General features: G+C 46.7%; 3 protein-coding genes and 1 pseudogene across 3 annotated transcripts; all 4 read left to right on the forward strand.

The window, feature by feature from the left end:
* The first annotated feature begins 10747 nt into the window (after positions 1-10747).
* LOC142202258 (olfactory receptor 1468-like) lies at positions 10748-19181 on the forward strand. The gene is made up of 2 exons (XM_075272319.1): positions 10748-11413; positions 18873-19181. The coding sequence occupies exons 1-2, from the start codon at positions 10748-10750 to the stop codon at positions 19179-19181; spliced, it is 975 nt and encodes a 324-aa protein (XP_075128420.1).
* A 4493-nt stretch (positions 19182-23674) lies between these two features.
* On the forward strand, positions 23675-24619 carry LOC142204654 (olfactory receptor 6F1-like). The gene has a single exon (XM_075275961.1). It carries the CDS (start codon positions 23675-23677, stop codon positions 24617-24619), a length of 945 nt encoding a protein of 314 aa, XP_075132062.1.
* Positions 24620-28355: 3736 nt separating this feature from the next.
* LOC142202259 (olfactory receptor 6F1-like) lies at positions 28356-34513 on the forward strand (annotated as a pseudogene).
* A 24554-nt stretch (positions 34514-59067) lies between these two features.
* Positions 59068-60042, forward strand: LOC142202260 (olfactory receptor 1468-like). The gene has a single exon (XM_075272320.1). It carries the CDS (start codon positions 59068-59070, stop codon positions 60040-60042), a length of 975 nt encoding a protein of 324 aa, XP_075128421.1.
* The last annotated feature ends 12047 nt before the right edge of the window (positions 60043-72089 follow it).

The following is a 72089-nucleotide window of genomic DNA, read 5'->3' on the forward strand; positions in this document are numbered from 1 at the left end:
GAACCTATCTATAATACATAGTGTAGAACACTCTTAGGACTCCTAGGAACCTATCTATAATACATAGTGTAGAATACTCTTAGGGCTCCTAGGAACCTATCTATAATACATAGTGTAGAATACTCTTATGGCTCCTAGGAACCTATTGTTAGGATTATGCAGAGACTGCGGCCATGATATGGGCGTCGCTGTCTGTTCCTCTGCAAAATCCAGGGTTGCAAGGGTTAACCTGCCTTGCAACAGCCGGGTGTGGTCGACTGGTTGATCGACATGTGTGTCAACCAATGGACGCTCGGATTGGGCAGCTGGGCTATTTGCTGGTGACCGCCCCTTGCCTATATAAGGGGGCTGGTCTGGACACCCGGCGCTCTATGATCGCATTCCAAACCCGTAATGATGTGTGTGTATGTATGTTTGGGTTCCAGCCTGTAAACATTGCCCTAGTTAGCAAAAGACCCCTGAGATAGCAATGCCACTGTTTGTCAGGCAGCATGCTGCCCTGTATGCGTGTGTTTGTGGTAAAACTCTGTAGGGTCAGCTAGCAGTAATTCCCAGACAGGGTGACTGGGAGTGGGCTTGGCAATAGTTGCCTGGGTGGTTGGGTGGAACTACCACACACAGGGTTACTTGGTCTCTGGCTAGTCCTGGGGTTCAGGCTAGCCAGTTTGTTTATTTGTGCGGCTGCTCTGACTGCACAGGGCTCTGTGAATATTAACAGAGCACACCTGGTCATTTAATTTAGCTGGCAGTGACAGGAACTGTTAGTCAGTATTCACACCAGGTTGGTTGCAGTAATGGCCCAGAGGGCTCCGTAGGGTTTTATTTGTTTATTTTTTTAATAAACCCTGCTGACCATAACAGTATCATAGAGCCAGAGCCCCGCCGCAATAATGACTTCGTCTTCACAATTGGCGAGTCTTGTCAATAGTCTGAACACACTCCTGGGCGCGGTGGAGCAACACTTGCAGCAATCTCCACCAGCTGCCCCAATTAATTTTTCTGACCTGTCTCAAGGTTTAGTTCAGGCTATGGCTCAGTTGGTTGGTAGTCTGCCGACCCCTGCAGCGTCACCGTGTCCACTCCTGCCTCCGGAGCGGTATGCGGGTGAGCCGCAGGGATGTCGGGGATTCATACACCAGTGTAAAACTTACATTGAAGCTTGTCCCAGTCTCTTCCCAGATGAGAAAGTAGCCTTTGTGGTTTCCTTGCTCACTGGGAGAGCCTTGGCCTGGGTCACCCCGTTAAAAGAACGGGACGCAGCAGACTTGGCTACACTAGCCGCACTGTGTGAAGCACTACGCCTGGTGTTTCATGGCCCAGTGCCCCAGTCCACCTTTGCCTCGCAGCTCTTACGTTTAAAGCAAGGCCAGAGCTCAGTAGCGGACTTTGCTATCGAGTTTCGTACCTTGGCATCTGAGCTGGATTGGCCAGATAAGGTACTGGTGGCAATTGTTTGGGAAGGTTTGTCCTCAAATATTAAGGATGAACTAGCAGGCCGAAAGCCTTCTACCTCCTTCTCTGCCCTAATCAATTCAGCTACTCATGTGGATACACAGTTGTCTGATAGGAGAGTGGAGCGGGGGCTCGAGCATAACCTCATGTCTCTGAGGGGGGTCATAAAATCTACCACTGCCTCGCCTGTTGTGGAGTCCACTGAACCTATGGACACCTCCCGTGTTTCCACTCCTGGTGGCAGCAGGAGTAGGAAAATTAAGGGGGTAATTTGTTACCGTTGCAACAGGCCAGGGCATATTGCTCCTCAATGCTCGACTCCATTAGAGTGCCCTGTATGCGTGTGTTTGTGGTAAAACTCTGTAGGGGCAGCTAGCAGTAATTCCCAGACAGGGTGACTGGGAGTGGGCTTGGCAATAGTTGCCTGGGTGGTTGTGTGGAACTAGCACACACAGGGTTACTTGGTCTCTGGCTAGTCCTGGAGTTCAGGCTAGCCAGCTTGTTTATTTGTGCGGCTGCTTTGACTGCACAGGGCTCTGTGAATATTAACCCCTTCCCGCCGATGGCATTTTTTGATTTTCGTTTTTCGTTTTTGACTCCCCTCCTTCTAAACCCCATAACTTTTTTATTTCTCCGCTCCCAGAGTCATATGAGGTGTTAATTTTTGCGGGACAATTTTTTCTTCATGATCCCACCATTAATTATTCTATATAATGTACTGGGAAGCAGGAAAATTCAGAATGGGGTGGATTTGAAGAAAAAATGCATTTCTGCGACTTTCTTACGGGCTTTGGTTTTACGGCGTTCACTGTGCAGCCAAAATGACATGTCCCCTGTATTCTGTGTTTTGGTACGGTTCCAGGGATACCAAATTTATATGGTTTTATTTACATTTTGACCCCTAAAAAAAATTCCAAAACGGTGTTAATTTTTTTTTCTAAAAGTCGCCATATTCCGACGGCCGTAACTTTTTTATACATAGGTGTACGGGGATGCATAGGGCGTCTTTTTTTGCGGGGCCGGGTGTACTTTTTAGTTCTACCATTTTCGGGAAATGTTATTGCTTTGATCACTTTTTATTCAAATTTTTATCAGAATTAAAACAGTGAAAAAACGGCGGTTTGGCACTTTTGACTATTTTTCCTGCTACGGCGTTTACCGAACAGGAAAAATATTTTTATAGATTTGTAGAGCGGGCGATTTCGGACGCGGGGATACCTAACATGTATGTGTTTCACAGTTTTTAACTACTTTTATATGTGTTCTAGGGAAAGGGGGGGATTTGAACTTTTAATACTTTTTATATTTTTTTATATTTTTTTTAACTTTTTATTTTATTTTATTTTTTTGTATTTATTAGACCCCCTAGGGGTGTTGAACCCCAGGGGGTCTGATCACTAATGCAATGCATTACAATGCTAATTGTCACGGGATGGTTAGAGTCCGGCAATAGGCAATGTGTAATATATATTTCATGTGGAATGTATTCTCTAACCTGTTGTAAACATCAGTGTGTAGTTGGCTGATTCGGGTCTAGTGTGTTAGCACATTGTATGCAAATACCTCTAACTAGTGAGGACCAGTGAGGACAATGGGTGGAGATAATCTGATCAGTGTCTCCAAGAAGATGTTGGATGGTGCATTGTCCATAGTAGACAGGGAGTCTGCTCTCCTTGGTATAGGTGAGGGGGGAAGGATCTGTGACTCAGCCCTCCCCACCCACAGATATAGGTGTAACAGTTTTAGTATATAGTTGTAGCTGGAGTTAGTATGAGTTAGCCGGCCTGTGCACAGCTCTGTAGAGAGCCAAGATTTAGTTACAGGACCAAGGAACCAAAGTTATCATTGGATTGTGACTTCTGTGGACTTATTGTTATTACGGTTGATGTGACCGCCACCGGCTACTAACTTTGTGGATTACAATAAATTGCTGTTGTCTCCCGACCTCTTGCGTCCCTGTTGATTCAAGATATCCTCCGGAGGAAGACGTATACCTTTGCTCCGTGACAACTGGTTGGCAGCGGTGGGATCAACAGCGGACAGCGAGATGGACTACAGCAGCCCAGCGATTAATGGAGCCACAACCTCAGAATACAGGAACTGGACTATGGCAAGTCTAAAATTAAGGGCCCGGGAACTAAACCTGAGTTACCAGGGAAGAACGAAAGAGCAACTGATCGAGGCACTGGAGGAGATGACCCTGCAAAGCGACCATGAGGAGGGCTGCCCCCAGGAGACTGGAGAGATACAGGAGTGGCAGGTACAGACCCAAAAGAGCAGATGGGTTGTTTTGTATGAGGAGGAATTGGCAGTGCTGGGGCTAGAAGCAACTGCAGAGCAAAGGAGTAGAGCATTACAGAGGGCTCAGGAAACGGAGAAGGAGGAACAGAGAATGGCGCATGAAAAGGAAAGAATGGCGCATGAAATGCGAATGGCTGAGATAACTATGAGGAATTATAATCAAACGTCGACCCCCAGCCCAACAGTGAGAGAACCACCATATGTCTCCCATAAAGACTTCAAGACCTTTGAGGAAGCGGCTGGGGATGTTGATGGATATTTTCAGGACTTCGAACACCAGTGCCGCCTGATGGAAGTCCCAGAGAAGGATTGGGTCCGGTATCTGGTGGGGCACCTACGAGATGGGGCTGCGGAAGCTCTCAGAGCCATGGACCCTAGTGATCAGCGGGACTATGAGGCCATTAAAAGAGCGGTGCAGAAGTATTATGCAGTCACTCCAGAATCCTACCGAGTTCAGTTCCGCTCTTTGTCTTACAATGGGGGAAGCTCCTTCCACATGTTCGCCCACAAGTTGAAGCAAGCATGCAAGCGCTGGCTAGAAGGAGAGGAGGCTGTCACAGTCGATAAGATCCTCCAAGTCATACTTAAGGAACAGTTCTTTTCCCAGTGCCCCGCTGAGATCCGTGAGTGGGTGCTGGAACGGAACCCAGCCACAGTTGAGCAAGCTGCTTCTCTTGCAGATGAGGGCCTGACCATCAAGCCGCAGTGGAAGAGGTTGTTTGCAGAGGAGCGGAAAACTACCACAGTCCGCCAGACACCCTTCAGCCAGCCAACCACCTTTCGTGCCCGGCCTCAGGATTACAATTCCCCCTCTACCCCTGTCCCAGCCCATCGGCCTCCAGCTATGAACAACCCTGTCCCTAGACAACGACCTACTGGAAGAATGCTAGAGCGCAGATGTTTTGGGTGCGGGCGGCCTGGACATTTGCAAGCTAGTTGCCCTGTTAACATGGGGGCACGGGCCACCGTGGCATCCCGGCCTATTCACTACCTGGGAACCACTCCTAGGACAGAAAGTTTGGCCCCATTTCCAGATGACTCCATGAATGACACATCTGTTCCACCTCCAGGGGTCTATGGGATTCAGCCTTCCGCCACACATCCCGCAAACCTTCAGCGGAAGCACGTGCAGGAGGTCCTACTGGATGGCCGAACAGTTGTTGGATTCCGGGACTCGGGAGCTTTCCTAACGGTAGCGGACCCCCGAGTTGTGCGACCCGAGGCCCTAGAGGAGGGCCCTGGCATTTCTATCAAGTTGGCAGGGGGTACTCAAAGACGTATTCCTAAAGCTACCGTGGAACTCGACTATGGTTATGGACCAAAACGATGCACAATTGGTGTGATGAGCGGGCTGCCGGCCGATGTTCTGTTAGGCAACGATGTTGGAAATCTACAGTGCCACTTTGTGGGAGCAGTGACCCGAAGCCAAGCTCAGAGAGACGCCAACATGGATCGACCGGATTTTCTGCCAGATGCCAGCCCTTCAAACCTACAACTTTACCATTCAGTACCGCCGAGGGAACCAACACCAGAACGCAGATGGGTTATCCCGGCAGGAGGACATATGAGCTATAGAGACTGATGTGCATTCCCCAATTTACCTGTGTAGGCCAATTGTGTCATGCACATGTTTTGAGAGGGGGAGGGGTTGTCACGGGATGGTTAGAGTCCGGCAATAGGCCATGTGTAATATATATTTCATGTGGAATGTATTCTCTAACCTGTTGTAAACATCAGTGTGTAGTTGGCTGATTTGGGTCTAGTGTGTTAGCACATTGTATGCAAATACCTCTAACTAGTGAGGACCAGTGAGGACAATGGGTGGAGATAATCTGATCAGTGTCTCCAAGAAGATGTTGGATGGTGCATTGTCCATAGTAGACAGGGAGTCTGCTCTCCTTGGTATAGGTGAGGGGGGAAGGATCTGTGACTCAGCCCTTCCCACCCACAGATAGAGGAAGTAACAGTCTTAGTATATAGTTGTAGCTGGAGTTAGTATGTGTTAGCCGGCCTGTGCACAGCTCTGTAGAGAGCCAAGATTTAGTTACAGGACCAAGGAACCAAAGTTATCATTGGATTGTGACTTCTGTGGACTTATTGTTATTACGGTTGATGTGACCGCCACCAGCTACTAACTTTGTGGATTACAATAAATTGCTGTTGTCTCCCGACCTCTTGCGTCCCTGTTGATTCAAGATATCCTCCGGAGGAAGACGTATACCTTTGCTCCGTGACACTAATGCATTGCAATGCATTGCAAAAAATCATCATCTCTTTTGCAGGCTGCATACACCAGCCTGCAAAAGAGAGAATTTGCAGACTGGCTGGGAGCCCTTAACAAGGCTCCCGGCTGTCATGGCAACGGGGTGTCGGCGATCCCTGCCAAAATGGCGGCGCCCATGCGCCGCCGGGAAGATGGCGCCTCCGGCGCCTTTGACAGCAGCGCCGGAGGGGTTAATGCCTCCGATCGGTCCGGGGACCGATCGGAGGCATTAGAGCCGGTTGTCTACTGCTTAAAGCAGTAGACACCCGGCGGCTATGACGGTCGCCATAGTTACAGACCCGACGCGCCGTACTATTACGGCGCATGTCGGGAAGGGGTTAACAGAGCACACCTGGTCATTTAATTTAGCTGGCAGTGACAGGAACTGTTAGTCAGTATTCACACCAGGTTGGTTGCAGTAATGGCCCAGAGGGCTCCGTAGGGTTTTATTTGTTTATTTTTTTAATAAACCCTGCTGACCATAACACCTATCTATAATACATAGTGTAGAATACTCTTAGGACTCCTAGGAACCTATCTATAATACATAGTGTAGAATACTCTTAGGACTCCTAGGAACCTATCTATAATACATAGTGTAGAATACTCTTAGGGCTCCTAGGAACCTATCTATAATACATAGTGTAGAATAATCTTAGGGCTCCTAGGAACCTATCTATAATACATAGTGTAGAATACTCTTAGGGCTCCTAGGAACCTATCTATAATACATAGTGTAGAATACTCTTAGGGCTCCTAGGAACCTATCTATAATACATAGTGTAGAATAGTCTTAGGACTCCTAGGAACCTATCTATAATACATAGTGTAGAATACTCTTAGGACTCCTAGGAACCTATCTATAATACATAGTGTAGAATAGTCTTAGGACTCCTAGGAACCTATCTATAAAATATAGTGTAGAATACTCTTAGGACTCCTAGGAACCTATCTATAATACATAGTGTAGAATAGTCTTAGGACTCCTAGGAACCTATCTATAAAATATAGTGTAGAATACTCTTAGGGCTCCTAGGAACCTATCTATAAAATATAGTGTAGAATACTCTTAGGACTCCTAGGAACCTATCTATAATACATAGTGTAGAATAGTCTTAGGACTCCTAGGAACCTATCTATAATACATAGTGTAGAATAGTCTTAGGACTCCTAGGAACCTATCTATATAACATAGTGTAGAATACTCTTAGGACTCCTAGGAACCTATCTATAATACATAGTGTAGAATAGTCTTAGGACTCCTAGGAACCTATCTATATAACATAGTGTAGAATACTCTTAGGGCTCCTAGGAACCTATCTATAATACATAGTGTAGAATAGTCTTAGGACTCCTAGGAACCTATCTATAAAATATAGTGTAGAATACTCTTAGGGCTCCTAGGAACCTATCTATAAAATATAGTGAAGAATACTCTTAGGACTCCTAGGAACCTATCTATAATACATAGTGTAGAATAGTCTTAGGACTCCTAGGAACCTATCTATAAAATATAGTGTAGAATACTCTTAGGGCTCCTAGGAACCTATCTATAAAATATAGTGTAGAATAGTCTTAGGGCTCCTAGGAACCTATCTATAAAACATAGTGTAGAATAGTCTTAGGACTCCTAGGAACCTATCTATAAAATATAGTGTAGAATACTCTTAGGGCTCCTAGGAACCTATCTATAAAATATAGTGTAGAATACTCTTAGGGCTCCTAGGAACCTATCTATAAAACATAGTGTAGAATAGTCTTAGGACTCCTAGGAACCTATCTATAAAATATAGTGTAGAATACTCTTAGGGCTCCTAGGAACCTATCTATAAAATATAGTGTAGAATACTCTTAGGACTCCTAGGAACCTATCTATAATACATAGTGTAGAATAGTCTTAGGACTCCTAGGAACCTATCTATAATACATAGTGTAGAATAGTCTTAGGACTCCTAGGAACCTATCTATAATACATAGTGTAGAATAGTCTTAGGACTCCTAGGAACCTATCTATATAACATAGTGTAGAATACTCTCAGGACTCCTAGGAACCTATCTATAATACATAGTGTAGAATAGTCTTAGGACTCCTAGGAACCTATCTATAAAATATAGTGTAGAATACTCTTAGGGCTCCTAGGAACCTATCTATAAAATATAGTGTAGAATACTCTTAGGACTCCTAGGAACCTATCTATAAAATATAGTGTAGAATACTCTTAGGGCTCCTAGGAACCTATCTATAATACATAGTGTAGAATACTCTTAGGACTCCTAGGAACCTATCTATAATACATAGTGTAGAATACTCTTAGGGCTCCTAGGAACCTATCTATAATACATAGTGTAGAATACTCTTAGGACTCCTAGGAACCTATCTATAATACATAGTGTAGAATACTCTTAGGGCTCCTAGGAACCTATCTATAAAACATAGTGTAGAATACTCTTAGGGCTCCTAGGAAGGCAAGGAAGTTGCCCCCTCGTGTAAGATCTTTGAAGACAAAATATTGTAAAGTGATGAAGTGATGATCCAGCCCCCACAGATATGGCCCTGATCTCATCATCATCAAATCTGTCTGCGATTACCTGAAGAGACATATGGATTGGAACAATCCTATATCCAGAGAAGATTTGTGCTTAGATCTCCAAGAAGGCAGGACCAACATCCCTGCTGACTTCCTTAAAAAAACATCTGTCTGCAAATGCTGAGAAGAACTGATGTGAGGCAAAGTGCAAAAGTCACCCCAAATATATTGATGGGATTTACATTTCTTTTTTCTTCTATCACTTTAATTTTATAAGTTAACTAATTGCAAACTATTATCACTTCTATTTTTTAAATAATTTTAACATTGCAACAACTGTACCCCCAAGTTACTTGACTAAAAATGTTGTCACCAAACAATAAATACAATTTAAAAAAACTTTTGATATTGACACATTGAAATTTATTTAAAAACATTATTCATGTATTTATTTGGAACATGTAATGAAAAAGGGGAAATTACTGATCTCAGCCTTGGGACTCATTATTTTTATTTTTCTCATTTAATACGTTTAGATTCAAGAATGAGCCAATAATGTGTTGTAATGTTATCTCTAGAGATCCCTTCCTTGGGAATTTAGGGTTTAGATATAAATCATGAACAGGGTATGTACCGTATTTTTCGGACTATAAGACACACTTTTTTTCCCCAAAATTTTTGGGGAAAAAAAGGGTGCGTCTTATAGTCTGAATGTGCCTGGCCTGGCACCCGCCGTAATAGAGAGGCGAATGCCGGCAAGTGATAGACGCCGGGGCCTGAGACATCGCTGCGCTCCTCTGCCCTGAATGAAGCCAGCAGCGGGAGGAGTGATGCTATTCCGCTCCTCCGTCCCCCCGCCGCTGGCTTCAGGCAGGTCAGAGGATCGTAGCGATGTCTCAGGCCCCGGCGTCTATCCCTCCCCGGCATCCGCCTCTCTAGTACAGCGGATGCCGGGTCTGCAGTCTGTCAGCGGCCTCTTCTCCCCCGGGGCCGGTCCCCACCGGCCCCGTACCTGTAGAGTTGCAGGCCGGCTACTGCGCGGCGATATCGCAGGAGCCGACCTGTTCGGGTGACAGCCGGGAGCCTAATGAGGCTCCCAGGCCTGTCACTGCTGTATTAGTATTACGGCTGGTCTCTATGACCAGCCGTAATACTAATAGACAGAATGTCCCATAGACGGCAATACACTTGTATTGCCGTCTATGGGACTTGTGATCAAGTGACCGCAGGTTCAAGCCCCCGGGGGGGAATAAAATAGTAGAAAAAAAAAAAACCTTTAAAAATATATAATAAAAATATGAAAAATAAAAGTTCTAAATCACCTCCTGTCCCTAGAATATATATATAAAAGTAGAAAATCATATGTCATAAACCACCGGGTTTTTTTTTTTTTCAATACAAGGTGATCTAAGCAATAGATATTCCCCAAAATGGTATAACTAAAAAGTACTTCTGGCCCCGCAAAAAAACCCACTCTATGCATCCCCGTACAGCTGCAGGGTCACCTGTCAATGTGGCCTTGCAGCTGTTGCAAAACTACAACTCCCATATATTAAATATTTTACCATTTTTTGCTTCAAATTTTTTTTTCCCCTATTTTCCTCCTCTAAAACCTAAGGTGCGTCTTATAGTCCGAAAAATACGGTAAGTTATTTTTGCTTTTCTACAAGAAACCAGTGGGCACCTTCTAGACTCTGAATCTTTCAATCCAGTGGACACCATCTTCTAGACTCTGAATCTTACAATCCAGAGGACACCTTCTTCTAGACTCCTATTACACTACAGAGGACATCTTCTAGACTCCTAATCTCACAATCCAGAGGATGCATTCTTCTTCTAGACTACTAATCTTACAAACCCAAGGACACTTGGATATTACACTCCAGAGGACTCCTTCTTCTAGACTCCTAGTCTTACAATCCAGAGGACTTCTTCTTCTAGACTTTTATTACACTCCAGAGTACACCTTCTTCTAGACTTCTATTACACTCCAGAGGACACCTTCTTCTAGACTCCTAACCTTACAATCTAGAGGACACCTTCTTCTACACTTCTATTACACTCCAGAGGATGTCGTCTTCTAGACTCCTACTATTACACTCCAGAGGACACCTTCTTCAAGAATCCTAATGTTACAATCCAGAGGACACCTTCTTCTGAACTGCTACACTTGTCTATCAGACACCTTATTTTTACACTAGAGATGAAGGTTCATTATTTGAACTCCACTATTGTCAAAGAATTTTTTATGTTGGGATTCCCCGAGCTGAATGATTATAAGTTGACTTTCTTCTCCATTATTCTGCTCATGTATTCCATGACTATATGTGAAAACCTCTTGATCATTTCACTGGTGTCCACGAGCCCACGTCTCCAGTCTCCAATGTATTTCTTCCTTGGACATTTGGCTCTATCAGACATAATCCTTGTAACAACTATTGTTCCTAAGATGTTGGACATTGTCATAAGGGAAGGGAGCACTATACCTTACATTGGCTGCTTAACCCAATCCTACTTGTATGGGGGAATGATCAGTACTGAGTGTTATTTGCTGTCGGCCATGTCCTATGACCGGTACTTGGCCATCTGTAAACCTCTACATTATATCTCAATGATGACTGTCAAGCTTAGATACAGCCTGGTCATCTCCTCCTGGGTCCTCAGTTTTGCTTTACTGTTTATATCACTTATGCTTTTATGTGACTTAGACTTCTGTGGTCCGAACGTTAGTAACCATTTCTTCTGTGACTACGCCCCACTTTTAGAGCTCTCTTGCTCAGATACCACGGTTCCTGACATAGAAATGATTATCATTGGTTTCCCAGTAATTATTTTGCCCTTTCTATTTGTTATTACGACTTATGTTTATATCTTTATTAGAGATGAGCGAACACTAAAATGTTCGAGGTTCGAAATTCGATTCGAACAGCCGCTCAATGTTTGTGTGTTCGAACGGGTTTCGAACCCCATTATAGTCTATGGGGAACAGATACTCGTTAAGGGGGAAACCCAAATCCGTGTCTGGAGGGTCACCAAGTCCACTATGACACCCCAGGAAATGATGCCAACACCTCTGGAATGACACTGGGACAGCAGGGGAAGCATGTCTGGGGGCATCTAACACACCAAAGACCCTCTATTACCCCAACATCACAGCCTAACAACTACACACTTTACACACTCAATACCACCTCTCTGACAGTAGGAAAACACCTTGAAACATGTGTATTTGGCACTTGCAGTGAGGAGAGCTTGTCACCAGCAGTGAATTTGGCCCTTGTAGTAAGTTGAGGTTGGCACCAACATTTGTTTTGAAAATCAGGGTGGATTGAGCCTCTAACCAGCAGAGTTTGGGCAAATTCATGGTGGAGGGAGCCTCTAAAAACCCCAGTTTGGACCAATTCATGGTGGAGGGAGCCTCTAAAAAACCCAGTTTGGACCAATTCATGGTGGAGGGAGCCTCTAACCAGCCCAGTTTGGACCAATTCATGGTGGAGGGAGCCTCTAAAAACCCCAGTTTGGACCAATTCATGGTGGAGGGAGCCTCTAAACAGCCCAGTTTGGGCAAATTCATGGTGGAGGGAGCCTCTAAAAAACCCAGTTTGGACCAATTCATGGTGGAGGGAGCCTCTAACCAGCCCAGTTTGGGCAAATTCATGGTGGAGGGAGCCTCTAAAAAACCCAGTTTGGACCAATTCATGGTGGAGGGAGCCTCTAACCAGCCCAGTTTGGGCAAATTCATGGTGGAGGGAGCCTCTAAACAGCCCAGTTTGGGCAAATTCATGGTGGAGGGAGCCTCTAAACAGCCCAGTTTGGGCAAATTCATGGTGGAGGGAGCCTCTAACCAGCCCAGTTTGGACCAATTAATGGTGGAGGGAGCCTCTAACCAGCCCAGTTTGGGCAAATTCATGGTGGAGGGAGCCTCTAAACAGCCCAGTTTGGACCAATTCATGGTGGAGGGAGCCTCTAAAAAACCCAGTTTGGACCAATTCATGGTGGAGGGAGCCTCTAAACAGCCCAGTTTGGGCAAATTCATGGTGGAGGGAGCCTCTAACCAGCCCAGTTTGGACCAATTCATGGTGGAGGGAGCCTCTAACCAGCCCAGTTTGGGCAAATTCATGGTGGAGGGAGCCTCTAAACAGCCCAGTTTGGACCAATTCATGGTGGAGGGAGCCTCTAAAAAACCCAGTTTGGACCAATTCATGGTGGAGGGAGCCTCTAAACAGCCCAGTTTGGGCAAATTCATGGTGGAGGGAGCCTCTAACCAGCCCAGTTTGGACCAATTCATGGTGGAGGGAGCCTCTAAACAGCCAAGTTTTGGGAAATTCATGGTGGAGGGAGCCTCTAACCAGCCCAGTTTGGACCAATTCATGGTGGAGGGAGCCTCTAAACAGCCCAGTTTGGGCATATTCATGGTGGATGGAGCCTCTAACCAGCCCAGTTTGGACCAATTAATGGTGGAGGGAGCCTCTAAACAGCCAAGTTTGGACCAATTCATGGTGGAGGGAGCCTCTAAAAACCCCAGTTTGGACCAATTCATGGTGGAGGGAGCCTCTAACCAGCCCAGTTTGGGCAAATTCATGGTGGAGAGAGCCTCTAACCAGCCCAGTTTGGACCAATTAATGGTGGAGGGAGCCTCTAAACAGCCAAGTTTGGACCAATTCATGGTGGAGGGAGCCTCTAAAAAACCCAGTTTGGACCAATTCATGGTGGAGGGAGCCTCTAACCAGCCCAGTTTGGGCAAATTCATGGTGGAGGGAGCCTCTAAACAGCCCAGTTTGGGCACATTCATGGTGGAGGGAGCCTCTAACCAGCCCAGTTTGGACCAATTAATGGTGGAGGGAGCCGCTAAACAGCCCAGTTTGGACCAATTCATGGTGGAGGGAGCCTCTAAAAACCCCAGTTTGGACCAATTCATGGTGGAGGGAGCCTCTAAAAAACCCAGTTTGGACCGATTCATGGTGGAGGGAGCCTCTAACCAGCCCAGTTTGGACCAATTAATGGTGGAGGGAGCCTCTAAACAGCCAAGTTTGGACCAATTCATGGTGGAGGGAGCCTCTAAAAACCCCAGTTTGGACCAATTCATGGTGGAGGGAGCCTCTAACCAGCCCAGTTTGGGCAAATTCATGGTGGAGGGAGCCTCTAAACAGCCCAGTTTGGGCACATTCATGGTGGAGGGAGCCTCTAACCAGCCCAGTTTGGACCAATTAATGGTGGAGGGAGCCGCTAAACAGCCCAGTTTGGACCAATTCATGGTGGAGGGAGCCTCTAAAAACCCCAGTTTGGACCAATTCATGGTGGAGGGAGCCTCTAAAAAACCCAGTTTGGACCAATTCATGGTGGAGGGAGCCTCTAACCAGCCCAGTTTGGACCAATTAATGGTGGAGGGAGCCTCTAAAAACCCCAGTTTGGACCAATTCATGGTGGAGGGAGCCTCTAACCAGCCCAGTTTGGGCAAATTCATGGTGGAGGGAGCCTCTAAACAGCCCAGTTTGGGCAAATTCATGGTGGAGGGAGCCTCTAACCAGCCCAGTTTGGACCAATTAATGGTGGAGGGAGCCGCTAACCAGCCCAGTTTGGACCAATTAATGGTGGAGGGAGCCTCTAAACAGCCAAGTTTGGACCAATTAATGGTGGAGGGAGCCGCTAAACAGCCCAGTTTGGACCAATTCATGGTGGAGGGAGCCTCTAAAAACCCCAGTTTGGACCAATTCATGGTGGAGGGAGCCTCTAAAAAACCCAGTTTGGACCAATTCATGGTGGAGGGAGCCTCTAACCAGCCCAGTTTGGACCAATTAATGGTGGAGGGAGCCTCTAAACAGCCAAGTTTGGACCAATTAATGGTGGAGGGAGCCGCTAAACAGCCCAGTTTGGACCAATTCATGGTGGAGGGAGCCTCTAAAAACCCCAGTTTGGACAAATTCATGGTGGAGGGAGCCTCTAAACAGCCCAGTTTGGGCAAATTCATGGTGGAGGGAGCCTCTAACCAGCAGAGTTGGGGGAAATCAGGGTGGAGGGAGCCTAGTTTTAGCAGAATTGTGCAACGCTTATGGTGGATGAGTATGAGGATGCGGAGGAATTGGAGAGGTTGAGTACAGACATGGAGTTTCATGTTGGGGTGCTTTACACAGGTGGGCACAAAAATGAAGGCTCTACCCAGTGGTGGTTCATTTTTATCAAAGTGAGCCGGTCGGCACTCTCAGCTGACAGACGGGTGCGCTTGTCAGTGATGATGCCACCGGCTGCACTGAACACCCTCTCAGATAGGACGCTGGCGGCAGGACAGGACAGCACCTCCAAGGCATATAGGGCAAGTTCAAGCCACAGGTCCAACTTCGACACCCAATACGTGTAGGGCGCAGAGGGGTCGGAGAGGACAGGGCTGTGGTCGGAAAGGTATTCCCGCAACATGCGCCTATACTTCTCACGCCTGGTGACACTAGGACCCTCCGTGGCGGCACTTTGGCGAGGGGGTGCCATCAAGGTGTCCCAGACCTTAGACAGTGTGCCCCTCGTTTGTGTGGACCGGTGAGAACTTGGTTGCCTACTGGAGGAACTGCCCTCCCTGCCGCCAACGTCACATGCTGGAAACATCTCCATCATATTCTGCACCAATTGCCTGTGGCAAGCATTGATGCGATTGGCCCTCCCCTCTACCGGAATAAAAGACGAGATGTTGTTTTTATACCGGGGGTCAAGGATAGCAAAGATCCAGTACTGGTTGTCCTCCATGATTTTGACAATACGCTTGTCGGTTGTAAAGCACCCCAACATGAACTCAGCCATGTCTGCCACAGTGTTAGTTGGCATGACTCCTCTGGCCCCACCGGAAAGTTCAATCTCCATTTCCTCCTCATCCTCCATGTCTACCCATCCGCGCTGCAACAATGGGACGATTCGAAGTTGCCCGGAAGCCTCCTGTATCACCATCACATCATCGGACAACTCTTCTTCCTCCTCCTCCTCCTCCATTAAACGCAGTGAAGCGGACAGATGTGTGGACCTACTCTCCAGCTGTGACGGATCGGATGCTATCCCTAACTCCTCTGTGTGATCTGAGTTATCCCTGATGTCAATCAGGGATTCTCTCAGAACACACAAGAGCGGGATTGTAAGGCTCACCATCGCATCCTCAGAGCTCACCCTCCTTGTGGACTCCTCAAAGACCCGTAGGATGTCACAAAGGTCTCTCATCCATGGCCACTCATGGATGTGAAACTGAGGCAGCTGACTTTGTGGCACCCTAGGGTTTTGTAGCTGGTATTCCATCAAAGGTCTCTGCTGCTCAACCACTCTATTCAACATCTGAAACGTTGAGTTCCAGCGTGTGGGGACGTCGCACAAAAGCCGGTGTTGTGGCACATGCAGGCGTTGCTGGAGAGATTTTAAGCTAGCAGCGGCTACTGTCGACTTGCGAAAGTGGGCGCACATGCGCCGCACTTTCACCAGTAGCTCTGGAACATTGGGGTAGCTCTTTAGGAAACGTTGCACCACTAGGTTGAAGACGTGGGCCAGGCATGGAACATGTTGGAGTCCGGCAAGCTCCAGAGCTGCTACCAGGTTCCGGCCGTTATCACAAACGACCATGCCTGGGCCCAGGTGCAGCGGCTCAAACCATATTGCCGTCTCATCGAGGAGGGCATCCCTCACCTCGGAGGCAGTGTGCTGTCTGTCCCCCAAGCTGATCAGCTTCAGCACAGCCTGCTGACGTCTACCAACGCCAGTGCTGCAACGTTTCCAACTCGTAGCTGGGGTCAATCTAACAGCGGAGGAGGAGGCGGTGGCGGAGGAGGAGGCGGTGGCGGAGGAGGAGGCGGTAGAGGAGGAGGAGGAGGGGGGTGTTCTTCTCGTGTCCCTGCCAGGAATGTTAGGCGGGGAGACGAGGTACACCGGGCCAGTTTGGGAAGCAGTCCCAGCCTCAACTACATTCACCCAGTGTGCCGTCAGTGAAATGTAGCGTCCCTGTCCGCATGCACTTGTCCACGCGTCGGTGGTCAAGTGGACCTTTGTGCAAAGCGCGGAACTAAGGGCCCGCCTGATGTTGAGTGACACGTGCTGGTGCAAGGCGGGGACGGCACACCGGGAGAGGTAGTGACGGCTAGGGACGGCATAGCGAGGTGCCGCAGTTGCCATCAGGTCCAGGAAGGCGGGAGTTTCAACAAGCCGGAACGCCAACATCTCCTGGGCCAGCAGTTTAGCGATGTTGGCGTTCAAGGCTTGCGCGTGTGGGTGGTTAGCAGTGTATTTCTGCCGCCGCTCCAATGTCTGAGAGATGGTGGGTTGTTGTAAAGAAGCGCCTGATGGTGCCTTTGATGGTGCAGGAGAAGGAGATAAGACAGGAACAGGGGAGGATGAGGGAGAAGTCAACAAAGTGGCGGAGGCAGATGAAGTGGTGTCCTGGCTCGTCCTCTGGAGTGCATCGCCAGCACAGTCAGCAGTGGCAGTGGCAGAGGCAGAGGCAGTGGCAGAGGCAGTGGCAGTGGCGTGAACGGCAGGCGGCCTTTGTCCTGCCGTTGCTGCCTGCCACTGATTCCAGTGCTTGGATTCCAAATGACGGCGCATTGAAGTGGTGGACAGGTTGCTCTTCTCAGAGCCCCTAATCAATTTCGAGAGGCAAATTGTGCAGACAACACTATATCTGTCCTCGGCGCATTCCTTGAAAAAACTCCACACCTTCGAGAAACGTGCCCTCGAGGTGGGAGTTTTTCGGGGCTGGGTACGAACTGGAACATCTTGGGAGATTCCGGGTGTGGCCTGGCTTCGCCTAAGCTGCTGACCTCTGCCTCTGCCTCTAGCTACCCTTTTTGGTGCTGCACCTGCCTCAACATCCACACTACTTTCCCCGCTTGACATCCCCCCTGTCCAGGTCGGGTCAGTGTCCTCATCATCCACCACTTCCTCTTCCAACTCCTGTCTCATCTCCTCCTCCCGCACAATGCGCCGGTCAACTGGATGCCCTGACGGCAACTGCGTCACATCATCGTCGATGAGGGTGGGTTGCTGGTCATCCACCACCAAATCGAACGGAGATGGAGGAGACTCTAGTGTTTGAGCATCTGGACACAGATGCTCCTCTGTTAGGTTCGTGGAATCGTGACGTGGAGAGGCAGGTTGAGGGACAATGAAAGGAGCGGAGAACAGCTCTGGGGAGCAGGGACAGTTTGGGTTATTGTTCTGTAAAGCTTCGGAATTTTGGGAGGAAGGAAGACAAGACTGTTGGGTAATAGGAGGAGAGGAGGCAGAGTCTGACTGGCTGCTGGACAATGTGCTGTAAGCGTTCTCTGACAGCCATTGCAAGACCTGTTCCTGGTTCTCGGGCCTACTAAGGTTTGTACCCTGCAGTTTAGTTAATGTGGCAAGCAACCCTGGCACTGTGGAGTGGCGCAATGCTTGCTGCCCCACAGGAGTAGGCACGGGATGCCCTGTGGCTTCACTGCTACCTTGCTCCCCAGAACCATTCCCCCGACCTCGCCCACGGCCTCGTCCACGTCCCTTTCCGGGAGCCTTGCGCATTTTGAATTCCTAGTTAGAAATTGGCACTGTATACCAGTAGTAAAAATTGTGGGTGCACGTAACCCCAATATATTCTTTGAATTCCCAGTCAGACACTGGCACTATATGGCAGTAGCAAGAAATGAGGGTATTTGTATTCCCAATATATTCTTTGAATTCCCAGTCAGACAATGGCACTGTATACCAGTAGTAAAAATTGTGGGTGTATATAGCCCCAATTCTATTGCTAGGGGACTTGCAGGGTATTTCTGGGGTGAAGGTGGGGGGGCACACCGTTGGAACGGGTATCGGGGTATATATCGGGTATACGGGAATACACTGACAGTGTATTCCATTCAGGATCCTGGGAAAGCTGGGTTGCGGCGATTGAGCCCGTCAGTGCCACGTTACACTGACAAGCTTCTCCCTGGAATTTAGCTCTTATAAGAGCTGTTGGTTGTCTTCTCCTTCCTATCCTAGCCTGTCCCTGCCTACCCAGAATCTAAGCCCTAGCTAGCTGGACGGAAACCTCCGTCCTCGGTGAATTGCAAGCTCAGAATGACGCGAACCTGGGCGGCGCTGTTCTTTTAAATTAGAGGTCACATGTTTTCGGCAGCCAATGGGTTTTGCCTACTTTTCTCAACGTCACCGGTGTCGTAGTTCCTGTCCCACCTACCCTGCGCTGTTATTGGAGCAAAAAAGGCGCCAGGGAAGGTGGGAGGGGAATCGAGTAATGGCGCACTTTACCACGCGGTGTTCGATTCGATTCGAACATGCCGAACAGCCTAATATCCGATCGAACATGAGTTCGATAGAACACTGTTCGCTCATCTCTAATCTTTATCGCCATTTTTGGAATTTCCTCCACAACAGGCCGACAAAAAACCTTCTCCACCTATAGCTCTCACTTGGTGGTGGTTTCCATCTATTATGGCTCCATGTTTATCATCTACATGGTCCCGTACAGAGGTCATTCTGTGACTATTAATAAGTTTATTTCCCATGTCTATATTGTACTGACCCCCCTTGCAAATCCGATGATATACAGTCTGAGAAACAAGGAGATTCAGTCTTCTGTGATGAAATATCTGCAGGTCTGTGGTAAGAGACAGAAGCAAGAAGAAGAAAGACATGGAACTTACTAACAAAGGGGAATTCCGTTCAGTGGATGATAGAATTGGGAATGGGAATGAGAGGTCTGTGTGCAAAAATATACGTTTCTGTTATTATTTTTTGCATTTTGTTTCAATGGCGTTCCCTCTACATTAATATGACTTGGTCATTATGGTTACGGGAACCCCGTATTTATATTGGTTTTATTATGTTTTACATCTTTTATTAAATAAAATACCATTTTCTGAAAATCAATACCTGGGGTCACCAGATTCTTATAGCAAAAGAAAAAAATCTTCAGCTCACCATATCTCTATTGAAGAGATCTACAAGCCTGGGGAGCACGGACTGCTGTATGACTCAGATGAGTGATCAAATAGAAAAGGAGATAAAATCCAGGGTCAACCAGGAAGGATCAACGATGATTCCAGAGTAAACATATAATATAGCTTTTATTTGCTTTGTCATAAAAAGTTACAAAGTAACTGATGGAGTAGACTGGTTACATTCCAAAGTCACCGGATTCTGACGTCCATAACTGTTTCAATGCTTTGTTGACTAACCCATGTCAGGGCTTTTATTTGTAGTAGGGAAAGTTATATGTTTACAACCTTCTGATCACGTTTTATTGCAAGGCAATTTGATTAAAACAATAATTTGTACATTCAAAATACTGTAAAAATAATATAAGGCTGGGTTCACACCTCCGCCCGGCTCTTCGTTATTCATGTCCTTCTGGGGCCCCAAATGATGGAGTGCCAAATTGCTAAAATGTGATTACCCGCGGTCACCTGCAGACCACACATACTATACTGAGGCTGGCAGAGAGAAAAGTCCTCCATATAGGGCTCTCCCTTATATCTCATGTGGGTACAACAGTGCTAAAAAATACAGATCATCTCACAAAAGAACAGACCCTGGATAGCTGCTCATCCATGAACATTAAAGTTCGACTGGAAATATTGGACATCTCTTTGGCGTAGATTATGGGATACCAGTAGGGTTGAGATGTTGTTGAGATTTCAGGATTGATTTTAAAATCTGATTTTCCGATCATTTTCCAACTGATACGAATCATGAAATTTGCTCAATCGCCAAGCGGAATTTTACCTTTTCCAATCCCAATCGCTCAATCCTAATCAATGTTTCTCTATGGGAAAAGTCACTTTTAGTATTGAGACTATCTTGAGATAACCTCTGACCTTGATCCCGCTGGAAAAGATTGCGATCGGAATTCCGATCACGATCGTGAAATTAACTCAATCGCCGATCGGAATCCGATCTTTTCCGATCCCGATCGCTCAACCCTACTAAGGTTCCATCTAGAAATGAGCAAACCCATCATTTTGACAAATATTTGTGTGGTTTGGCATGAACTAGAAATGTTGTTATGGGTCTCCTCAGATCAGTGGACTAACTAAAGTCCTGTGGACCCCTATGAAATCTTTTGTCCGGGGCCCCTACCTCATCCCTACAGCTAATTCTTGATAGTGATAGTAATGGGTGTTAAGGAGCTTAATCAACCTTAGTGTGGTTCCTTAGTGTCATTAGGATAGTCTATGGGTCTCCTTGGTTTTTGGGCAAGATGAAAGCTGCAATCTAAATACTGATGCCAGTGCATATGGGTTCCCTAAGGTGACTGCACCCTCTGTACCCCCTCAAATTCTGCCCCTGCCTCAGACCTAGAGTAAGGCCTAGGGGAGGTGAGTAAAAGTAACAAAAGTTGCTTCACCTCTCCTGGACATTGTCATAGCATTCAGCGTTTCCCTGCCATCCTCTTCAGGACTCTTCCGGTCTCCTTTGTCTTACATTGCATACCCAGTGGCCATCGCTGAGGCCCAAGCACAAACCTCAGTGAAAAATCTGGGTTGAGTAACGTTGTTAGGGAAGTGCCAGACAGCAGTTCCCCAGTGTTGTAGATGAACCCTGGAGGAAGGGGCAAAAGAGACAGTAAGCCCTTGTCTGAAACCCCCCACTATCCCTTCCTGCTTGCCAGTCCTATCCTAGGTAATAGGCGACAACTGGATGACAAACCCTTCCTGAATATGTGACACACAAAATGCGGACAAGACAAACAATGACAAGGGAGGTCAGTTAGCCAGGGGTCAGTAACAGTCGAGCAATGCACCGTCAAAATCAAAATCCAAAAGAGTAGTCAATAGGGAAAGCCAAAGGTCAAGAATCAGAATACAAAAATTAACAGCAAGAGAAAAGCCAGAATGCACAAAGCAATAGCAAGCATCAATGTGAATGTGAGCCAAGAAAAAATATGGAAGAAGAACTCGCCCTGGACATGATAGGAAGGCCGGCTGTCAATCACAGGGCAAGGCTAAAATTAACTATTGGAGTAGAAGAGGGAAATGAAGGTGAAGGAGATAGGTGTGGTGGGAAATCACTTACGAAGGTGAAAGAATAGGACAGTGTTCAGCCAATGCAAAAGAACCAAAAAGAAGAAATCACAGACGAACATGCCTCATGTGCCGCAGCATGCAGCCGGATAATGATGCCAAAGCCCAGACGGGCAAAGACGTTACAAACGTAATGCATTGGCCGTAATGGATCTGAAGAGGGCACCGGAGGTGCTCCAGATGCTGCAAGGAACTCAGAAGAGGTGAGGGAAGGGGACTATACCTGTGTGTTACCTTTACTCATATCCTAGGTGCCCTAAGAGTATTCTACACTATGTGTTATAGATAGGTTCCTAGGAGTCCTGACAGTATTCTACACTATGTTTTATAGATAGGTTCCTAGGAGTCCTAAGAGTGTTCTACACTATGTGTTATAGATAGGTTCCGAGGAGTCCTAAGAGTATTCTACACTATGTGTTATAGATAGGTTCCAAGGAGTCCTAAGAGTATTCTACACTATGTGTTATAGATAGGTTCCTAGGAGTCCTAAGAATATTCTACACTATGTTTTATAGATAGGTTCCTAGGAGTCCTAAGAGTATTCTACACTATGTATTATAGATAAGTTCCTAGGAGCCCTAAGAGTATTCTACACTGTGTTTTATAGATAGGTTTCTAGGAGCCCTAAGAGTATTCTACACAATGTTTTATGGATAGGTTCCTAGGAGTCCTAAGAGTATTCTACACTATGTTTTATAGATAAGTTCCTAGGAGCCCTAAGAGTATTGTACACTAATCTATCCCTAGAATCTAGCCCTAACCCCAGCTCAATAGAAAGATTGATGCACCTCCATTAGCACGGCCAGTTCACAGATCACCTTGATGGAAACTTTTTTGGAAGAATCTTCATAGGGCCTATTTGGTTCCCCAAAGACTAGCGGCTTTTTAGCCAGTTATTTCCATTATCAGCCCCGATCTTTCTCTTAAGCCTTAAGCTGACTGACTTATGCCCAACATAAATCACTTCAAGACATTCTGGTGGCTGCACGTATCCACAAGGCCTTCAATTGGAAGAAGTCCTACCTAACTGATGTAGTCTGCAGAGATTAACCCATAATGCCACATAAAAAAAATAATACTGCAATCTCCGATACTCTTGCACTCTTTGATAAAGTTTGGACATCATGGACCAATAAGACCAACATCCCTGGCCTGACATATAGTCTCCAACTATAATGACTCTATAAGATGTAGTCAGGCGCCTCCTCCCATCCACTTCGACAAGGTCCTCTCTCTTTTACCTTTATTTTTCACTTTGATCTTTATTGTATGTCACTACTACCTCCTCCTTTCCTTCCCTTACTAGTCTTACTATTTTACTTCTTATTTACTGTTTTATAGATGAATTGCTGGTTAACAGGGATGAGTCGATCTTGAGATTTCAGGATCGATTTTAAAATCCAATTTCCGATCATTTTCCAGTCGATCCCGATCGTGAAATTTACTCAATTGCCGATTGGGATCTGATCTTTCCCGATCTTGATCGCTGAACCCTAATTATATATTATATACAGTAGGGTTGAGCTGATCTTGAGATTTCAAAATCTGATTTTCGATCATTTTCCAACCGATCCTGATTGTGAAATTTGTTTGATTGCCAATCGGGATCCGATTTTTCCCGATCCCAATCTCTCAACCCCACTGGTTAACATGTTCTGCTGGATCCTCTTTCTGTATCTTCTTATGGTGGGTCCATTTTAAATGCTTTGACTGAAACCAACTGTAAAGTTTCCAATGGAAGACCTGTCTGTAAATAGTTAATAAATCATCCTCGTATTCCATTAAAAAGAATGTTCTGTTTATTAGTCAGTGATGTCACTCCAGAGACTCATTAGTTTTATCTCTTTGATGGTAAATATCTTGAGAGTCGATGTAACGGGATTCTTTGGTTCTACAATCCCCATTGGGCCTTTCCTCACAAGAATAAGGTTTAGATATAAACACAATATTCACAGTCATTACAGAGAATAGAAAAAAAATCTACTGAAGATACAGAATTTACTGAAAGTCAGAGGGAATAATATAAAAATCTAAGATGTGTCCATCATCATCATCATCAGTCAAGTTGATAAATTGGTCACAACTCTCTACAAGACGCCTCTATATAACATTTAGAGATGGATGGTGTGAACTCTACCGCAGTCACTGAGTTCCTTATATTGGGATTCCCCAGTCTGAAGGATTACAAGTTGACTTTCTTCTCTGTTATTCTCATGATGTATTCCATGACTATATGTGAGAACTTCTTGATCATCTCACTGGTGTCCACAAGCCAACGTCTCCAGTCTCCAATGTATTTCTTCCTTGGACATTTGGCTCTGTCAGACATATTTCTTGTAACAAGTGTTGTTCCCAAGTTCTTGGAGGTTATCATAAGGGAAGGGAGCACTATACCTTATGTTGAGTGTTTAGCCCAGTTTTACCTGTATGGGGGAGTTGTTTGCGTAGAATGTTTTTTGCTCACGGCCATGTCCTATGACCGGTACTTGGCCATCTGTAAACCTCTCCATTATATCTCAATGATGAATGTGAAGCTTAGATACAGCCTGGTCATCTCCTCCTGGGTGCTCAGCTTCATGTTGATGCCTATCACCTTTTCACTTGTTTGTGACTTAGATTTCTGTGGCCCAAATATTATTAACCATTTCTTTTGTGACTTTGCCCCTCTCTTAGAGCTCTCTTGCTCGGACACAACCGGTGTAGGTATTGAAATGATTGTCCTTTCTTTTCCCATCATTCTTTTGCCTTTCCTATGTGTGATCATATCTTATGTCTCTATTTTCATCACCATTTTTGGAATTTCCTCCACGTCAGGCAGACAAAAAACTTTCTCCACCTGTAGCTCTCACTTGGTGGTGGTCTCTACCTACTATGGCTCCATGCTTATCATCTACATGGTCCCGTACAGAGGACATTCTCTGCCTATTAATAAGTTTATTTCCCTTCTCTATATTGTACTGACCCCCCTTTTGAACCCCATTATATACAGTCTAAGGAACAGAGAGATTCAGGCTTCTGTGGTTATATATCTGATGGTTTGTAGAAAGGAAAGAGTCTTATAGTAGAAACGCTACGGTCTTGGTAACAGAGATGGCTGCCGGTTCTCACATCTATATGGGTCTTAAGGAACATCATGTTAGGGGTATTTTTATAGCATTTCATGCTTAGATATTACTAGAGATGAGCGAACAGTAAAATATTCGATATTCATTATTCGTTTCGAATAGCCGCTCAATATTTGACTATTCGATCGAATATGGAACCCCATTATAGTCTATGGGAGAAAATGCTTCGTTTCAGGGGATCCCACCATTCCACTCAGGAGAGTCACCAAGTCCACTATGACACCCCAGGAAATGATGCAACACCTCTGCAATGCAACTAGGACAGCAGGGGAAGCATGTCTGGGGGCATCTAACAAGCCCAAGTCACTGTATTACCCCACTATCACAGCCTATCAACTACAGACTTTACACACTCAAAAAAAAAACCTCTATTAAAGTGGGAAAATACCTGGAAACCTTCTTTCTTCTCCAAATGGATGGACACAAACCCAAATTTAAGCTCAACAAACATTAACAACCACCCCTTTAAACCACATTCCCGATGGCAACCACAGATGGAATAGGCAATGGAAAATCCATCAGTCTCCACCCTGAACTGTCATTGTGTATGTGTGTGATGTGGGGAGACCTTCCAAAATTCACTTTTATGGCCCTTAATGTGAGCCCTTCAAAATTAAGTTACAGGCCCTTAAGCTGAGCTCCAGCAGAGATTGTGGTGACTTCAGGTGACTTCAACCTCTTACCAGCAGACTTTTATGCCCTTTGGGTGAGTTGAGCCTTGCACCAGCAGAGTATTAGCACCATTATCATTCTTAGCTCTTAAAACGGTGGTTCCACAACCATCACTCTCATTGTGTTGAATATGGCAGCTGCATTAAGCAGGGTGCAGGGTACAACACAGACCAGGCCCGAGCACCAGGAACAGGTGTTACAATGGCTAGCAGATAATGCTTCCAGCTGCTTTTCCACCAGCCAGTCAGCCACTACGTTCAGTCCTGTTCAGACTCAAGAGTCTGCCCCTCCTTCCTCCCAACATGCCCAATCTTCCCAACAGAGTCATCCCACCCTTGCCCTCTCCCAGGATCTCTTTTCGGGTCCTTTTACTGTCTCTCCCTCTGTTGAATCACTTCCCGAATCCCAGAAGCTATCAGACGACTTTGTGTGTACTGATGCCCAAACACTGGAGCATCCGCCATCACCTGGCAATTTTGTGGTTGTGGACCCGCAACCAGCATTTTCCGTCCTCAGTGGTGATGATGATGAGACACAGTTGCCATCAGGGCATGCTGTTGTCATGTGCGGTTTGCAGTAAGAGGAGAGTGAGCAATTGGAAGAGGAGTTGGTGGACGACAAGGCCACCGACCATAAATGGGCAGGGGTGATATAGTGTATAGTGGGAAATGCAGTGTAGATGTGGATGCAAGCTAAGCAGGAAAACAGGTGGCTAGAAGCAGAGGCATGTCCAGAGGCAGCAAGGCCAAATATTTTCCGTATACTAGCCACTTATGAAAAACTCACCCATGTTGCCAGACTAATTCCTCCAACAGGCTAACAACTGCCATCTGGTCCACACCGACCAGGGGCACACTCTCCAAGGTCTGGGACACGTTAATGGCCCCCCTGACCAAACTACCGCCACTGAGGGGCCTAGTGTCACCAGGAGGGACAAGTATAGGCGCATGTTGCGGGAGTACCTGGCTGACTCCCGCCCTCTCCTCTCCGATCCCTCTGCACCGTACATTTAGTGGGTCTCCAAGTTGGATTTGTGGCTGGAACTTGCGCTCTACGCATTGGAGGTGCTTTCCTGAATTGATGCAAGCGTGCTATCGGAAAATGTCTTCAGCGCAGCCGGTGGCATCATCACTAGTGAGGAGCGAACACCGTTCGATCGAATATCATGGCGTTCGGTTTATTTGTTCACAATCGAATACCAGGCCGCATACGCAGTAAAAATTTGTATCCTGTCCCACCTTCCCTGGTGCATTTTTTGCACTAATAACTGTGCAGGGCAGGTGGGACGGGAACTATGACAACGTAGGCAGTGAAAAAAATTTAAAAAACCCATTGGCTGCTGAAATCAGGTGATCTCCCATTTATAAGAACGGCCGCCGCCCTATTCACAATTTTTGCGGTCAGACACAGGGAGAGAAACATATCTGCTGAGGACTAGATAGCGATTAGCTTCAGATAGGCAGGCAAGAACTAAAGAAGAAAAACAACAGCTCTTATCAGAGCTATACACTGTAGGGACAGGGGTCCAGCTTTCCCCGGACGGTGGAAAACAGGGATACAGAACAGGTACAAGTTCATATATAGCAGAGAAACAGCGTTCATTGTTGGCTGTCCGCACACAGAATAGCTGGAATACACAGCAGTGACTAGTTCATATAGAGGTGAAAAAGCCTTGAATTTTGAGGGGGACTGAAAAAAAGCAGCAATCCACAGCAGTTACTTCTTGCTATATACATGCAAACCAGCTTTTCAGGCCGTGTAACCCCAAAAACAAGGATACAGAGCAATTAGGTCAGGCTATGTATGCTCAATCCAGATATCCAGGGTGTGTATCCCCAAACCCTAGGTGGGAGAGACAGAAATTCAGACTATGTCCGCTCCATCCAGTTGTTCACAGTGTGTAACCCCAAAACTTCGGTTGGAGACCCAGAAATTCAGTCAGGCTATATCAGCTCAATCCAATTTTTAAGGGTCTACCCCCTAAAGCCTAGTATGATACACAGCAATTCAGTCAGGCTACATCAGCTAAATCCAATTTTTGGTTCAATCCAGTATTGTTTGCTCTCCATGATGTGAACTATGAATTTGTCTCTTGAGAAGCAACCCAACATGAAGTCAGCCATGTGTGCCAGTGTGTTACTTGGCATGACTTCGCTGCCCCCAACTGTAAGGGCTTGTTCACACAGAGTAAATGTAAGGATTGGAGTCAGGGTCAGGCAGTGCAAAGTGACACAGCTGGGAAAGCAACACTGTGCAACTAATGACAAAAGGGGTCGTAGGCCCTGCAGCTATGACTATGCTGTAATATCTGAGATGAGGCAGACCAATGCACTTCCTAATTGAAGTGCGCCTACCACGACTCCTTACGCTTCTATCCGGCGGCTAGGATAAGGGAAGAGGAGGCCCTGAAAGTCCTAGGGACTGGAGTCACGGGGGTCACACCTAAACAGAAAGCACAGTGTAAATGCAATGCAAAACAAAAGACTAAACAGCATGGAACCAGGGAGGACCACAAGTCCCAGCAAGACACAGAAGAGAAGGCGAGGTCAGACGAGCAAGAGGTCGAGCCAGGAGATAATAATAAAGGTACCAAATCAAAAGACAAGGGATAGTCAAAAATACAAGCCGGGCAGATTAACCAAGAAAACAGACCGAATACAAACAGACAGGGAATCAGACTAAGCAGGGGGACCAGGAAACACAAAGTGAATGGCTGGCAAGGATCCATGCCTGGGTGGGGTTTAAATAGCAGCAGAGAACACACCTGATGGCTAATGACATGGAGACTGAAAGCAAGGAAAAGATTAACCCTTAATGACCTAAGCACACCCAATAGAACTCCTAACACGTCTCCCAGGGAGACGCCACGCAGCAAGGAGACCGCGGCGACTCCGTATCCTGACAGTAAACGTGGCATGCAATGTGCCGCGTGTACGGGACGTTTGCGGCGCGATTTTGATGGTGCATGTTTGCGGTCGCGTTAGCTAACGCGACCGCAAACATGCACCGTCAAAATCGCGCTACAAACGTCCCGTACAAGCGGCACATTGTGTGCCGCGTTTACTCGGTGTGAACAAGCCCTAAGGGTCACTCTCCATTTTCTCCATTTTACACTCCCCTTCACACCATCCGTGCTGAAGCAATGGGATGCACTGAACTTCACCCTCAAGCCTCATGTGGGACAGTCACATGAAAAGCCACTCCATCTCCCTCGTCTTCCTCTGCCAGCCAACGGTGCGAAGATGAGAGGAGTGTGCTCTGAATATTTTCAGCCTAGCAGAGGCCACTTCTCACTTACGCCCGGCGTTGCCAACACTGCCTCTTCCACTGTTTACACCAGCCTGGACACCTACATATCTGTCTCTGACACATTGGGGAGTTCACCCTCATCCGCCATTTTGGCCTGCACCATCATGCGCCTCTTCGCAGCCACTCCCCATCTCCCAGGCGATTCATTGCAGGCAGAAGTACGGCACAAGCCACCCACATGCCCAAGCCTTCAACGGCTTCATCTAAAAACTACTGGCCCTGGAGATGTTGGCTTGTATGCTTCTGGATACCCAGGCCTTCTGTCACCAGATGGCAACTGGGGCACCTCCATATTCTGGGCCTAGCTGTTACTACTTCTCTTGCGCCTGCACATGTCCCATAACATCAGTCGGGCACAGAGCTCCGCGCTTTGCTGCAAGGTCCACTTGACCACCGATACATGGACAAGCGCCTGTGGTCAGGGATGCTGCTTCTCAGGCCGGGTGAATGTAGTGGAGTCTGGGCCCGGGGTGCAAACTGGGGTGGTCTATCTCCTCTCCCAGCCCAAAATTCATGGCACGCGTTATCTGAAAGCCTACTGTGCTGCAACCTCCACCCCAGCTACAAGCTGGAAACACTGTAACACTGGCGTGGGGAGATGTCAGCAGGACGTGCTGAAGCTCATCAGCTTGGGGGACAGACAGCACAGTGCCTCCGAGGTCAGGGATGCCATCCTGGCTGAGATGGCAATGTGTTTTTCCCTGCTGCATCTGGGGCCTGGCATTTTTGCATATGTGATAATGGCTGGAACCTGGTAACAGATCTGGAGCTTGCCAGACTCAAACACGGTCCACACATGACCCACGTTTTCAACTTGTTGGTGCAAAGGTTCTTTGAAACCTACACCATTGTGCCTGATATACAGGTGAAAGTGCAGCCATTTTCGTAAGTGAGAACTAGCCTCTGCTAGGCAGAAAACATTCAGAGCACACTCCTCTCATCTTCGCACCGTTGGCTGGCGGAGGAAGACGAGGGGGATGGAGTGGCATCTAATGTCCCTGTCCCACACGAGGCTTGAGGTGAAGTTCAGTGTATCCCATTGCTTCAGCACGGATGGTGTGAAGGGGAGTGGAAAATGGAGGAAATGGAGAGTGACCCTTACAGTTGGGGCCAGCAAAGGCATGCCAAGTAACACACTGGTACACATGGCTGACTTCATGTTGGGTTGTTTTTCAAGAGACAAAGGCATAGTTCACATCATGGAGAGCAAACAATACTGGATTGAACAAAAATTGGATTGAGCTGATATAGCCTAACTGAATTGTTGTGTCACACAATAAAAGTTGTTCTAATAATGTAATTGGTTTATTATACAGGACGGAGGAAATTATTCTCATACCAGTGGTTTAGGATAATAAAATCTAATTGTCACTCATTGGTGCTGCATCAGCTCCCATAAAGGGATAATTCTTTTTGGTATTTTTTTCGTAATTCTAGCTCTCAGCTATTGTATCTCTACAGAATGGACTATTTATAGTGACTGATGAGTGACCTCACACCTACAGTCCCACATGATTAGCTAAGGGCTACCTACAAATTATTACATGGAGTTCTGTCTGGCCTGAGCCCATGGGATCCTCTTTCTGTATCTTCTTATGGTGGGTCCATTTTAAATGCTTTGACTGAAACCATCTCTAAAGTTAACAATGGAAGACCTGTCTGTAAATAGTTAATAAATCGTCATTCTATTTCATTAAAAAGAATGTTCTGTTTATTAGTCAGTGATGTCACTCCAGAGACTCATTAGTTTTATCTCTTTGATGGTAAATATCTTGAGAGTCGATGTAACGGGATTCTTTGGTTCTACAATCCCCATTGGGCCTTTCCTCATGAGAATAAGGTTTAGATATAAACACAATATTCACAGTCATTACAGAGAATAGAAAAAAAATCTACTGAAGATACAGAATTTACTGAATGTCAGATGGAGGAATATTAAAATTTAAGACTAGAGATGAGCGAACACTAAAATGTTCGAGGTTCGAAATTCGATTCGAACAGCCGCTCACTGTTCGAGTGTTCGAATGGGTTTCGAACCCCATTATAGTCTATGGGGAACATAAACTCGTTAAGGGGGAAACCCAAATTCGTGTCTGGAGGGTCACCAAGTCCACTATGACACCCCAGGAAATGATACCAACACCCTGGAATGACACTGGGACAGCAGGGGAAGCATGTCTGGGGGCATAAAAGTCACTTTATTTCATGGAAATCCCTGTCAGTTTGCGATTTTCGCAAGCTAACTTTTCCCCATAGAAATGCATTGGCCAGTGCTGATTGGCCAGAGTACGGAACTCGACCAATCAGCGCTGGCTCTGCTGGAGGAGGCGGAGTCTAAGATCGCTCCACACCAGTCTCCATTCAGGTCCGACCTTAGACTCCGCCTCCTCCGGCAGAGCCAGCGCTGATTGGCCGAAGGCTGGCCAATGCATTCCTATGCGAATGCAGACTTAGCAGTGCTGAGTCAGTTTTGCTCAACTACACATCTGATGCACACTCGGCACTGCTACATCAGATGTAGCAATCTGATGTAGCAGAGCCGAGGGTGCACTAGAACCCCTGTGCAAACTCAGTTCACGCTAATAGAATGCATTGGCCAGCGCTGATTGGCCAATGCATTCTATTAGCCCGATGAAGTAGAGCTGAATGTGTGTGCTAAGCACACTCATTCAGCACTGCTTCATCACGCCAATACAATGCATTAGCCAGTGCTGATTGGCCAGAGTACGGAATTCGGCCAATCAGCGCTGGCTCTGCTGGAGGAGGCGGAGTCTAAGGTCGGACCTGAATGGAGACTGGTGTGGAGCGATCTTAGACTCCGCCTCCTCCAGCAGAGCCAGCGCTGATTGGCCGAATTCCGTACTCTGGCCAATCAGCACTGGCTAATGCATTGTATTGGCGTGATGAAGCAGTGCTGAATGTGTGTGCTTAGCACACACATTCAGCTCTACTTCATCGGGCTAATAGAATGCATTGGCCAGCGCTGATTGGCCGAATTCCGTACTCTGGCCAATCAGTGCTGGCCAATGCATTCTATTAGCTTGATGAAGCAGAGTGTGCACAAGGGTTCAAGCGCACCCTCGGCTCTGATGTAGCAGAGCCGAGGCTGCACAAGGGTTCAAGCGCACCCTCGGCTCTGATGTAGGAGAGCCGAGGGTGCACTTGAACCCTTGTGCACCCTCAGCTCTGCTACATCAGAGCCGAGGGTGCGCTTGAACCCTTGTGCACACTCTGCTTCATCAAGCTAATAGAATGCATTGGCCAGCGCTGATTGGCCAATGTATTCTATTATCCTGATGAAGTAGAGCTGAATGTGTGTGCTAAGCACACACATTCAGCTCTACTTCATCGGGCTAATAGAATGCATTGGCCAGCGCTGATTGGCCAGAGTACGGAACTCGACCAATCAGCGCTGGCTCTGCTGGAGGAGGCGGAGTCTAAGATCGCTCCACACCAGTCTCCATTCAGGTCCGACCTTAGACTCCGCCTCCTCCAGCAGAGCCAGCGCTGATTGACCGAATTCCGTACTCTGGCCAATCAGCACTGGCTAATGCATTGTATTGGCGTGATGAAGCAGTGCTGAATGTGTGTGCTTAGCACACACATTCAGCTCTACTTCATCGGGCTAATAGAATGCATTGGCCAATCAGCGCTGGCCAATGCATTCTATTAGCGTGAACTGAGTTTGCACAGGGGTTCTAGTGCACCCTCGGCTCTGCTACATCAGATTGCTACATCTGATGTAGCAGTGCCGAGTGTGCATCAGATGTGTAGTTGAGCAAAACTGACTCAGCACTGCTAAGTCTCTGCATTTGCATAGGAATGCATTGGCCAGCCTTTGGCCAATCAGCGCTGGCTCTGCCGGAGGAGGCGGAGTCTAAGGTCGGACCTGAATGGAGACTGGTGTGGAGCGATCTTAGACTCCGCCTCCTCCAGCAGAGCCAGCGCTGATTGGTCGAGTTCCGTACTCTGGCCAATCAGCGCTGGCCAATGCATTCTATTAGCCCGATGAAGTAGAGCTGAATGTGTGTGCTTAGCACACACATTCAGCTCTACTTCATCAATCTAATAGAATACATTGGCCAATCAGCGCTGGCCAATGCATTCTATTAGCTTGATGAAGCAGAGTGTGCACAAGGGTTCAAGCGCACCCTCGGCTCTGATGTAGCAGAGCTGAGGCTGCACAAGGGTTCAAGCGCACCCTCGGCTCTGATGTAGGAGAGCCGAGGGTGCACTTGAACCCTTGTGCACCCTCGGCTCTGCTACATCAGAGCCGAGGGTGCGCTTGAACCCTTGTGCACACTCTGCTTCATCAAGCTAATAGAATGCATTGGCCAGCACTGATTGGCCAGAGTACGGAATTCGGCCAATCAGCGCTGGCCAATGCATCCCTATGGGAAAAAGTTTATCTCACAAAAATCACAATTACACACCCGATAGAGCCCCAAAAAGTTATTTTTAATAACATTCCCCCCTAAATAAAGGTTATCCCTAGCTATCCCTGCCTGTACAGCTATCCCTGTCTCATAGTCACAAAGTTCACATTCTCATATGACCCGGATTTGAAATCCACTATTCGTCTAAAATGGAGGTCACCTGATTTCGGCAGCCAATGACTTTTTCCAATTTTTTTCAATGTCCCCGGTGTCGTAGTTCCTGTCCCACCTCCCCTGCGCTGTTATTGGTGCAAAAAAGGCGCCAGGGAAGGTGGGAGGGGAATCGAATTTTGGCGCACTTTACCACGTGGTGTTCGATTCGATTCGAACATGGCGAACACCCTGATATCCGATCGAACATGTGTTCGATAGAACACTGTTCGCTCATCTCTATTTAAGACGTGTCCATCAGTCAAGTTGATAAATTGGTCACAACTCTCTACAAGACGCCTCTATATAACATTTAGAGATGGATGGTGTGAACTCTACCGCAGTCACTGAGTTCCTTATATTGGGATTCCCCAGTCTGAAGGATTACAAGTTGCCTTTCCTCTCTGTTATTCTCATGATGTATTCCATGACTATAGGTGAGAACCTCTTGATCATCTCACTGGTGTCCACAAGCCAACGTCTCCAGTCTCCAATGTATTTCTTCCTTGGACATTTGGCTCTGTCAGACATATTTCTTGTAACAAGTATTGTTCCCAAGTTCTTGGAGGTTATCATAAGGGAAGGGAGCACTATACCTTATGTTGAGTGTTTAGCCCAGTTTTAACTGTATGGGGGAGTTGTCTGCGCAGAATGTTTTTTGCTCACGGCCATGTCCTATGACCGGTACTTGGCCATCTGTAAACCTCTCCATTATACATCAATGATAAATGCCAAGCTTAGATACAGCCTGGTCATCTCCTCCTGGGTGCTCAGCTTCATGTTGGTGCTTATCACTTTTTCACTTGTTTGTGACTTAGATTTCTGTGGTCCAAATATTATTAACCATTTCTTTTGTGACTTTGCCCCTCTCTTAGAGCTCTCTTGCTCGGACACAACCGGTGTAGGTATTGAAATGATTGTCCTTTCTTTTCCCATCATTCTTTTGCCTTTCCTATGTGTGATCATATCTTATGTCTCAATTTTCATCACCATTTTTGGTATTTCCTCCACGTCAGGCCGACAAAAAACTTTCTCCACCTGTAGCTCTCACTTGGTGGTGGTTTCTATCTATTATGGCTCCATGCTTATCATCTACATGGTCCCGTACAGAGGACATTCTCTGCCTATTAATAAGTTTATTTCCCTTCTCTATATTGTACTGACCCCCCTTTTGAACCCTGTTATATACAGTCTAAGGAACAAGGAGATCCAGGCTTCTGTGGTTATATATCTGATGGTTTGTAGAAAGGAAAGAGTCTTATAGTAGAAACGCTACGGTCTTGGTAACAGAGATGGCTGCCGGTTCTCAAATCTATATGGGTCTTAAGGAACATCATGTTAGGGGTATTTTTGTAGTATCTCATGCTTAGATATCACTTGGTTTGATATGAAGATTTTTTTTTTATTTGTTTATCATGATATTTCGATAATTGACCTTAGCCAAAGCCTCTTAATAAGTCAACCACCTCTCGAGCCAAAAAATTACGACTAGCGGAGGAGGCGCCAATTTTAGTAAATTTCCCTCCTAAACTTAAACTTATTACCAAAAACAGTTCTTTGGATAAAAATACATTTCCTTCTTTTGTGTTCAAAGTGTTTGTGACTTTTGTCCCCTCATTTAGTAGCCAATGTGTGTTAGTAGAATATTTAACTGTTGCCAATTTTACAAATCTATGAGGACTCCACGACTGTAGACATCATTGTAGTGTCCTTATGGGAAGGTTATTACAGGGAGAGATAACAATGCTTAAAGGGATTCTTTCATTAATATCACATTGTTTCTCAATCACACGTCGGAATAGCCTTAAGAAAGACTATTCTTCTCCTACCTTTAGATGTCTTCTCCGTGCTGCTGTTTGGTAGAAATCCCGATTTTCGTCTGAATGCCAATTAGTTCTCTCGCAGCACTGGAGGTGGTCCCATCACTCAAACAGCACTGGGGGCATCTCCAGCGCCACCTCCATCTTTTTCAAGAACATCCTCTCTGCGCTTCTTCTTCCAGAGCTGGGTTCAAACTTCTACACATGCGCAGTCAGCTCTGCTGTTGGGCTTTGGACAGAGCCGACATGCCCACCTGGTGTAAGTGGCCATTTTCTTGTGGCCGCTTACACAGTAAGCTGAGGTAAGAGGCCATTAGAGGTTATCCTCTGGGTGGGACCTGCTCTGGTGGGGTGTATCCACAATCACCCCACAATAGAACCAACACGTAAGCTTTCTAGTACTTGAAGGGTTCAATGTTTCCTACTTCTTACTCCTATTTTGAGGAATTCCTTATTCTTACTGAATCTATATGATCCAGTATTTGGTGTTTGGGTTAAGGAAGGGATTTTCTTTCCGATAACAATTGGTTGTCTGCTGAAGCTCCAGTGACTGCACAGATCCGGCTCCTCTTGGTCCGTGGTGGGTCTTACAATTATGATATTTCTTGATTGCTCTCCCTACCTTGGTCTGGTGCTTTCAAGAAGACGGTATTAGAAGAATTGACTTTTATCAGTTCCCATCACCAAAGGATGACTTTTAAGTTATTGTCATACAGCCCCTACATAACATGTATCCTGAGAATCCTGAGATCAATACAAACTGCTGGAGAAGCAGAGCAGAGGACACTTTGTATCATAGTTTTTGGTCATGACTTCTTCTGCCATTTTAGGTCAGGATAAGGGGGCATTCACACTACCGTCTGTGTCCGACAGGTAGTGTCTAGAGATGAGCGAGTAGTGTTTGATCGAGTAGGTGTTCGATCGAATACTACGGTATTCAAAATACTCGTACTTGATCGAACACTACTAGCTGTTCGAAGTTTAAGGTTCGATGCAGAACCAGCGTTGATTGGCAGAATGCTATACATTGCCAATCAACACTGGTTCTTCTCTTACCTTTCCGAAGTCTTCTCCGTGCAGCGTCCCCACGGCGTCTTCCGGCTGGAATTCACTCTGCCTAGGCATCCGCCACGCATGCACGTGCATGTCCCCGCATGCGCAGTCGGCTCTGCTCAGGCGTTGGGCCAGGCAGAGCCGATGTTCAAATCGGATTTTGAACCTCGGACATTTTAGTGTTTGCTCATCTCTAGTAGTGTCCGCTCCTAGTGTCCGTTCAAAATCTGGCATGGACATTAGGAGAGGACACTAGCTGTGTCCGTGACACCTGTCATTTATTTAAATGGCAATCGGGTGTGTTCTTTTACACTCCGTGCCCTTCCTTCACTGTCCGCATGTAAAGATATCCGACTTTTCAAGCGGACAGAAAAACCCGACATGTAGGACAGTGAAGGAAGGGCATGGAGTGCAAAAGAACGCACCCGATCGCCATTTAAATAAATGACAGGTGTCACGGACACAGCTAGTGTCCACTCCTAATGTCCGTGCCAGATTTTGAATGGACTCTAGGAGCGGAGACTACCTGTCGGACACAGACAGTAGTGTGAACGGCGCCTTAGGGAACTATTAGGTAGAATTGCCGAGACTTCTACAACTCTGTGTCCAGCATTGTTCCTGCTTCACCATTATGACGTCCATAGTAAACTATACCGACACTCACTGAGCTTTTCAGTAATGACAACCATGTTATTGGAAAATACTCTCACCGCTCCGCTCTTATAGTGGATCTGTAAAGTCATTGGCATTATGTGTATGGGAAAACTCTTTATAATATTCAGGGTTACCATGAGAGGGTCATTGGATTTATTGAGGCCCATTTACACCCTTTTTATATTTGTTAGGTGTATAATAACTATATATAGTATATCTGAGTATATGAGTTAGATGGATAGACAGATGTAGCTAAGTTTAACTTGACTCTTGAGTTGGGGTTCATTATATCACTTATCATATTGCAAAAACTCATACTAAATACTTCTACATCTGTATTTCATTGTTACTGTATTTGGGATCCTGTTACTTTTTTTTTTTTTTGCCTTTCCAGAGTTGGCTTTGTACAGTCTTCCATGTGTAGAAAATGTTATTTGTGTGTTTATAAAAACAAAAATTGTATAAATTTAAAGTGGTTTTATCACAATTGACATTCAAACTATCCACAGGATTGGTGGTTAGTATCTGATCACTGGAGCCATCACTGATGGGGATCAATTAGGCCACAGGATCCCCATTTCCAGTCATCGTAAGGTCTAATGGAATAGCAGTTCACTATGTACAGGACTTTCACATTCATAGTCCATTGAACTGGTGGAGTTGGCCAATAACCGTTATTTCTGTTGGGTCCATAGACATTGACAAGGCGCATGCACATTGTAGTAGTATCTTTAGTGATCACTGTGTTGATTTTAACTCAAAAATACTTAACAAATATAAACTTATTAGAGATGAGCGAACAGTGAAATATTCGATATTTGTTGCAAATAGCCGCTCAATATTTGACTATTCGAACAAATATCAAACGCCATTATAGTCTATGGGGAAAAATACTTTGCTACAGGGGATCCTACTCTTCGACTCAGGAGAGTCACCAAGTCCACTATGACACCCCAGGAAATGATGCCAACACCTCTGCAATGTAACTGGGACAGCAGGGCATCTAACAAGCCCAAGTCACTGTATTATGTCGGAATCCCTGTCAGCTTGCGATATGTGGGAGCTGACTTTTTCCCATAGGAATACATTGACCAGCGTTGATTGGCCAAATGTCATACAGTGTACAGCATTCGGCCAATCAACCCTGGTTCTGCTGGAGGCTCGTCTGTGAGGAGGCGGAGTCTAAGATTGGACTAGAATGGATACTGCTGTGGACCTCTCTTAGACTCCACCTTCACCGGCAGAACCAGCGTTGATTGGCCGAATGCTATAGCATTCGGCCAATCAACACTGTTCAATGCTTTCCTATGCTGAGATGTAGCAGTGCTGGCACTGCTACACCAGAAATTTAGCATAGCTGAGTGTGCACTGAACCTGCTGCACACTCAGCTCTACTGCATCGGACTGCTACATCGGACACTGCTACATCGGGCCGTGCACTCAGATGGGCTACTCTGGAGATGCAGCCGAGCAGAGCGCACGCCCAGCACTGCTACATCGGAGATGAAGCAGAGCTGGCCGTTGGCTGAGCTTGGCTAATCCGGTGTAACCAAGCTGAGCACACGGCCCGATGTAGCAATGCTGGCTGATGTAGCAATGTCCGATGTAGCAGAGGTGAGTGTGCAGCAGCATTCAGCTGAAACTGCTGCACACTCAGCTCTGCTGCATCAGACTGCTACATCGGCCAACACTGGTACATTGGAGATGAAGCAGAGCTGGCCATTGGTTCAGCTCGGCTACTACGAAGTAGCCAAGCTGAGCGCACGGCCTGATGTAGCAGTGCTGGCCGATGTAGCAGTGTAGCAGTCCGATGCAGCAGAGCTGAGTGTGCGTTGAACCATGCTGCACACTCAGCTCTGCTGCATCTCTGTGTGTACTGAGCTCTGCCGCTTCTCCGTGTAGCAGAGCTGTGTCAGCACTGCTACATCTGAGATCGGACCACAATGGAAACTGCTGTGGACGGATCTTAGACTCCACCTCCTCCGGCAGAACTATTGTTGATTGGCCGAATGCAGTACTCTGTATGGCTTTCGGCCAATCAATGCTGGTCAATGCATTCCTATGGGAAAAAGTCAGCTCGCGCATATCGCAAGCTGACAGGGATCCCGAGCAGATAGAGCCCCAAAGAGCTGAGTGAGTAACATTCCCCCCTAAATAAAGGTAATCCCTAGCTAACCTGCCTGTACATCTGTCCCTGTCTCACAGTCACATAGTTCACAGTCTCAAATTAATCAAATGTTAAATCGACCATTTGTCTAAAGTGGAGGTCACCTGATTTCGGCCACCAATTCCTTTTTCAGATTTTTATTCGATGCCTCCGTTGTCGTAGTTCCTGTCCCACTTCGCCTGCGCTGTTATTGGTGTAAAAAATGCACTAGGGAAGGTGGGAGGGGATACAAATTTTTTGTGTGTTTGCCTCGTGGTATTCGATCGAATATGTACGGTGTTTGCTCTAAAACTTATATATCCCTTCTTCTAAATAAAATATGTGCGTATGGTAGAAAATTGTTATAAATAGAGATGAGCGAACAGTGTTCTATCGAACTCATGTTCGATCGGATATTAGGCTGTTCGGCATGTTCGAATCGAATCGAACACCGCGTGGTAAAGTGCGCCATTACTCGATTCCCCTCCCACCTTCCCTGGCGCCTTTTTTGCTCCAATAACAGCGCAGGGGAGGTGGGACAGGAACTACGACACCGGTGACGTTGAAAAAAGTAGGCAAAACCCATTGGCTGCCGAAAACATGTGACCTCTAATTTAAAAGAACAGCGACGCCCAGGTTCGCGTCATTCTGAGCTTGCAATTCACCGGGGACGGAGGTTTCCGTCCAGTTAGCTAGGGGTTAGATTCTGGGTAGGCAGGGACAGGCTAGGATAGGAAGGAGAAGACAACCAACAGCTCTTGTAAGAGCTAAATTCCAGGGAGAAGCTTGTCAGTGTAACGTGGCACTGACAGGCTCAATCACCGCAACCCAGCTTTCCCAGCATCCTGAATGGAATACACTGACAGTGTATTCCCGTATACCCGATATATACCCCCGATACCCGTTCCAACGGTGTGCCCCCCCCCACCTTCACCTCAGAAATACCCTGCAAGTCCCCTAGCAATAGAATTGGGGCTATATACACCCACTATTTTTGCTACTGGTATACAGTGCCATTGTCTGACTGGGAATTCAAAGAATATATTGGGGTTACGTGCACCCACAATTTTTGTTACTGGTATATAGTGCCAGTTTCTGACTGGGAATTCAAAGAATATATGGGGGTTACGTGCACCCACAATTTTTGCTACTGCTATACAGTGCCATTGTCTGACTGGGAATTCAAAGAATATATTGGGGTTATGTGCACCCACAATTTTTAATACTGGTATACAGTGCCATTGTCTCACTGGTAATTCAAAGAATATATTGGGGTTATGTGCACCCACAATTTTTGCTACTGGTATATAGTGCCATTGTCTCACTGGGAATTCAAAGAATATATGGGGGTTACGTGCACCCACAATTTTTGCTACTGGTATATAGTGCCATTGTCTCACTGGGAATTCCACAAATAATTTGGGGATTCATTCACCCTACATCTCAGGCTCTTGCCATATTCACCCAGGTTGTCAGTGCTGCACCAGCTCGTTCCCAGACAGCTCGGCCCGAAAAACACGTTACCTATATAGAGGATTTGGACAATGAAGACAACATGTTCTAAATCTAATGTCTGCACCTTCTCCAGAATTAAAATAAAGGCAGCGTTTAACTTTCAAATAGCACTGCACAAAGGAAGAGCTTATCAGCTTGTCTCATGACATGCTACTGAAAAGTGTCATTTGTGTATCTTAATGTAAATATAGTTGTATAAGCTTTTTGGGTTTTAGGCACTGCCAAGTTATTTATTACCACCCGCTCCCTTATAATGATGATGACGCCAAAGTCACTGTGGGTGTTCAGAGCTCACAGCTTTGGGTGACATTTGTCTTGCTCTCTGTCGGTACCAGCTGTCTTTTTGGATACCGTAAAGTTATGTTGACTTTATTAACAGCTATAGAAGCTTTAGCCAGGTTGTGACGGTGTGTAACCCTAACAACACTAAGTGGGATACACATTAATAGTCAGTCTATGTACGCTAAACGTATCACTGAAGTAATTTTTTTTTTCCCTCTCCCCTAATATAAGAAAGGAACAGACATTAGACCTAGACCGGGGTTCGAGGCTTGTAAAAATCCAGTATTATTTGTTCTTCATGATGTGAAATATGTGTTGAAAAGCAACCCAAGATGAAGTCAGCCATGTGTGCCAGTGTGTTACTTGGCATGCCTTTGCTGGCCCCAACTGTAAGGGTCACTCTCCATTTCCTCCATTTTCCACTCCCCTTCACACCATTTGTGGTGAAGCAATGCGATGCACTGAAGTGCACCCTCTAGCCTCGTGTGGGACAGGGACATCAGATGCCACTCCAACCCCCTCGTCTTCCTCCGCCAGCCAACGGTGCGAAGATGAGAGGAGTGTGCTTTGAATGTTTTCTGCCTAGCAGAGGCTAGTTCTGACTTACGAAAATGGCCCCACTTTGAACTGTATATCAGGCACAATGGTGTAGGTTTCAAAGAAACATGGCACCAACAAGTTGGAAAACGTGGGCCATGCGTGGACCGTGTTTGAGTCTGGCAAGCTCCAGATCTGCTACCAGGTTCCAGCCATTATCACAGGCGCAAAAATGCCAGGCCCCAGGTGTAGCAGGGAAAAAAAAATGCCATCTCAGCCAGGATGGCATCCCTGACCTCGGAGGCACTGTGCTGTCTGTCCCCCAAGCTGATCAGTTTCAGCACGGCCTGCTGACATCTCCCCACGCCAGTGTTACAGTGTTTGCCGCTAGTAGCTGGGGTGGAGGTTGCAGCATCGTAGGGTTTCAGTCTACTCCTGCCATGAATTTTGGCCTGGGAGAGGAGATAGGCCACCCCAGTTTGCACCCGGGGACCAGACTCCACCACATTCACCCTGCCTGTCATTAAAGATAAGCACTGCAGCATCCCTGACCACAGGCGCTTGTCCATGTGTCGGTGGTCAAGTGGACCTTGCAGCAAAGCGCAGAGCTCTGGGCCCGACTGATGTTATGGGACACATGCAGGCGCAAGGCAGGGACAGCACACCAAGAGAAGTAGTAACGGCTAGGCCCAGCATAGGGAGGTGCCCCAGCTGCCATCTGCTGACGGAAGGCCTGGGTCTCCAGAAGCATAAACAAACACCAACATCTCCAGGGCCAGCAGTTTATCGATGAGGCTGTTAAAGGCTTGGGCATGGGGGTGGGTTGTGTTGTACTTCTGCCTGCAATGAAAAGCTTGGGAAATGTGGAGTGGCTGGGAAGAGGCGCATGATGGTGCAGGCCAAAAGGGCGCATGAGGGTGAACTCCCCAATGTGTCAGAGATAGGTGTGTAGGTGTCCTTGCATCATATACTTGCACCATATTTGGCTTTGGAAGTTAATTTTGTGCCAAAAAGTGGTTAAGACAGCGATCCCTCAGCTACTCCCGTTACACTGTCTAGTGAAATTACCATCTTTGGAAGTGGACCACCATTTCTAAGATCCCAAAGGAAGCAGGCAAGAGATGTGCAGTTCAGAAAAAAAGTTGAGAAAATAAGTGTAGGCTGTAGAGCACAGAGGGATTGGAGAGGACAGAGCTGGTGTCGGCCAGGTATTCCCACAACATGCGCCTATACTTGTCCCTCCTGGTGACACTAGGCCCCTGAGTGGCAGTAATTTGTCCAGGGGGGGCCATTAACGTGTTCCAGACCTAGGAATAAGTCTTCCAACAGGGTAGAGTTTTGCATGCCTTTGCTTCTACCCACTGTTTTTGCTGCTTAGCTTCCCTCCACATCTACACCGCTTTCACCCCTAAACATCACCCCAGTTTATGCCTTTGCTTCTACCCTGTTTTTTTTTGTTGAATTAGCTTCCCTCCACATCTACACTGCTTTAGCCCCTAAACATCACCCCAGTTTATGCCTTTGCTTCTACCCAGGTTTTTTGTTGATTTAGCTTCCCTCTACATCTACACTGCTTTAGCCCCTAGACATCACCCCTGTCCATGTGGGGTCGGTGACCTCGTCATCCACCAACTCCTCTTCCAATTGCGCACTGGCCCCTTACTGCAAACCGCACATGACCACAGCTTGCCCTGATGGCAACTGTGTCTCATGATCCCCACTTAGGTCCAGACAAGTCGGTGGCGGGTCTAAAACCCCAAAATTGGAAGGAAATGGCGGATGCTGCAGTATTTCTAACACCTGTTCCTGGTGCTCGGGCCTGGTCTGTGTTGTACCCTGCACCCTGCTTAACGCAGCTGCCATATCCGAAGTTGTGCTGAGCGCATGCTAATGTTTCGTGTCCAGTGCAATGGATGGGATGGGATTTCACATAAGTCTGCCACCCATGGCCACTCATGGTTGAGCAACTGAAGGAGTTGACTTTGACGAACCCGAGGGTTTTGGAGTTGGAACTACATCAAAGGTCTGTGCTGCTCACACACTCTGCTCAACACATGATATGTTTAGTGCCAGCAGTGTGGAGACGTCGCACAACAGCCGTTGTTCCAGCAGGTACAGGCGTTGTAGGAGTGCATAGAGGCTAGCAGCGGCAAATATAGGCTTTAAAAACTATCCGCACAAGCGCCACACTTTCACCAGTAGCTCAGGAACATTGGGGTACCTTTTTCAAAAGATTAGCAGCAATGAGTTAAAAACGTGGCCCAGGCATGGAATATGTTGCAGGCTGCCAAGCTACAGAGCCGATCCCAGGTTACGGCCATTATCACACATGACAACATGCCTGGGCCCAGGTGCAGTGGCAAAAACCACATTGCCGTCTCATCGAGGATGGCATGACTCACTTTGTAGGCAGTGTGCTGTCTGGCCCCCAAGCTGATGAGCTTCAGCACGGCCCGCTGACGTCTCCCCACACCAGTGTTGCAGCGTTTCCAGCTCGTAGCTGGGGTCAATTTAACAGCGGAGGAGGAAGAGGAGGGTGGTGTTTCAGCCCTCCTCCCAGGAATGTTGTGTGGGGAGACAAGTCAGGCCACCACATTTTGCGACCCGGTCCACGCCTCAACTACATTCAACCACTGTGCCAAAATTGAAAGGTAGCGTCCCTGTCCACATGCACTTGTCCATTCGTAACTGGTCACGTGGAACTTTAGGGCTAAGCGCTGAATTTAGGGACCGCCTTATGTTTGGGGGAAAGTGCTGGTGTGGACGGCACAGTGCGGTGGCGCAGTAGACACTCTGCCCAAAAAGGGCAGAGTGTCCCCCAGCCGGGATTCCAACATCTCCTGGGCCAGATTTCTTGAGATGAGGCCGTTGAAGCCTTGGGCATGCGGGTGGGTTGCGCTGTACTTTAGCATGAAATGAAAGGCTTGGGAGATGGGGAGTTGCTGGGAAGAGGCGCATGATGGCGCGGGCAAAAGGAGAAATGACAGGAAAAGGTGAGGATGAGGGTGAACTCCCCAAAGTGTCAGAGGCAGATGTGGAGGTGTCCTGGCTGCTGGTCTGGACTGCAGCGCCAACCCTGTCAACAGTGGGAGAGGCAGTGGCCGCCAGGCCAAACGACGATTATCCTGCGCTTGCTCTCACCCACTGAGCCCAAGGCTTGCCTTCCAAATGATGGCACCCGCAAGAGGTGGTGAGATTCCTCTCTGCAGATCTTCAACCCATCTTGGACTTGCAAATTGCACTAAATTTGTCATGTAACTGACATGTATATGATGAGTCTATCCATTGTCTGTTCATTTTGGTGAAAGTCAGCCTGTCAGCTGACAGACAGCTGTGCTTGTCAGTGATGATGCCACCGGCTGCTTGTACCCCCAGTTTTTGCTGCTTAGCTTGCCTCCACATCCACACTGCTTTTGCCCCTACACATCACCCCTATCCATGCCTGTGCCTCTAGCCATAAGTCTGCCACCCATGGAAACTCATGGTGCAGAAAGTGAGGGAGCTGACTGAGGAACCCTTGGGTTTTGTAGCTGGTACTCCATCAAAGGTCTCTGCTGCTCACACACCCTGCTGAACATACGGTATCTAGGGTTAGAGCGTGTGGTGACCTCGCACAACAGTAGGTGCTTCAGGCAGATGTAGGCCTTGCTGGAGTGTATTGCGGCTAGCTCCAGGTACTGTAGACTTGGGAAAGTGGGTGTCCAAGTGCCACACTTTCACCCTTAGCTCAGCTAATTTGGGGTATGTTTTTAAAAATCATTGCACCACTACATTGAACACGTGGGCCAGGCATGGAACGTGTTGGAGGCTGGCAAGCTCCAGAGCCCTCCAACAAGACAAAAAAGACTGGCACCAGGGGCAGCGGGGATAAACAAATTGCCATCTCATCCAGGATGGCATCCCTGACCTCAGAGGCAATGTGCTGTCCGTCTCCCAAGCTGATGAGCTTCAGCCCAGCCTGCTGACGTCTCCCCACACCAGTGTTGCAGCGTTTTCAGCTCGTAGCTGGGGTCAATCTAACAGCGGAGGAGGAGGAGGGTGGTGTTTCAGCCCTCCTCCCAGGAATGTTTTGTGGGGAGACAAGTCAGGAAAATTCTTGCTGCCTATGGACATCCCTTTGCCTCTAGCCACCATTTTCCCTGCTTTGCTTGCCTACACATCCACACTGCTTTTGCCCCTAGACATCACCCCAGTCCATGCCTTAGCTTGTACCCCCAGTTTTTCCTGCTTAGCTTGCCTCCACATCCACACTGCTTTTGCCCCTAGACATCACCCCAGTCCATGCCTTAGCTTGTACCCCCAGTTTTTGCTGCTTAGCTTGCCTCCACATCCACACTGCTTTTGCCCCTAGACATCATCCCTATCCATGCCTCTGCCCCTAGCCATAACTCTGCCACCCCTGGAAACTCATGGTGCAGAAACTTTGGGAGCTGACTTTGAGGAACCCTTAGGTTTTGTAGATGGAACTCCATCAAAGGTCTGTGCAGCTCACACACCCTGCTCAAGATATGGTATTGTAGGGTTTCAGCGTGTGTGAATGATGGACAACAGCCTGTGTTTGGACAGATGTAGGCCTTGCTAGAGTGTTTTTAGGCTAGCAGCGACTCCTGTGCACTTGCAAAAGTGGGCGCACAAGCGCCGCATTTTCAACAGTAGCTTCGGTACATTTGGGTATGTTTTCAAAAAACTTTGCACCACTAGGTTAGACGTGGGCCAAACATGGAACGTGTTGGAGGCTGGCAAGCTCCAGAGCCACTACCAGGTTCCAGCCATTATCACAGGCGTAAAAATGCCAGGCCCCAGGTGTAGCAGGGAAAAAAAAATGCCATCTCAGCCAGGATGGCATCCCTGACCTCGGAGGCACTGTGCTGTCTGTCCCCCAAGCTGATGAGCTTCAGCACCGCCTGCTGACGTCTCCCCACACCAGTGTTTTAGCGTTTGCCGCTAGTAGCTGGGGTGGAGGTTGCAGCGTCGTAGGGTTTCAGTCTACTCCTGCCATGAATTTTGGCCTGGGAGAGGAGATAGGGTACCTCAGTTTGCACCCCGGGACCAGACTCCACCACATTCACCCTGCCTGTCCTTAAAGATAAGCAGCATCCCTGACCACAGGCGCTTGTCCAAGTGTCGGTGGTCAAGTGGACCTTGCAGCAAAGCGCGGAACTAAGGGCCCACCTGATGTTGAGTGACACGTGCTGGTGCAAGGCGGGGACGCCACACCGGGAGAAGTTGTGATGGCTAGGGACGGCATAGTGAGGTGCCACAGTTGCCATCAGGTCCGGGAAGGCGGGAGTTTCAACAAGCTGGAACGCCAACCTCTCCTGGGCCAGCAGTTTAGCGATGTTGGCGTTCTAGGCTTGCGTGGGTGGGTGGTTAGCGGTGTATTTCTGCCGGCGCTCCAATGTCTGAGAGATGGTGGTGTGAAGGTAGACCATGTCCATTCTTATTTTTATACATGCTTTATACTGCTTAAGAAATTATATTTTTCTTTGTGCAACGTTTATACATTAAGATGGCGCCTGTATCCAGTACCGCACCCAGATGCTGACGCACATGATCGTCATGTGGTTTACAAGAAAGACAGTATTTCCTGGGAACTCGAAAGCTAAGAGATGTTGAAATTTAACAGCCAATGACTGATCGCCAGTGTATTCGGATACAAGACGTATATGCTTACAGCCTGCCTTTTTCTTATCTTTCTTGCATTCCTGTATAAAAACTGTAACTTCCTCAATAAACCTCAGTTCTGTGTGAACAGGCATCACACTCATTGCATGGACTGAGATTGAAACTGCATCAATGTCAGTGTTTATCTTTGTCAGCGTGCACATGCATGATTAATTTGGAGCAGGTGACTGACCACTGTAAGTGACCCGTATTCTGACGGGGGTTCTCCCTCAACAAGTGGTGCCGAAACCCGGGATCACGGCCATGGGAACACCGCAGATGACCGACCCGCGCAGGACCCTGGATGCCGGACGACGTCTCACCGACCCGAGGCCTGATCACCCTCATTAGAGTCATGGTAAGTGTATGCATATTCATATGAATATGTGTCATTTGCCTGTGACTGTCGGTGTGTCGTTGTCTGGCTGACAGGTGATCCAGTTGGATCGATTGTCCGGTCTGAGTGATACAGATAGGTGGGTCCTAGAGCCGTAGTCTGAACTTGTTTTTCCTCACTGGTATATATATATATATATATATATATATATATCACCGAGTGTTCAGTCACCTGTGGTGCTGCAGATTCCAGGAAGTGAATTTCTTGCCCTCTTTGATGTAGAGTAGTGCATGTGACCTTTTGGACGATTGCAGCATTTGGTCTGGGCACGGGCTGTCAGTAAAGAGGACGGGTGCTGTAATTTACTTATTTATTGATCCCTAGCATAAGGCTGTCAGCTGGTGGATTGCTTCTGCTTATTCTTTCCTATCTGATATTGCCCAGTGACTGCAACCTTTGGTCAGCGGAGGACCTGTCAGCAAGAGTCTGAGACCGGTAAAGGTGACTTTTGTTGGTGGTTGTGGGGTCACATATCTGCCGTGCGCACGCAGATAAGCAATATTGGGACCGTAAGAATGTTGCGGTTGTTCAAGAGGGAACATGTTCTGCCTGACGGGGCACAGACTGCTGTTGATTTAGTTCGAATCAGGGAGGGCAAGAAATACGTGAAAGAAGCTTTGAGAATGTATAAACTGGCTGAGGTGCCTCCTACGGGCCGATTGCAACCTAGTATGTGGAGAAAAATGTTAGAAGAGTCACGGGGAGTGTTAGAAGATAAAGGTTTGCTGGAAGCCGCCCAAGCTCATTACAGGGTCACAAGGACTCTAGAACGTGAGGGATATGAAAAGGCTGAACCTTTGTTTCTTCATTTGGTTATCTGAAACTTAATGATAAAAAGAATATGCCGAGTATAATTGCTTGTGCGCCACTGCCCTAAAATGGCGCCGAGAGTAGTGGAGATGGGTGGATCTGTGACGTCTGTAGGCAGCTGAATCCTGATTTGCAAGATGTCTGTGTAGCCTGTGGATCTTCCCGCCCATGCCCCTGTTGTCTCATCTTCCGGACCAACGCCCAGGGATGGCGGAAGTGAGGTTATGGCTGTTCCCAATGGCAGCCATGTTAGTACACCCAGACCAACATCTCCGGCCCCCACCGTCCCTCAGATCACGCCCCCTTTATCCGGTGATTCCAGTGATAGCCACATCCAGTTCCTATCACAAACCCTCAAGCCCGGAAGGTCAAACCCCCGGTAGCCCCCTTTCCGAGTGTCTATGCCCAGTTCAGCTATAAAAGACCTCACTGTATACCACTATTATGATGTTTAGAGGATTATACGTTCAAAACTTTGGTTGGGATCTAGTAAAGAAAAGGAAAATTGGGAAGGAAGGAAATTTCCCTTAACATCAAGTATACTTTAAGAGATTCTGAACACTTGTGGTAATTACTAGAGTGAGGTTTGGTATGAAAATAAAAAAATTGCGCAAAAATATTGATGTGTAATTTTGGTGTCAGTATATTAACTGCTGTTTGAGTTTTATTCCTATTTTATTTCTGTAGAGGGCAATCAAAGCATTTCAATTGACTGCCAAGAGCTTCAAGGTCGGTTTATCTCATAGACTGCCAGATGCTGGAGGACGCGCAGAGAAGACGAAACTTGGCTTTGTGCCAGCACCACAGTCCACAGTCTATGCATGATATCCAAAGGAGTGATTTAGTACAAAAAAAAAAAAAAAAAAAAAGGGGTTAACCTGAGTAACGTATAATGACAATGTGTATACAGGGATATCCAAGCAGATGATGTAATGGTTATGTTTTGAATTATTGTTTGTCTGTTATTGTCTTTTAAACTGTTGTATCCACAAAAGAGCAAAAAGGTGATAGTGAAAAGTTTTGAATCTTCACAGCGTGGGTATGGGAGGTCACGGAGGGGGAGACGGCCACTCACCCTCTGTCGCCTCGCCAACCTACAAGTTGGGGTTTTACCCCAAGTTAAAATCTTTGTGCAAAGGTTCACGGCACACAGAGATTGGATTACTGGTATCATCTATGTATTACAGAGAATATTCTGATTTTTACTTGTTTGTTTATATATCTATGTGTTTATGTTTTATTTATGGGAGTGGGAAATAATGAGATGAAACTTCTTCTTTGTGTCTTATCCCATAGTTATGTGTTGAAACCTATGTTGGAATTTTATATCCCGTTATGCTAATTATTCTAACGTGTCTTCTTCTTGTCTAAAAATTTACCATAAGAGACCAGAATCCTTTTCCTGAGCTGACTCAGATCACGGTTATGAGGGAAGGTAACTCATCTGGTCTGTGCCGTATTTTCATCTTTGTATATTAATCTTTATAATTTGTATCATACAGAAGTGTGCACAATATCACACTAGCTTCCGTTCTCTTTTTATGTAGTCACTGATCCCACATAGAATTGTCTTAGTAAAGCATTTGGTGTTGCCTTCTTTAAAGCCGTACCCGACCCCTTAAGATAGTTGGAAAAACATATAGTGCTATAAGAGGGGTACGGTAGAAGGTTTTTCTTGTTAGGACTGTGTTGTTAGCAACATTTTGATCTTAAAAGTAAAATTCTAGGTAAATTCTGATAATCTGGAATTTTGAGACGTCCATCCAACAATCCGGAATATAGTGTGAAATTGTGTTAAACATGTATTTTAGTCAATGAGTGGTCACAATGTGTTAGATTATGTGAATCGTGAAATGAATGGTTGAAAAATGTTGATGTAATGAAGAGGTGCCAGAAAGTGGAAAGAAACAGGAGGTTTAAGTATGTTGCCTAAGTTTAGGTATCACCTACTGAAGACTTGCAAAGTTTTTTTTTTTTTTTTTTATAAGTTTAGGATGTCAAAGAGATGGAACTTGGAATGTTGAAACATAAAGTGATGTGATAATATGCACATAATAGGATGGGTATCGGATTTTAGGGTGAAGCAAGTGGAAAGATTGCGCAAGAAAGTGAACGTAGGTTGATGTAAGCTGATTGAAACCAGGATCGTCCCCCATTGTAGGAAAACTGTTATTGAAACTTAGAAACTCAGTAAGGTGTACGAATTTGAAAACGTGTGTGTGTATGTTGATAAAAAAAAGACGTAGAACAGATTATCTTTGTAATGATGTTTTGGTTGTAGGAAAAAGGAAAGAGAGAGAAAAATTCCTTTGTGTCTAAAAAAAAAAAAAAAAAAAGGAATTAGAAGTCACTCCCATACCTGTTGTATAGTTGTGTGACCAGGAGATTGATTTGATCCCTCAGTTAATGTTTCTGCTTTCTCTGCTGATATATATGTTCTATATATGTTCTGAATATGTGCCTAACCTTATTGTATTGATATTATGAGATTGTACAAATGTGTTTCTGTTTCTTTAAGAGAGATTGCTGAGGTCTGTAGTCCTACACAAGACACAGCTATGAGATACAGGGGGGGATACCCAGCCGCAGCTATGAGTGGGATAGGAAGCTATGCCAGCTGCAGCATGATAAGATAGTACTGGCTCTTCTTGTATTGTCTAGCTTTGACCTTGCAGAGACTCCTGTGCCCCGTCAGACATGTATCTCTCTCACAGAACATGAAGTACTTTTGGAAAAAAAAAAAAAAGGGTCCAGTCCACGTAACATTAAGATTGTGTTAAAGTTCATTTTTCTGACAAGTCACATTTGCTTGCTGCATTAGAAGGTTTTTGTTTGTTTGTTTTTTGGTTTTTTTTCCAGGGGGGAAAGACAGCACAGTCATGTGTGGGATGTGTAGCTGCTTGCACAAGAAGACACTGATTAAATCTCACATTGGAAGTAAAGATGGGAATGAGTCTTGTTGAAGTGTGTCGTGTTTATGTCTCCTAATGTAGCCTTTCCACTCTGCACTAAAAGTTCTTTTTAACTGGTTAACTGTCAGGATCTGAGTTGTTTGGGAAATTGTTGTTTTTTTTCCAGCACGCCCCATCCTATTTGTTACCGTTGGCAGCTGCACCTATTCTTTCATTAGGGGTGACCATCTTTAGTATCCCAGTCCCTAGCCTCTTTCAGCTCTCACCCCACCTGTCTGTTAGGTCTTCGTGTTTAGAGAGCCAGAAGTTGTCGGGGCCAAGTTTAGCTTGGGAACAGCTGACCAACACCCGCAGGCAGGGCCTAGTCAGCCAGTAGCGCCAGGGAGAGTTTTCCTACCCCATTCCCATAGAGGTGCATGCAGCATTCAGTATATGGTTGTTTGGGCATTGACACAACCGAACCGTGATGTTGTCAATATCTTCAAAGGGGGGGGGTGAAGAAGCATAAGATAACTTAAGAAAATTTTGCTGATATGAATCTGTTGATAACTTTTTTGATTGAGCTCTATTATAGATGGTCTTATATTTGGGAAAGATGGTGAATCCTGCATCAGATATGCCACAGTCACCGTATATGAGGTAAACCAAGCGTAAGGAGACCTATTATGGGACTCCACGGGTCTCAGCTGGACTTGAAGCCATCGCTTGAACATGGTACAATGTCTGAGGGTAGGTGTTGGATATAGTAGAATTATGGTCCGATCTGGAGGGCAAGGACTTTTGTGTGATGGAGACCCTGCGGCTGCTCATAGGTATAGTCAGAAGTCATGGCACACACCAAGGCTGATACGAAAGAAAGTAGAGGTAGCATGTGGGCAGACACTGCCATTAGCCCAGCTGCGGAAGCCTAGGGGACATGTTTTACTGGTAAGACCCAAACCTTTTAGCTCTCTTTTCAGGTTTTATGACACTGATGCACCGAAGATGGTCCAGGAGGAAAGGAGACTTGGAAAGAGGATGTACAAGTCCTGGTGTCTGGTGGTAAGAGAGTATGTACTGAGAACATTGTTCCCACTTATGGCATAGGCAGCTTCTTACTAAGTGCACTGTTTAGAAGTAGCCGTGTGTGACCTGGTGAGCGGAGGATGGGCAGCTGCAGGATTTAGCATCACTATAGTCAGATATATATGTGAGCCCGCACAGCATGTGCTAGGCCAGTGAGCCAGGCCTGAAGCCCTTGTACCTGTTCCAGAGATTGCAGGTTGAGTATATACAGTGAGACGGTGTGAGTACGTGCTTGGGTGTAGTTGTCTCCCTTCAGGATGGCTTGGGGCATATCTGGTGAGGAAAAACCACCACAAACAGTCCGTGTACAAAGTCCACTAGTTCTGGGGCAGACGTGTCTACGTGTGTCATTATTGGTTACCTGAATCTATTCTCCATAAGTATGCGGTGTGTTTCACACTAAGTTGAAAAGAGGAAAATTGATATTTAGCCCTGTCTTTGGATTGTATTCTTTTATGAATGTTCCAGATGTAATATGGTGTGCTGACTGACTATGTGACGAATCATCAAAGACATATGATTAATGTATATTCTCGAGTTTTTCCCTTTTTCCCTCCAGATTCTAAGTCAGTGGAAGGAACTTATAAACTAAAACCCAAAGATTGGATGGTGATAAGGAGATATATGAGATTCAATGGTCACTTCCGGTTCCTGTTGATCGCCAGTACAGCTGTGAGAGTATAAGGAAAACCTTAAACCTTCGCCCACTTGATGATGTTCTTAAAAATAAATGGGACAATAAACTGTTAGAGGATATGGACCTTGAGAAGAGAAAATTTGAAGACTGTTGGATCCATCTGCACTTATATTCCTGTTATGTTTCTATAGTTATTATATTCATATTGTTTATAGGTCTGACAATAGTCAATGTATATGCTTTCTATAAGATCTGAAGGGTATTTCCTTACAGTCTGGTAGTGAGAGATAGGGACAGACATCCCACCCTGCATTCCCTTTGTCTGGAGCTGTTTCAAGGGGGGACTATTAAGGTCATGTGTATATACATGCTGGTAACTATACCTGTTTTATTGCCAATGAAACATCTGGAGTCAAACTAGGCATATTTGGCTCTGACTTCTGCATGAAAAACTCTAGCACACCCTCCTCCTCTCTCCAAACCCGACTAGCTATAGATATGATCACAGCAGGAAGAGGTGGAGTCTGCTCCATGATTGGTGAAGAATGTTGTACTCACATTCCAGATAACACTGTGTAGAGATTTCAGGGAAAGAAAAATATAATTTAGGGGGGAATGTGAAGGTAGACCATGTCCATTCTTATTTTTATACATGCTTTATACTGCTTAAGAAATTATATTTTTCTTTGTGCAACGTTTATACATTAAGATGGCGCCTGTATCCAGTACCGCACCCAGATGCTGACGCACATGATCGTCATGTGGTTTACAAGAAAGACAGTATCATTTCCTGGGAACTCGAAAGCTAAGAGATGTTGAAATTTAACAGCCAATGACTGATCGCCAGTGTATTCGGATACAAGACGTATATGCTTACAGCCTGCCTTTTTCTTATCTTTCTTGCATTCCTGTATAAAAACTGTAACTTCCTCAATAAACCTCAGTTCTGTGTGAACAGGCATCACGCTCATTGCATGGACTGAGATTGAAACTGCATCAGTGTCAGTGTTTATCTTTGTCAGCGTGCACATGCATGATTAATTTGGAGCAGGTGACTGACCACTGTAAGTGACCCGTATTCTGACGGGGGTTCTCCCTCAACAGTGGGTTGTTGTAAAGAAGCGCCTGATGGTGCCTTTGATGGTGCAGGAGAAGGAGATAAGACAGAAACAGGGGAGGATGAGGGAGAAGTCAACAAAGTGGCGGAGGCAGATGAAGTGATGTCCTGGCTCGTCCTCTGGAGTGCATCGCCAGCACTGTGAGCAGAGGCAGTGGCATGAACGGCGGGCGACGTTTGTCCTGCCGTTGCTGCCTGCCACTGATTCCAGTGCTTGGATTCCAAATGACGGCGCATTGAAGTGGTGGACAGGTTGCTCTTCTCAGGGCCCCTACTCGATTTCGAGAGGCAAATTGTGTAGACGACACTATATCTGTCCTCGGCGCATTCCTTGAAAAAACTCTACACCTTCAAGAAACGTGCCCTCTATGGGGGAGTTTTTCTGGGCTGGGTACAAAAGGGAACATCTTCGGACATTCCGGGTCTGGCCTGGCTTCGGCAAAGCAGCTGACCTCTGCCTCTGGACATGTCTCTGCCTCTAGCTACCCTTTTTGGTGCTGCACCTGCCTCAACATCCACACTACTTTCCCAGCTTGACATCCGCCTTGTCCAGGTGGGGTCGGTGTCCTCGTCGTCCACCACCTCCTCTTCCAACTCCTGTCTCGCCTCCTCCTCCTGCAAAATGCGCATGTCAACTGGCTGCCCTGACAGCAACTGCGTCTCATCGTTGTCGATGAGGGTGGGTTGCTGGTCATCCGCCACCAAATCGACCGGAGATGGAGGAGACTCTAGTGTTTGAGCATCTGGACACAGATACTCGTCTGTTAGGTCCGTGGAATCGCGAAATGGAGGGGCAGGTTGCGGTACAGTCAAAGGAAGGGAGAACAGCTCTGGGGAGCAGGGACAGTTGGGGATATTGTTCTGGGAAGATTGGGAATTTTGGGTGGAAGGAGGACTAGACTGTTGGGTAAGAGGAGGTAGAGGCTGCCTGGCTGGTGGACAATGTGCTTTAAGCGTTATCCGACAGCCATTGCAAGACCTGTTCCTGGTTCTCGGGCCTACTAATCTTTGTACCATTCAGCCTAGTTAATGTGGAACTTTTGTGCAAAGCACAGAACTTAGGGCCCGTCTGATGTTAAGGGACACACGCTGGTACAAGGCTCAACTCACCCTAAGTGCCAAAAACACTGCTGGTGCAAGGCTCTACTCATGCCAAGGGCCTCAATCTCTGCTGGGAGCTCAGCTTAAGGTCCTGTAACTTTGTTTGGAAGGGCTCATGTTAAGGGCTAGAAAAGTGAATTTTGGAAGGTCTTACCACATCACACACACACACACACACACACACACACACACACACTCAAAATGACAGTTAAGGGTGAGGGCTTTTGGAATTCCCATTGCCTATTCCATTTGTGGTTGTCATGGGGAACGTGATTTAAAGGGGTGGTTGTTACTGTTTGTTGAGCTTAAATTGGGGTTTGTGTCCATCCATTTGGGGAGTAAAGAAGGTTTCCAGGTATTTTCCCACTTTGATAGAGGTTTTTTTGAATGTGTAAAGTGTGTAGTTGTTAGGCTGTGATGTTGGGGTAATAGAGGGTCTTTGGTGTGTTAGATGCCCCCAGACATGCGTCCCCTGCTGTCCCAGTGTCATTCCAGAGGTGTTGGCATCATTTCCTGGGGTGTCATAGTGGACTTGGTGACCCTACAGACACGGATTTGGGTTTCCTCCTTAACGAGTATCTGTTCCCCATAGACTATAATGGGGTTCGAAACCCGTTCGAACACACGAACATTGAGCGGCTGTTCGAATCGAATTTCGAACCTCGAACATTTTAGTGTTCGCTCATCTCTAGTTATAAACATTAAACAAAAAAAAAATACATTTTTAAAAGCAACTTTGTCAATGTATTGTCCCTGATATCAGCCATGGTGTCTAACCATTAGCCCACCCATCTTCTAGAGCTTGTCATATACAGGTCATATATGCTACAATAAAGTATATATGGCAGATCATTATTAAGACCTAGATAATATCCCACAAAACATTCAATTCATGGTGGAAAAGGAGAAAACATAAAGGAAAAATCTGGACTTTGCCATTACTAAGTGAGGTCGGGGTGTATACTAAGTCTAGGTTACGTCTGGTCTGACTGCCATTGGGATCCTTTCATACGACCATATTGGCAACAAAATACTATGGTCCATGAACTATTGGGGCTCTGCTGTGCCCTGTGTAATTGAGGTGGTGAGTACGGACATTAGAGCCGGGATATTTGTGAAGATAACAGCAACCTAGATCGCAATGATATTGTAAGTAAGTAATACTTGCTTATACTATAGCATATCCCATTGAAATTGCCTGCCTGCCATTTGCCTGTTAGGGTTAAGCTGTGGTTTGGACTAATCTTGAACCTCTCCCTCACGCGTATTTGCATGGATCTGGTGACTAAGTGACTCACTTGGCCCTCATTGTGAAACCTATAATTCATTTCATGTGCCCAATGAAAGGATGTTTCCTGAAACATTGCATTGTATACAGTGGTGTAACTAGGAATGGCGGGGCCCTGTGGCGAACTTTTGACATGGGGCCCCCTTCAAGAGGGCATGGACATGGAGGTGCAGGCTGTTTGTGAATAGGAGGGTGACGTGGGGTGCAGGGTGTGTATTAGCAAGAGGGGAAATGGGGGTGCAAGCTGTGTGCGAGCAAGAGGGTGATCTGGAGGAGAGAACCCCCCATTCCACCACACTCTTGCTCACACACAGCCTGCGCCCCCATGTACCCCTCTTGCTCACACACAGCCTGCACGCCCATGTACCCCTCTTTCTCACACACAGCCTGCACCCCCATGTACCCCTCTTCCTCACAGCCTATATCCCATTCCCCCCATTGTTCGCTGACCTGTACAATCAGGGTAGCTCCGCCCACAAAAGACACTGAGTCTATGTTAGTAGATTAAAGGACCTTTGATGACGTCATGTCTCAGGTCCTTCAATCTACTCGTATAGATGCCGGCACAGGGCCTGGGGACAGCGGGCAGGAGGTAGAAGTTTCTCCTGCCTGCTATCACTATGCAAATGCCGGGAGGCAGCAGGGGCCCGGACAGCAGGTGGCCCCTGCTTGGGTGCAGTAGTAAAGGAAGCAATTGCTGACTTTACTATTGTTAAAAGATGGATTTTGGAGGCGGCAGCTCCTCTCCATCTTCAGGCAGCCCCCGGAGCTGCAGTAAATAGGGCCCGTTATGTATTGGAGTTACTCCAGCAGGTAATGGCCTATTTAAAAAAAAAAAATAAAATCCTTAGTGGTAGCGACTGTCACCGGGCCGGGCCCCCTAGTTTCCCGGGGCCTGTGGCAGCCACCTCCGCTGCTACCACAGTAGTTACACTCCTGATTGTATAACTAAAGAGTTTTTTTGCAGCATAATCATATCTAGAGTGAGGTTCACCATATTGCCTACTAAGGATCTGACTGTGCATGGTGCACCACCTATAGTGAGAAATGTCCCAAGATGCAGGATTCTGTAGCAGATGAATTATAATACCCTGGATCTGATATTCCTACAGCCCTAGCACAACGGAGAAAAGTAACAACATAATGGACAGGATCGCAACATCCATTAACTGCTCATTGTGACCGCTGCTCACACCCATGCCGTAATGCAGCTGATATGGAGAAAGTTTTATGATAGTCATTAATTACGATCTCTCGGTATGCCCCCCCCCCATCAGGTCTAGCCAATATATAATATACATTGCATATATAATAAGTCCTCATAAAAGGGATGAGCGCCCCGTGTGCAGCACCATAAACAGCAAACAGACAACCATGCACTAGGTCAGTATGGACCACAAAGCTCAGGACAGGTCCTATTCCTTGCCAGTTTTGCGGCCACGCTTTTGCGCCTCCTATTCATTGAATGATATCCGTGTGCTTCCCATGCCGTTCAATCACAGTCGGAGGTTAGTACACAGTCATGTGCAACTGACCTAAGAGAATACTCGGAAGGGGGAGTCAAGTGTTCATATCCCATTCAATAAGGTCTGGTAAAGGAGGGAGAATCCTCAGCAACTCCTGATCATCTACAGACTCAGTATATTATACCAAATTGGAATAATCATAAGGTAAAACTTTAGAATGAATGGGCCTAGTCCGGAGGAGGGAGAGTCTTCAGGCTGAATCCGAGGCGAAACAGCCTGAAGAATGAGCATCTTGCATCTGAAATCAATGGGAGCCGTCTTTTTAATCAGGACTTTGAGGCGAATACGTCCTCAAAATCCTGAACAAAAAACTCAGTGTGAACTTGCCCTTATACTCTAGAGTCTCTTCAAAGGTGGAAAGATTGAAAATAATTGATTGATGGGGGTGTATAACCTCCATTGTGTATTGAGCCTGACTATCCACCAGCTGAATGTAGACATGTCCATGGTGGACTTGATGCACCCACTTCAATGGGAGCACCAAATACTGTACATTGTTTATCTCCAGTGCTCCCATTGAGGCTTTTTTATACTTGTTTGTATTATTTTTACTTACTTATTTAATGCTATCATATCCTGCAGAGCTTTACCAAATATACCAAACACTGTCCCAAGTAGGGCTCATCATCTAAATCCCCTGTTGGTATGTTTTAGAGAGTGGAAGGAAACCGAAGTGCCTGGAGGAAACAAAACATGGGGAGAACATACAAACTCCTTGCAGGTGTTGTTGCAGATGTCTAACCTAGGACTCCAGCGGGTCAAGGCAATAATGTCCACCACTGAGCTATTGTGCTGATGGGAGCCAATTCTTACCTCGAACAAAACTGCTTGGTAATCTTCATGAATGTCCACGAGACCAATCTTGTAAGGATCGCCCAGCAGTGATTGCAGAATATATTACTAGCCTACACTTATACATTGACCTCTACTAAGAAGATGGAGCTGCCTGTATATAGTTAATAAAGCATCCACATAGTGTATCAGTCAGTAATATCACTGCTCAGACTGAGTTTTTTTTTACTCTTTAATTGTAAATATCTTGAGAGTCGATGTCAGGATGAAGCTGTTGTGCTCTGATCTCCAGTGGTTTCTTCCTCAAGGGTATAAGCTTAGATATATAAGACGCCGCAGTATTCATTTAATTCATAGAAGTCATTTTTATTTTCAGAAGATATTGGTGTCTTACCATCATTTATGTTACAGGAATTATCAAACTGATTGAATCTGAAGGACTGAAAGTGATGGGGCATTCATTATTGAGAAAAAACAACTCTCTATAAGACACCTCTATATAATGAAGATGGATGATGTGAACTCCACCGCAGTCACTGAGTTCCTTATATTGGGATTCCCCGAGCTGAATGACTACAAGTTGACTTTCTTCTCCATTATTCTGGTCTTGTATTCCATGACTACATGTGAGAACCTCTTGATCATTTCACTGGTGTCCACAAGCCAACGTCTCCAGTCTCCAATGTATTTTTTCCTTGGACATTTGGCCCTGTCAGACATATTCCTTGTAACAAGTGTTGTTCCTAAGTTCTTGAATGTCATTATAAGGGAAGGGAGCACTATACCTTATGTTGAGTGTTTAGTACAATTTTATCTGTATGAGGAAGCCATCTGTGCCGAATGTTATTTGCTCACGGCCATGTCCTATGACCGGTACTTGGCCATTTGTAGACCTCTCCATTATATCTCTATAATGAGTGTGAAGCTTAGATACAGCCTGGTCATCTCCTCCTGGGTGCTCAGCTGTATGTTGGTGCTCACCACATTTTTACTTGTTTATGACTTAGATTTCTGTGGCCCAAATAATATTAACCATTTCTTTTGTGACTTGGCCCCTCTCTTAGAGCTCTCTTGCTCGGACACAACTGGTGTAGGTATTGAAACAATTGTCATTTCTTTTCCAATAATTTTGTTGCCTTTCCTGTTTATAATCGTATCTTATGTTTCTATTTTCATCACCATTTTTGGAATTTTCTCGACTTCAGGCCGACAAAAAACCTTCTCCACCTGTAGCTCTCACTTGGTGGTGGTCTCTACCTATTATGGCTCCATGCTTATCATCTACATGGTCCCGTACAGAGGACATTCTGTGACTTATAATAAGTTCCTTTCCCTGGTCTATATTGTACTGACCCCCCTCCTAAACCCAATGATATACAGTCTAAGGAACAAGGAGATTCAGGCTTCTGTGGTTTCACATCTGATGGTTTGTAAAAAGAAATATGAGTCTTGTAGTAGAAAAGTCACCACAAACTAATAACTGATGAAGTCACGGTGATGGCAGGTCCATTAACAAAATTGTGTTCTCCTCATATGTATTTGCCGTTTTTAGTGGCCTCATTTAGGATGATGATGATAGCCTTAGCCTAGGTTATAGATATCTGATTGGGATGTGTGTGTGTGTGTGTGTGTGTGTGTGTGATAGCCAGTCCCCACACAGATTAGCTGGTGGGGTTGCTTCTTATCCACATACTAGATAGGTCTGTGTCTGGGAGCCATTAATGGCAGCTGAGCTGTGACACCATCCGGCCACTAAGTAGGACATGGAGCTATATGTATCTGGGTTTGTGTGTTCTACAGTCCCAGGATCGGAACCTTGGACCATCTGATGGGTCCCAATCAGACCTTTATGTTCTATTGTAAGCATACACTATTTGATCAAAAGTATCCAGACACCCCAAAAACATACATGTTTCATATTAGGTGCATTGTGCTGCCCCCTACTGCCAGGTACTCCATATGAGTGACCTCAGTAGACATTAGACATCGTAAGAGGAGAATGGGAAACTCTGCGGAACTCATGGACTTCGAGCGTGGTCAGGTGATTGGGTGCTACACATCACACAGGTCAATGCCAAACGACGCCTCGCTTGGTGTAAGGAGCGTAAACATTGGACGATTGAACAGTGGAAACACGCTGTGTGGAGTGACGAATCACAGTACACAATGTGGCGATCCGATGGCAGGGTGTGGGTATGGCGAATGCCCGGTGAACGTCATCTGCCAGCGTGTGTAGTGCCAACAGTAAAATTCGTTGGCGGTGGTGTTATGGTGTGGTGGTTTTTCATGCAGGGGGCTTGCACCCCTTGTTGTTTTGTATGGCACTATCACAGCACAGGTCTACATTGATGTATTAAACACCTTCTTGCTTCCCACTGTTGAAGAGCAATTCGGGGATGGCGATTGTATCTTACAACACGATGGAGCACCTGTTCATACTGCGTGGCCTGTGGCGGAGTGGTTTCACCACAATAACATCTCTGTAATGGACGGGCCTGCACACAGTCCTGACTTGTATCCTATAGAACACCTTTGGGATGTTATGGAACGCCGACTTGGTGCCAGGCCTCACCGACCTACATCGATACCTCTCCTGAGTGCAGAACTCCATGAAGAATGGGCTGCCATTCCCCAAGAAACCTTCCAGCACCTGATTGAACGTCTGCCTGCGAGAGTGGAAACCGTCATCAAGGCTAAGGGTGGGCCAACACCATATTGTATCCAGCATTACCCATGGAGGGCGCCACCAACTTGTAAGTCATTGTCAGCCCGGTGACCGGATACTTTTGATCACATAGTGTAGGTAAGACAGGCCATACAAAGATCCTGGACAACCCCACTAAGGTTTACTTTATACTATTTAAAGTGGAAATTTATATTTTTATTTTTAATATTTAAGTCATTGAACTTGAACGTGGTTTTACCACCATTGACATTTTCTGCCCGTCCACCATTTAAGTGATTAGCACCTGATCAATGGGGGCATCACTGCTAGAGCCCCCAATCACCACTCATTGTATGGTCTCGGTAAGGTTGTTTAATGGAACTCCAGTCCAGTATGTACAGCACTTTTACCTTCATGGTCCATGGAGCTGACAGAGACAGCCAAATACAACATTCGGTTATTTCTGTCTATAGACATTGGCAGGAAGCGCATACATTACAATATAGACTTGGTCCCTTATTTTAGTGACTATTATGGGGCTACTGATTTTGCTATAAATCATTAGTAGCTACAATATACATTTCTGCATAAGAACTTTCAAATGTGTAACTGAAGTATATACATATGGTAGGAAGCTATTATGGAAAGTAAGCAAAAATGATGTTTGTTATTCTTTTGTATATAATTTGTCGGCATTCCTGCTTGTTCTTGGCTGGGTTAGCACTAGAGTATGAGAGGCAGAGGTCACCTGGATATTTGGGCAGCTGGTAGTTGCAGTGCTCTTTCTAAGTGATGCTGTAAGCTAGGTATACAGCTTACAATGATAATATTTAGAGATGAGCGAGTAGTATTTGATCAAGTAGGTTTTTTGATAGAATACTACTCCTATGCGCAGTAAAGATTCAATTCAGAACCAGCATTGATTGGCCAAATGCTATACAGAGTACAGCATTCAGCCAATCAACGCTGGTTCTGCTGGAGGCTCGTCTGTGAGGAGGCGGAGTCTAAGATTGGACCACTGCAGTCTCCATTGTGGTCCGATCTTAGACTCTGCCTCCTCACAGACGAGCCTCCGGGAGAACCAGCGTTGATTGGCTGAATGCTGTACACTGTATAGCATTTGGCCAATCAATGCTGGTCAATGCATTTCTATGAGAAAAAGTCAGATCCGACATAACCGAAAGCTGCCAGCATTCCCGACTAGCAAGGACGAGCCTGCTGCAGAAACAGCGTTCATTGGCCGAATGCTATACACTGTAATTCACATTAGCGCTTTCCTCCCATCCAGAAGGAGTCTGCAGGAGAACCCCTGCCCCCTAATGGAATATCAGTGCAACTGCAAGCGCTGTGCAGTTAAAGTGCACAGACCCGTTATAGTTAGAGATGAGCGAACAGTGTTCTATCGAACTCATGTTCGATCGGATATTAGGCTGTTCGGCATGTTCGAATCGAATCGAACACCGCGTGGTAAAGTGCGCCATTACTCGATTCCCCTCCCACCTTCCCTGGCGCCTTTTTTGCTCCAATAACAGCGCAGGGTAGGTGGGACAGGAACTACGACACCGGTGACGTTGAAAAAAGTAGGCAAAACCCATTGGCTGCCGAAAACATGTGACCTCTAATTTAAAAGAACAGCGACGCCCAGCTTCGCGTCATTCTGAGCTTGCAATTCACCGAGGACGGAGGTTTCCGTCCAGCTAGCTAGGGCTTAGATTCTGGGTAGGCAGGGACAGGCTAGGATAGGAAGGAGAAGACAACCAACAGCTCTTATAAGAGCTAAATTCCAGGGAGAAGCTTGTCAGTGTAACGTGGCACTGACGGGCTCAATCGCCGCAACCCAGCTTTCCCAGGATCCTGAATGGAACACACTGACAGTGTATTCCCGTATACCCCATATATACACCCCAAATCCCCGTTCCAACGGTGTGCCCCCCCACCTTCACCTCAGAAATACCCTGCAAGTCCCCTAGCAATAGAATTGGGGCTATATACACCCACAATTTTTGCTACTGGTATACAGTGCCATTGTCTGACTGGGAATTCAAAGAATATATGGGGGTTATGTGCACCCACAATTTTTAATACTGGTATATAGTGCCATTGTCTGACTGGGAATTCAAAGAATATATGGGGGTTATGTGCACCCACAATTTTTAATACTGGTATATAGTGCCATTGTCTGACTGGGAATTCAAAGAATATATGGGGGTTATGTGCACCCACAATTTTTAATACTGGTATACAGTGCCATTGTCTGACTGGGAATTCAAAGAATATATGGGGGTTATGTGCACCCACAATTTTTACTACTGGTATACAGTGCCATTGTCTGACTGGGAATTCAAAGAATATATGGGGGTTATGTGCACCCACAATTTTTAATACTGGTATATAGTGCCATTGTCTGACTGGGAATTCAAAGAATATATGGGGGTTATGTGCACCCACAATTTTTAATACTGGTATACAGTGCCATTGTCTGACTGGGAATTCAAAGAATATATGGGGGTTACGTGCACCCACAATTTTTGCTACTGCTATACAGTTCCATTGTCTGACTGGGAATTCAAAGAATATATGGGGGTTATGTGCACCCACAATTTTTAATACTGGTATATAGTGCCATTGTCTGACTGGGAATTCAAAGAATATATGGGGGTTATGTGCACCCACAATTTTTAATACTGGTATACAGTGCCATTGTCTGACTGGGAATTCAAAGAATATATGGGGGTTATGTGCACCCACAATTTTTAATACTGGTATACAGTGCCATTGTCTGATTGGGAATTCAAAGAATATATGGGGGTTATGTGCACCCACAATTTTTAATACTGGTATACAGTGCCATTGTCTGACTGGGAATTCAAAGAATATATGGGGGTTATGTGCACCCACAATTTTTACTACTGGTATACAGTGCCATTGTCTGATTGGGAATTCAAAGAATATATGGGGGTTATGTGCACCCACAATTTTTGCTACTGGTATACAGTGCCATTGTCTCACTGGGAATTCCACAAATAATTTGGGGATTCATTCACCCTACATCTCAGGCTCTTGCCATATTCACCCAGGTTGTCAGTGCTGCACCAGCTCGTTCCCAGACAGCTCGGCCCGAAAAACACGTTACCTATATAGAGGATTTGGACAATGAAGACAACATGTTCTAAATCTAATGTCTGCACCTTCTCCAGAATTAAAATAAAGGCAGCGTTTAACTTTCAAATAGCACTGCACAAAGGAAGAGCTTATCAGCTTGTCTCATGACATGCTACTGAAAAGTTTCATTTGTGTATCTTAATGTAAATATAGTTGTATAAGCTTTTTGGGTTTTAGGCACTGCCAAGTTATTTATTACCACCCGCTCCCTTATAATGATGATGACGCCAAAGTCACTGTGGGTGTTCAGAGCTCACAGCTTTGGGTGACATTTGTCTTGCTCTCTGTCGGTACCAGCTGTCTTTTTGGATACCGTAAAGTTATGTTGACTTTATTAACAGCTATAGAAGCTTTAGCCAGGTTGTGACGGTGTGTAACCCTAACAACACTAAGTGGGATACACATTAATAGTCAGTCTATGTACGCTAAACGTATCACTGAAGTAATTTTTTTTCCCTCTCCCCTAATATAAGAAAGGAACAGACATTAGACCTAGACCGGGGTTCGAGGCTTGAAAAAATCCAGTATTATTTGTTCTTCATGATGTGAAATATGTGTTGAAAAGCAACCCAAGATGAAGTCAGCCATGTGTGCCAGTGTGTTACTTGGCATGCCTTTGCTGGCCCCAACTGTAAGGGTCACTCTCCATTTCCTCCATTTTCCACTCCCCTTCACACCATTTGTGGTGAAGCAATGGGATGCACTGAAGTGCACCCTCTAGCCTCGTGTGGGATAGGGACATCAGATGCCACTCCAACCCCCTCGTCTTCCTCCGCCAGCCAACGGTGCGAAGATGAGAGGAGTGTGCTCTGAATGTTTTCTGCCTAGCAGAGGCTAGTTCTCACTTACAAAAATGGCCCCACTTTGACCTGTATATCAGGCACAATGGTGTAGGTTTCAAAGAAACATGGCACCAACAAGTTGGAAAACGTGGGCCATGCGTGGACCGTGTTTGAGTCTGGCAAGCTCCAGATCTGCTACCAGGTTCCAGCCATTATCACAGGCGCAAAAATGCCAGGCCCCAGGTGTAGCAGGGAAAAAAAAATGCCATCTCAGCCAGGATGGCATCCCTGACCTTGGAGGCACTGTGCTGTCTGTCCCCCAAGCTGATCAGTTTCAGCACGGCCTGCTGACATCTCCCCATGCCAGTGTTACAGTGTTTTCCGCTAGTAGCTGGGGTGGAGGTTGCAGCTTCGTAGGGTTTCAGTCTACTCCTGCCATGAATTTTGGCCTGGGAGAGGAGATAGGCCACCCCAGTTTGCACCCGGGGAACAGACTCCACCACATTCACCCTGCCTGTCATTAAAAATAAGCACTGCAGCATCCCTGACCACAGGCGCTTGTCCATGTGTCGGTGGTCAAGTGGACCTTGCAGCAAAGCGCAGAGCTCTGGGCCCGACTGATGTTATGGGACACATGCAGGCGCAAGGCAGAGACAGCACACCAAGAGAAGTAGTAACGGCTAGGCCCAGCATAGGGAGGTGCCCCAGCTGCCATCTGCTGACGGAAGGCCTGGGTCTCCAGAAGCATAAACAAACACCAACATCTCCAGGGCCAGCAGTTTATCGATGAGGCTGTTACAGGCTTGGGCATGGGGGTGGGTTGTATTGTACTTCTGCCTGCAATGAAAAGCTTGGGAAATGTGGAGTGGCTGGGAAGAGGCGCATGATGGTGCAGGCCAAAAGGGCGCATGAGGGTGAACTCCCCAATGTGTCAGAGATAGGTGTGTAGGTGTCCTTGCATCATATACTTGCACCATATTTGGCTTTGGAAGTTAATTTTGTGCCAAAAAGTGGTTAAGACAGCGATCCCTCAGCTACTCCCGTTACACTGTCTATTGAAGTTACCATCTGTGGAAGTGGACCACCATTTCTAAGATCCCAAAGGAAGCAGGCAAGAGATGTGCAGTTCAGAAAAAAAGATGAGAAAATAAGTTTAGGCTGTAGAGCACAGAGGGATCGGAGAGGACAGAGCTGGTGTCGGCCAGGTATTCCCACAACATGCGCCTATACTTGTCCCTCCTGGTGACACTAGGCCCCTGAGTGGCAGTAATTTGTCCAGGGGGGCCATTAACGTGTTCCAGACCTAGGAATAAGTCTTCCAACAGGGTAGAGTTTTGCATGCCTTTGCTTCTACCCACTGTTTTTGCTGCTTAGCTTCCCTCCACATCTACTCTGCTTTCACCCCTAAACATCACCCCAGTTTATGCCTTTGCTTCTACCCAGGTTTTTTGTTGATTTAGCTTCCCTCTACATCTACACTGCTTTAGCCCCTAGACATCACCCCTGTCCATGTGGGGTCGGTGGCCTCGTCATCCACCAACTCCTCTTCCAATTGCGCACTGCCCCCTTACTGCAAACCGCACATGACCACAGCTTGCCTTGATGGCAACTGTGTCTCATGATCCCCACTTAGGTCCAGACAAGTCGGTGGCGGGTCCAAAACCCCAAAATTGGAAGGAAATGGCAGATGCTGCAGTATTTCTAACACCTGTTCCTGGTGCTCGGGCCTGGTCTGTGTTGTACCCTGCACCCTGCTTAACGCATCTGCCATATCCAAAGTTGTGCTGAGCGCATGCTAATGTTTCGTGTCCAGTGCAATGGATGGGATGGGATTTCACATAAGTCTGCCACCCATGGCCACTCATGGTTGAGCAACTGAGGGAGTTGACTTTGACGAACCCGAGGGTTTTGGAGTTGGAACTACATCAAAGGTCTGTGCTGCTCACACACTCTGCTCAACACATGATATGTTTAGTGCCAGCAGTGTGGAGACGTCGCACAACAGCCGTTGTTCCAGCAGGTACAGGCGTTGTAGGAGTGCATAGAGGCTAGCAGCGGCAACTATACACTTTAAAAACTATCCGCACAAGCGCCACACTTTCACCAGTAGCTCAGGAACATTGGGGTACCTTTTTCAAAAGATTAGCAGCAATGAGTTAAAAACGTGGCCCAGGCATGGAATATGTTGCAGGCTGCCAAGCTACAGAGCCAATCCCAGGTTACGGCCATTATCACACATGACAACATGCCTGGGCCCAGGTGCAGTGGCAAAAACCACATTGCCGTCTCATCGAGGATGGCATGACTCACTTTGTAGGCAGTGTGCTGTCTGGCCCCCAAGCTGATGAGCTTCAGCACGGCCCGCTGACGTCTCCCCACACCAGTGTTGCAGCGTTTCCAGCTCGTAGCTGGGGTCAATTTAACAGCGGAGGAGGGTGGTGTTTCAGCCCTCCTCCCAGGAATGTTGTGTGGGGAGACAAGTCAGGCCACCACATTTTGCGACCCGGTCCACGCCTCAACTACATTCAACCACTGTGCCCAAATTGAAAGTTAGCGTCCCTGTCCGCATGCACTTGTCCATTCGTAACTGGTCACATGGAACTTTAGGGCTAAGCGCTGAATTTAGGGACCGCCTCATGTTTGGGGGAAAGTGCTGGTGTGGACGGCACAGTGCGGTGGCGCAGTAGACACTCTGCCCAAAAAGGGCAGAGTGTCCCCCAGCCGGGATTCCAACATCTCCTGGGCCAGATTTCTTGAGATGAGGCCGTTGAAGCCTTGGGCATGTGGGTGGGTTGCGCTGTACTTTAGCATGAAATGAAAGGCTTGGGAGATGGGGAGTTGCTGGGAAGAGGCGCATGATGGCGCGGGCAAAAGGAGAAATGGCAGGAAAAGGTGAGGATAAGGGTGAACTCCCCAAAGTGTCAGAGGCAGATGTGGAGGTGTCCTGGCTCCTGGTCTGGACTGCAGCGCCAGCCCTGTCAACAGTGGAAGAGGCAGTGGCCGCCAGGCCAAACGACGATTATCCTGCGCTTGCTCTCACCCACTGAGCCCAGGGCTTGCCTTCCAAATGATGGCACCCGCAAGAGGTGGTGAGATTCCTCTCCGCAGATCTCCAAACCATCTTGGACTTGCAAATTGCACTAAATTTGTCATGTAACTGACATGTATATGATGAGTCTATCCATTGTCTGTTCATTTTGGTGAAAGTCAGCCTGTCAGCTGACAGACAGCTGTGCTTGTCAGTGATGATGTCACCGGCTGCTTGTACCCCCAGTTTTTGCTGCTTAGCTTGCCTCCACATCCACACTGCTTTTGCCCCTACACATCACCCCTATCCATGCCTGTGCCTCTAGCCATAAGTCTGCCACCCATGGAAACTCATGGTGCAGAAAGTGAGGGAGCTGACTCTGAGGAACCCTTGGGTTTTGTAGCTGGTACTCCATCAAAGGTCTCTGCTGCTCACACACCCTGCTGAACATACGGTATCTAGGGTTAGAGCGTGTGGTGACCTCGCACAACAGTAGGTGCTTCAGGCAGATGTAGGCCTTGCTGGAGTGTATTGCGGCTAGCTCCAGGTACTGTAGACTTGGGAAAGTGGGTGTCCAAGTGCCGCACTTTCACCCTTAGCTCAGCTAATTTGGGGTATGTTTTTAAAAATCATTGCACCACTACATTGAACATGTGGGCCAGGCATGGAACGTGTTGGAGGCTGGCAAGCTCCAGAGCCCTCCAACAAGCTAAAAAACCTGGCCCCAGGGGCAGCGGGGATAAACAAATTGCCATCTCATCCAGGATGGCATCCCTGACCTCAGAGGCAATGTGCTGTCCGTCTCCCAAGCTGATGAGCTTCAGCCCAGCCTGCTGACGTCTCCCCACACCAGTGTTGCAGCGTTTTCAGCTCGTAGCTGGGGTCAATCTAACAGCGGAGGAGGAGGAGGGTGGTGTTTCAGCCCTCCTCCCAGGAATGTTTTGTGGGGAAACAAGTCAGGAAAATTCTTGAAACGGGAGAGTTTTGCATCTTTGCCCTTGCTGCCTATGGACATCCCTTTGCCTCTAGCCACCATTTTCCCTGCTTTGCTTGCCTCCACATCCACACTGCTTTTGCCCCTAGACATCACCCCAGTCCATGCCTTAGCTTGTACCCCCAGTTTTTCCTGCTTAGCTTGCCTCCACATCCACACTGCTTTTGCCCCTAGACATCACCCCAGTCCATGCCTTAGCTTGTACCCCCAGTTTTTCCTGCTTAGCTTGCCTCCACATCCACACTGCTTTTGCCCCTAGACATCATCCCTATCCATGCCTCTTCCCCTAGCCATAACTCTGCCACCCCTGGAAACTCATGGTGCAGAAACTTTGGTTGCTGACTTTGAGGAACCCTTGGGTTTTGTAGATGGAACTCCATCAAAGGTCTGTGCAGCTCACACACCCTGCTCAAGATATGGTATTGTAGGGTTTCAGCGTGTGTGAATGACGGACAACAGCCTGTGTTTGGACAGATGTAGGCCTTGCTAGAGTGTTTTTAGGCTAGCAGCGACTCCTGTGCACTTGCAAAAGTGGGCGCACAAGCGCCGCATTTTCAACAGTAGCTTCGGTACATTTGGGTATGTTTTTAAAAAACTTTGCACCACTAGGTTAGACGTGGGCCAAACATGGAACGTGTTGGAGGCTGGCAAGCTCCAGAGCCGCTACCAGGTTCCAGCCATTATCACAGGCGTAAAAATGCCAGGCCCCAGGTGTAGCAGGGAAAAAAAAATGCCATCTCAGCCAGGATGGCATCCCTGACCTCGGAGGCACTGTGCTGTCTGTCCCCCAAGCTGATGAGCTTCAGCACCGCCTGCTGACGTCTCCCCACACCAGTGTTTTAGCGTTTGCCGCTAGTAGCTGTGGTGGAGGTTGCAGCGTCGTAGGGCTTCAGTCTATTCCTGCCATGAATTTTGGCCTGGGAGAGGAGATAGGCCACCCCAGTTTGCACCCGGGGAACAGACTCCACCACATTCACCCTGCCTGTCATTAAAGATAAGCACTGCAGCATCCCTGACCACAGGCGCTTGTCCAAGTGTCGGTGGTCAAGTGGACCTTGCAGCAAAGCGCGGAACTAAGGGCCCACCTGATGTTGAGTGACACGTGCTGGTGCAAGGCGGGGACGCCACACCGGGAGAAGTTGAGACGGCTAGGGACGGCATAGTGAGGTGCCACAGTTGCCATCAGGTCCGGGAAGGCGGGAGTTTCAACAAGCCGGAACGCCAACCTCTCCTGGGCCAGCAGTTTAGCGATGTTGGCGTTCTAGGCTTGCGTGGGTGGGTGGTTAGTGGTGTATTTCTGCCGGCGCTCCAATGTCTGAGAGATGGTGGGTTGTTGTAAAGAAGCGCCTGATGGTGCCTTTGATGGTGCAGAAGAAGGAGATAAGACAGAAACAGGGGAGGATGAGGGAGAAGTCAACAAAGTGGCGGAGGCAGATGAAGTGATGTCCTGGCTCGTCCTCTGGAGTGCATCGCCAGCACTGTGAGCAGAGGCAGTGGCATGAACGGCGGGCGACGTTTGTCCTGCCGTTGCTGCCTGCCACTGATTCCATTGCTTGGATTCCAAATGACGGTGCATTGAAGTGGTGGACAGGTTGCTCTTCTCAGGGCCCCTACTCGATTTCGAGAGGCAAATTGTGTAGACGACACTATATCTGTCCTCGGCGCATTCCTTGAAAAAACTCTACACCTTCAAGAAACGTGCCCTCGATGGGGGAGTTTTTCTGGGCTGGGTACAAAAGGGAACATCTTCGGACATTCCGGGTCTGGCCTGGCTTCGGCAAAGCAGCTGACCTCTGCCTCTGGACATGTCTCTGCCTCTAGCTACCCTTTTTGGTGCTGCACCTGCCTCAACATCCACACTACTTTCCCAGCTTGACATCTGCCTTGTCCAGGTGGGGTCGGTGTCCTCGTCGTCCACCACCTCCTCTTCCAACTCCTGTCTCGCCTCCTCCTCCTGCACAATGCGCATGTCAACTGGCTGCCCTGACAGCAACTGCGTCTCATCGTCGTCGATGAGGGTGGGTTGCTGGTCATCCGCCACCAAATCGACCGGAGATGGAATGGAGGAGACTCTAGTGTTTGAGCATCTGGACACAGATACTCGTCTGTTAGGTCCGTGGAATCGCGAAATGGAGGGGCAGGTTGCGGTACAGTCAAAGGAAGGGAGAACAGCTCTGGGGAGCAGGGACAGTTGGGGTTATTGTTCTGGGAAGATTGGGAATTTTGGGTGGAAGGAGGACAAGACTGTTGGGTAAGAGGAGGTAGAGGCTGACTGGCTGGTGGACAATGGTGGACAGCCATTGCAAGACCTGTTCCTGGTTCTCGGGCCTACTAATCTTTGTACCATTCAGCCTAGTTAATGTGGAACTTTTGTGCAAAGCGCAGAACTTAGGGCCCGCCTGATGTTAAGGGACACACGCTGGTACAAGGCTCAACTCACCCTAAGTGCCAAAAACACTGCTGGTGCAAGGCTCTACTCATGCCAAGGGCCTCAATCTCTGCTGGTAGCTCAGCTTAAGGTCATGTAACTTTGTTTGGAAGGGCTCATGTTAAGGGCTAGAAAAGTGAATTTTGGAAGGTCTTACCACATCTCACACACACACACACACACACACACACACACACACACAAAATGACAGTTAAGGGTGAGGGCTTTTGGAATTCCCATTGCCTATTCCATTTGAGGTTGTCATGGGGAACGTGATTTAAAGGGGTGGTTGTTACTGTTTGTTGAGCTTAAATTGGGGTTTGTGTCCATCCATTTGGGGAGTAAAGAAGGTTTCCAGGTATTTTCCCACTTTGATAGAGGTTTTTTTGAATGTGGAAAGTGTGTAGTTGTTAGGCAGTGATGTTGGGGTAATAGAGGGTCTTTGGTGTGTTAGATGCCCCCAGA

This window comes from Leptodactylus fuscus, chromosome 5 (genome assembly GCF_031893055.1).
Source record: "Leptodactylus fuscus isolate aLepFus1 chromosome 5, aLepFus1.hap2, whole genome shotgun sequence".
Lineage (NCBI taxonomy): Eukaryota > Metazoa > Chordata > Amphibia > Anura > Leptodactylidae > Leptodactylus > Leptodactylus fuscus.

Coding starts and splice junctions, on each gene's coding strand:
- LOC142204654 (XM_075275961.1), top strand. CDS start 23,675: ATGGATGGTGTGAACTCTACCGCAGTCACTGAGTTCCTTATATTGGGA.
- LOC142202260 (XM_075272320.1), top strand. CDS start 59,068: ATGAAGATGGATGATGTGAACTCCACCGCAGTCACTGAGTTCCTTATA.
- LOC142202258 (XM_075272319.1), top strand. CDS start 10,748: ATGAAGGTTCATTATTTGAACTCCACTATTGTCAAAGAATTTTTTATG. Junction 11,414..18,872: donor TTATTACGACTTATGTTTAT/ATCTTTATTAGA, acceptor CGCTCATCTCTA/ATCTTTATCGCCATTTTTGG.